Genomic DNA, 69,748 nt, shown 5'->3' with positions numbered 1-69,748 from the left:
GCCGCTGTTGCATGCAGGCAGCTTCCAGGAGCCATGGGTGAGAGCCGAGTGCAGGGTGGAGACCAAAGGTGTACAAACTACCCCAGAAGCATGATGTGTCCCCCACCAGAGGTACTACCCCTCCCCTAACGCCCCATATACCATGCTCTGAATACCCGTTGCTGGGAATGCGGACGATTCTGAGGTTGCGGCACTCATCTTTCTATATAGGCCGAGGTTACCGGTGTTTGTCCACAGACAGCTTTTGGGTCATGTGGCCAGCATGACTAAGCCGCTTCTGGCAAACTAGAGCAGCACACGGAAACGCCGTTTACCTTGCCGCCGGAGCAGTACCTATTTATCTACTTGCGCTTTGACATGCTTTCGAACTGCTAGGTGGGCAGGAGCTGGGACCGAACAATGGGAGCTCACCCCGTCACGGGGATTTGAACCGCCGGCCTTCTGATCGGCAAGCCCTAGGCTCAGCGGTTTAGACTACAGGGCCACCCTTAGAGGTATGCAAATATAACGTGAGTCCGAGACTTTTCACAGTCTTTTTATTTCTTTGGTTTTTCAGTCCAATTGCTTGTTTTGGTCAGTTACAAACATTAATGTAAACTTTTGTTCACTGGTGCCATTTCATTGTCACATTGTGGAACACACCAAAAGCATATATCACTGTAAGAGAATAAATTCATCAGAACTTTGAGAAACACTATTATGGAGTCTTCAGTTTTCAGGGGTCTTGTGAGTCATGACAATTTAGAATTTTCACTCATTTTTTTCCATTAAGGCTTACCCTCCCCGTGCATTTCAACCAAAGCATGGATGGTACCAGAGGACACCACTGTAAACTACCCTGGACACCATTTTGGGGAGTGCTGCTTCTACACAAGACTTTTTTTTTTTTTGCAACATTTGGCGCAAGTGTTCATTACTCCCCCCCCCCTTAAACACACAGATCAGGCAGCTACTCTCTGCTTGATCAGTGATGTGACCTCACAATGACTTAATGAAACATGCGCAAGGAACCAGTTCAGAACACACGAGTTGAAAGAACAGCAATACAATTACATGTAAACATTCATACATTCCACATTTCCCATCTATTCATGCAGGGAGATGTGGGTGGAATTAGCATGTGTGGACAAGTCCTCAGCATGAAAACTCATTGTTCTTAGTGCCACCCAGTATCTGGTGACGGACGCCAAGGAGATCCACCTCTCAGTGACGGCATATAGCAGTGGATCTTGTCCATCTTTTGTTTCACCAGAGTTCAGTCTTTTTCACCTAGGCCAGAATTTCCTCCTTTTCTCCGTCACGTATGTATATTTAGCTTACTCTTGCTCAATCTCATGTAAAGGCACCAGCGAGATCCCAACAAAGGGAAGGGATCTCTTGATGATCCTCAAGATGTACATATGTTGCTTAGTAACATACAAGTTACATGGAGTGGGGATGGTACTTTGAAGGCTAGCCTCTTTATGCGAATTTTGTTCAGTCTCAGAGAGCCCCCAGTGTGGAGTCTTGAGTTCAAATCCTAGCTTACAACAGATTCAAGTCACTGTCTTAGGACCTCCTGTTCCCTAACTGTAAAATGAGAAGAAAGGGCTGATTTGCCTGACCTTTTCTGAATATTTCCCACTCAATATTTGCTTGGTGAAATAGATTGGTGAAAGCGCACACATCCAGATAGCAAGTTAGTATATAGTGGGAAACAGAGTACCGTATGTGGTGAACGTTACTGCCCTACTTCAGAGACTGATTTTTGGATTTGTCAGATATCACTCAGGTAGAAACTCCATAGCAGACTTTGGCCTGCAGAATGTCATGCTAGGGAGCCTGGGAGCAAACCCAAATCATCTACCTCAAACCTTTGCATACATCTGCTATATACCGGTATATATTGGAAAGTTGTTTGCTATGCATTTGGACGCTTCTTAAGGAAAAGTAACTGAAATTTGTATAATGGCTCTTGAGATCAAGAAACAGATTTCTGTCTATATTTTGATACAGTGGGGTGCCATTTTGAATCTAGATGGCGGATGGAACCTTTCAAGAATGTGCTGAATTTTTACCGCATTTTGCATGATTGTTCCTGAGATCAATGAGCAGTTTTTGGCCTATGTTTTGATACCGTTGGGTGCCATTTTGAATCAAAACTGCACTGATTTTAATCACTGATTGCAAAACTGCACTGATCTTTTGGGTTTCTTTGAATTCTCAAGCCTTGCATGAGACCTCTAGCATATTGATAGTTGCCACCCACCCTATTCTTAGGGCTCAAGGCAAGTACCCTACATTTGGCAAGTCCCCCCTTCTGCTCTGTTCTGTCCTTTGGTTCCTGCCCTTCCTCCTATTTTATTTGGATGGCTCTATGTTCCCTTAGAGGAAGTGTATCCACCCTGTCTCACAGCAATCGGCAGTGGGGCTGGGGGGCTCATCCTCCTCATCCACACAGGGTGGAGGCCTCAGGCAATAGTTGCGGCCTTGGTTGTTGTCCCAGAACTCTTCTGCCCCGACAAGGTAGCAAATTGCAAACTCTAGGACAACCCCAGGGACAAGCGGCGTGAGCAGCGGAAGGCGGAAGGCAAAGCGGTCGGCGTGGTCCCGATCCCGGCCGGCAGGAGCGGCGTAGGATGCCCGAGCTTCGTGTTGCGTAGCCCAAGAATCCCAGGTGTATCGCACGGAGACCCGCTTCTCGTAGGCCAAGTTGAGGACCCGGATGGTGCCGGATACACTGGAGCCTTCGGCCCGGGCCCCTTCGAGGAGGACGCACTGCGCCAGGAGGCGCGGTAAGAAATCTGGCATGGACAGGGGGTCTGGGAAGGTGGGCTCCAGTAGGTACCGCAGACTCAAAGGATCCTGGAGAGACAAAGGAAGAGGGGAGTGAGAATTTTGGAAGAGCCATGGCTCAGAGGCAGGTCACAGCTTGCTGGAGAAAAAGTTGATATGTTTGATTAGAGAAAAACCATTGATGAAATTTATTAATGTTAATAATAATAATAATAATAATAATAATAATAATAATAATAATTAGAGAACCCCTTTTGGAGTTTTTGTGTAAAAAAGAAAATGAATCGGAGACATTTGGGTTGGAAGATTGGGAAAATATTGCCTAACGGAAAGAAGATCAGCTGGGTGTCATTCTAGAGCGAATATTTTGACTAATTTCTTTTATGAAACTGACAGACGGAAAATCAGAAGTCTTTTTAATTTCTTCTCTTTTATTATTTTCTTTTCTTCTATTTCCCCCCCTTTTCATTGGGTGTTTTCATTTCCTTTTCTCACCTTGTTTTTATTCAGATTAGTTTCTTTGATCTTATTGCATTATGAAAAAATTATAATAAAATCTTATTTAAAAAGAAGAAGATCACAGGTTCAATTTTAGGGAATTTTAAAATGTTTGGTGTTTTTAATATTCTCTCGGGAGCCCCCCAAAGTGGCTAGGGAAACCCAGCCAGATGGGCGGGGTATAAATAATAATTATTATTATTATTATTATTATTATTATTATTATTATTATTATTATTTCCTGGCATTTCCACGTTGTTCTGGGAAAGATTTGAAATCTTGGCAACCCACTGCCAGTCTGTGTAGACAAGACATAAGATAGACCAATCGGTCTGACTCATACTGAGGCACCTCCCTGTGTTCCTAATTGGAAAATGGAGCACTTGAAGGACTATTTGGGTTTTGGGGGGAAAACAGAGGGGATTAAGGGATAATCAAGACAGAATGACTGAAGAAACTTGTGGACGAAGAAGAAACATGAAGGTATTAAAATAGAGGGTAGGGGGGACTTCCGGCGGCGACGCCATCGCGGAGCGGTCGTGGGCTGCCTTGGCTGCGAGGCGACCCAGTCCGTCCCAGGGGTTGGAGCCCCGCTACCGCAAAGCGGGGCTCCGGTGGGGTGCGGGAAGAGCGTCCCGCACCCCGGGCTCCCTGGCTGTGCCCACTATGGCTCTGAACCCTTCCCTCGCTCCCCCTGTAAAGGGGGAGTGGGGGTGAAGGGGCAACGGAGCCGGGCTATAGGGGACATGCCCCAACCGGGATGTGGAGCGGCGGTCACCCCCGCGACGAGCGTCAATGTTCTACCTGTCAAGTTTGGAATTAAAGAAATCCGGTGGCCGTGAGTAGTGGATTGGACTTGTTTTTGTACTTTTTTAACGACCCGGGTGACATTTGGAAAGGAAGCCTGCCTCCCTCCCTTTGGGGGTTAGAAAGTAACCAGTTTAAGAGACTGCTGTTACAGTGATGGCTATAAAGTATTTGAATTTTGACAAGTGAGACTTCTTTGATCTCCCTCTGGGGAACAAGTCTGTGGATAATATCTCTTTTTAAAATCTGTGGTTCTTGCACCCTGGATACAGGGAAAATGAAGGCGAAAGATTGTGATTGAGTGGAAAGTTACTGGCATTAAGATGGAGAAGTTTGAAAATCGAAACTGTAATTTGACACCTATGCCCGCTTCTGCCATGCTGGGTTTTGTTTTCGATCTGGTGATGAACTGTGAGATGAGTGATGAACAAAGGATTATTATACTGAGACTGGAACTGCTCAACAGAAAATTGGAGATTTTGAACCGGGACATGTCAGAAAAGATATATCCCACAGAGGAGACTTTACAAGAAATGGCTGTATTGGAAGGGAGCCTTGGCATGGAACTGAAGGGGATGATTGAAGAACAGGATGGAATGGTCTGGCGACTCTGGAAAAATGAAACGTCTTTCAGGAGAATTGTTATATCCAACTCTCGAGGTGAGAGCCCGGGAGCGTCGGTGAAAAAATTGTGTCTACAAATAAAAGAGGAATGGTATGGTGAACCGGAGAAGCTGGAAGAAGAGGATGCAAGCTCTATGCAAGGACTGTTTTGGTTTTCATCTGGATCTGTGGACTTGTAAGAAATAATGACACTTCGAGGAGCGGCTCTGGAGTAAGGCGACCAAAGAAAATGGACAGAAGGGGGATAGGGTGAACTGTATTAATGGTAAAAAGAAAAATTGATAAACTATGGTAACCTGAAACCGGCGTGTCAAGTTTTTACGTTTTTGGACTAAGAAAAGAGATATTTAAATTTTTGTTATTAACAGCAGTTATAGAGAAAGAGGATATTTTTTGTGATTTTTATTGAGAATAATGTGTTAAGAACTATATTTGTGTGTGGAATTAATATGAAGGTATAATATGATTAAATTTTGTTAAGTTAGTTTTCTTAAATTTTTGCATGTTACAAAACAAGATTAGGTGTTAATTTTTTTATATGATGTTATTAAAGTAATATTTGGTACTAGAAACGAAGGTGAAAGGCAGGGGAAGTCTGTGCCAAGATTCGATCAAGATCTTTTTTTTTTTATGATATAAGAAGAAGAATCATTGGTGTATATGTATTTGTTTATTTTCAGTTAGGTGTTGGGTCAATGTGGGTGTTTTATTTGTTTGTTGTAAAAATCAATAATTTCTTTTTTAAAAAATAATAGAGGGTAGGGGGGAAATGGTGAGTGGGAACAAACCATCAGCATTTAGAAAGAAAAGACCAAATAAGACGGAAAGGAAAAACATTATACAGGATATGACTATATAAATTTAAACAAGTGAAAAGAAAACGGAAGGAATTCTAGAGAACGCAGGCAGAGAGAGACTAAAGGCTGGCAGGAAACAGTGTGTGTCCATATGGTAAAGTGGTTTGAATGTGGGACTCGGACCTGGGAGACCCGGGTTCAAATCCTCACTAGGCCAGGAAGCTCCCAGGGTAGGCCTGGGTCAGCCTTTCTTTCTCAGATTAACCTTCTTCACTTGGCTGTCATGAGAATAAAATGGAAAGAGAACTGCGTACACCACCTTGAAGGAAAAATTGGATATAATAAGCATGGGACTAAGTAAATAAAGAGGAAAAGAGTTCTCGAATCAGGTCAGGAGGACCAAGAAGAGGAAAACTCAATGGTCGGGAGGTGAGGAAAAGGCAGTTAGAAAGATGGATATGAGAGAGGACAGTAAGGGGAAAAGGGGGCAATAAAGATGAAAGATAAAGATACGGGCTGGCCAGCGGAAAAAGAACAGGAGGAAAACAAGAGAGGGATGTGGAGGAAGAGGATGAGAAAGAGAAAGCGAGGGCTGAATATACACTACGGCCACATTTGCACCATACATTTAAGGCACTCTGATAAACAGTTATGGCTTCCCCCACAGAATCCTGGGAACTGTAGTTTGTTAATGGTGTTGAGAGTTGTTTGGGGGTCCTTATTCCCCTCATGGAGCTATACAGTGCTTCCCCCCCTAAAAAAATGTTTAGGAGTATTCTCATTTTGACTCAAAAAAATCACTATTTTATAGTACAAATCAGGGAAAATAAATGGACAAAAGTACAAAGACTGACAAAATAGTTAGGGGTATGCGTACCCCTGCGTCTCCCCAGGAAAAAAAAAAGCGCTGGAGCTACAATTCCCTAGGAACGGTAGCTCTCAGAATTCTTTGGGGGAAGCGATGACTGTTTCAAGTGGCACCATAACACTTTAAATGTATAGTGTGGATGTGGCCCTTTAAAGCACATTCTTTCCCCTCAAAGGATTCTGGGAACTGTAGTCGACCCCTCACAAGAGTTACAATTCCCAGCGACCCTTAACAAACTCCAGTGCCCAGAATTCTTTGAGGGGGGAAAAGAATGTGCTATGAATGTGCCTTAAATGTACAGGTCACACGGGGAAAAGGAAAGAAGTCAGGGGGGAAATGAAGGGATGGGACTTCCGGTTTGGTGCCGGATAATGGCGGAGCGGAGCTGAGTCAGTTCCAGTCCCCGGGGGGTTTTAGGGGTCTCCTTGTCTGCGCCAAGGGCCCCTTAAAGCCACGGGAAGAGCGTCCCGTGGACCGCGGCCTCGTGGGTCCCAGACGTGCCGTCTCTGCTCTTGATTGACCCTCGTAAGGGGGGAAAATCAAGCGAGCGGAGCTACCGACACGGGACTGGAGAGGCGGATGCACCCCCCCGGGAGATCAAAGCAGCAATTCTGCCAGACCTGAGCACCAAGCTTTTCCTGCTAACTTCAAAGAAAAAAGAAGAACCCCGGCTGCTGTAAGTGTGGGACTAATTGGATTTACATTTGAATAATTGGCAACCGGGAGGGATGTTAAAAGGAAGCCCGTCCCTCTCCTTTGTTGTGCAGAGGAGGTAATTAAGCTTCAAGCGGCTGCAGCTGCATTACTAGACACAATGTTGCTACGAAGCACTTTGACAGAGAAGATGGATTAAATCCCAATTTGAGGGATTGAAGATTTTGGAAATATCTCTTCTGTGGCTTTTGGAATTAATTTTGGCACCCTGTCTCAGGGAAAATGGCGCTGGAAAACTAATACGCAGGATGGAAAATTACTGACATTTGACACCCTTTGTTTTCTCCAACCATGCTTGCTTTCGCTTTTAAACTGATTCTAGATCCGGGTATTACCCAGGAACAAAGAACAATCCTTCTGCAATTGGAGTTTGTGAATCGGAAAATGGACTGGTTAGGTCGTAATTTCAAAGAAATTTGTTGTGGAGCAGGAGAGACCAGCCAGATCTGGGAAAATTTTGATAATTTGGAAGTAGACTTCTTCAGGGAACTGGGGCAGGTGCTGGAGAAATGGGACGAATTGATTCAGCAACCCCAGGTAAATGGACGGCCCTGGTGTAGTGAGAAACACAGGGCTGATGTTTTGACTGGAGCTACGAGATTCAGTCTCTGGAGTGGGAGTCCAGAGATGAAGCTGAGAAGATTTTTGAAGACACAAGTGGAAGGAAACCAAAATTGCGAAATGGAGTTGCTGGGAGAGGAGAGCTGGTGCCTCTTGAGGCGCCCAAGGAGGAGATTTATAAATTTTAAGATGATACTGAACAAGGACAACAGAGGGAAATGTAAAGATGAATGGTGGGGGGGGCATGGGAGAGAGCAGAAAAATGGTGAGAAGGGGAATAGGGTGAAAATGATAAAAATTGAATTAGGATGGATTTATGGTACCCTGAAGATAGTGTGTTAAGATTTTAGGATTTTGATGTTAAGTTTTAAGATTTTGATGTTACGATTTTGGGAATTTTGAATTAGTGAAGAGATATGTAACTGATTAATAGCAGCAGCTTAAGTGAAAAGAAGTATAAGATTGATTTAAGAATTATTTCATGATACTATAAGATGTTAAGTTTTTATGATATTATAAAAGGTTGGATAATGAATTGTAATGTTAAAAATGGATGTTACCAAAGTATATTAGTATTGAAGGCAGAGGAGGGAAAGCGGGGGAGGTCCCTTTAGAAGATCAGAAACTAGATTTTGTTAAGTAGTAAGAGAAAGATTGGTGTTCCAGTTTAGGTATGTATTGGTTTTGGTTTTGTTTTAATTGTTTTCTTTGTTGATTGTATTTATGTAATGTGTTTTTTATTGTGTTAATGTTGGTGTTTATGTTATGTTATGTGTTTCTCTTGTTTTATTGGAAAATAATAAAAATCTTATAAAAAAAAAAAAAAGAAGGGATGGGACAAGGCGAAGAAGAGAAGAGACTGGAGATCCAAGATGGCAGCGTGTGGAGAAGGGAAGGGCGGGAGGAGGAGGAGGAGATAGAAAGCGAGGAGGCAGGCAAAGGGGAAAGCAAGGGAGGCGTTGATGGATCCTGAGTGCCATTTGAGAGTCACTTTCAGGAAAGAGAAGAGAGACTTCTGGTCTCTGGACAACATTTAAAAAACCCTTTTCCCAGCACCACCAGCCCATCTATGTTAATTCCTTTGGCTGGAATAAAGTCGTTCTGGAGACATCCCAAATGCAGCCAGCAAAACTCTCACCAGCCCAAGTAAGCACAGCCACTTGGGACCACAAATCCCATCAACAGCAGCCAGCCACAGAGCTATGGTCCAACGTGTCTGGAGGGCACCTGGTTGGTGAAGGCAAGGCTGCCTTTATATAAAGGCCCTACGAGCAGACTAGTGAGGGCTGGGGCCCCAAAAGAAGAACCTTTTTTTGTGTTGGCATGGCTGCATGGGCTCAGAATGGGAGGAAGGGCATTTCTTTAAACCTGAGGACTCTTTGGAGACGGAAGGATCCCCTCAGCCTGCCAAGGGTGAGGGGATCTCATATCCCCTCCCAGCTCCTTGCACAACCACCATCCCGGGAGATTTGGGGCCATCTCAAGAGATGCTCAATAATTCTCAAGGGGTAAAGCTTAAGGTGAACTGCAAAAGACTTTTAACTGCCCAAAGGTGGACAGAATGGGATATCCTGAATGCCTCCGAAGCCTTGTAGGTTAGCTCCACCTGGAAACTGCGGAAACAACCTTTCCGGCCATATTTTGGATTCATGCCTTTTGTATAGTCATAACAGATCTAAGGCCTCTTCTGGGGTTACAAAGAGGGAAATGTAAATGCAAAGAGAGGGGCAATGTGGATTAGTATCCATGCCCCATTACTGTTTCTGCCTCCTAACTCTTGGAAGGCAACTGACTGAAAGAAGGAGACACCTGTATCTGTGGAGGCCTCTTGACGCACTTTAAGAACCTCCTGTTATGCCAAATTTGAAAATGCACGGGGAATCTCTGTGGATACAAAGGGCTCTGTGCTTCAGAGCGTCGCTTTGTAAAGTAGGAAGGCAGGCAGGGAGTGGAAATGATGGCGGAGAGGCTTGCATGTTCACAACAACCCTCTCTCAGCAACCATAGAATCACAGAACTGTAGAATTAGAAGGGACCCTACGGGTCATCTAGTCCAACCCCCTGCAACGCAGAAATGAATGCAGGAGTTCACTTTAACACTGAAAGAAATATACTGGGTCTCTTATGCCAGTTACCTTTTCTTCCCTATTTACAGGACTCCTGCAAAGACTCAAGAGATGTGGATATAGGTTACTACAGGTTAATGACATGTAACTTTATGGTAAGAAGCAAAGGCTGCAATCCCATGTACGCTTATCTCGGGGCAAGGGTCGCAGCTCAGGGGCATAGCATCTCCTTTGCATGCAGGAAGTCCCAAGTTCAATACCGAGTGGCAACTCCTCAGGTAAGGATGGGAATGCCCTCTGCTTGAAACCCAGAGAGCCAGTGCCAGCTAGGGCAGCCCATGTGCTGCCTTCCCTAGTCGTTAGGCAAGTAAATACAGAGCACTATTTACCGTATATACCCAAATATAAGCCGACCCGAATATAAACTGAGGCACCTAATTTTCCCACAAAAACCTGGGGAAGCTTATTGACTCGAGTATAAGCCGGTTCACCTTTGCCGCTGTGGAGGAGGAGGAGGAACGAGCAGCCCAAAAGCAGCCCTTTGGGCTGCTCCTTCCTCTTCCTCCTTTGGCAAGTTTGCATTTATGCGAGCAGTTCAGGAATGGAACAAGCTGCCTGGGGAGAGTAAAGAACCGCTGTTCTTGTACGCTTCTTAAGGAATGGTTGACTGGGGAGAGCGGGTGGCAGCACGAGCGGAGAGAAAGGGCTTCTTTCTCGCCGCCCCCACCGCCCGCCTCACTCAAGTATAAGCCGAGGGCAGCTTTTTCAGCACAAAAAATGTGCTGAAAAACCAGGCTTATACTCAAGTATATACAGTATTTAGACCTAGCTGCCTGTTTTGAAGCTGATGTCTCACAGCCTCTGGATGGCACCAGCTTCCCCCCATGGCCAAAAGGGGCATTGCACATGGGAATATGGGAAGCTGCTTTCTACTGAGTCAGGCTTCTGGTCCACCTCACTTGGTATTGTCTGCACTGACCACCAGCAGCAATAGCTGGGGACACTCCCAGCCCTATCTGGGAGATGCCAGGGTTTGAACCTGGGACCTTGTGCATGCAACACAGATTTTATTCCCCTGGGCTATAGCCCTTATCTGAAAAAAGCTACATCTTCCATTTCTAGTTGATGCAATATAATGCATTTTGGACCAGTCCAATGCTGGTTATCTGGCCCTTCAAGGCCCTTGTGGGGGGTAAAGAGTAGGAGTTATTATTCTCCATGGAATTAATGCTTCCTTTGCCCTCAGAAAGGGGATGCTGAAGGGGAATCTATGGTTGATTTCCTTCCCTCCCACCTTTCTGCCACTTCCCATTCTGCCCCAAGATTCACCCCACCACTAGGCTGGCTAACCTCCCGTTACCTTCACAGGTGGGCAAAAAGGCAGGCACGGGGCAAAGTGGCTGAGTGAGTCGCGCCTCAGCTGGGCATGGACACGCTCCGGCACCTCTGGAAGGTCGTTGGGCCAGAACTGGCGGACGCTGGTGAGCTCCAGGCCCAGGGAGTCGGCGAAGCGAACCCTCTTGCGTGTCCCGGGGCTGCGGCTGCGCGAGGCCCCCCGACTTCTGCCCCGGGCAGGGGCCGAGCGAGTCCGGCGCCTTCCTTTCCGCTTGTGCCCTCCAAAGACGTGGCGCCGCCTCCGGGGCCTGCTCCGGGGCCTGCTCTCCGACTCGGATTCGGAGCCCTCGGTCCCAGAGTCCTCTGCTATGCTCGGCCGGGCGGTGCGGTAGTAGGCTCGCTCATACAGGCCTGCGATGTAGCTCAGGTTCCGCGGGATGTTGCTAGGGGTCAGAGGTGACGGTGGGGCACGAGCCATGGGGGAAAAGCTGCAGACCTCAAGGCTTGGCTCTTCTACGCAGCTCAGGCCCAAGAATCACTTTTCGGGAGTGTGTGGTGGCAACCCAGTTCTTCACGCCCTTCACCGGACCTTCCTCCACTGTTGCTCCGTTTGGGATGGACTGCCTTATTGCACGTTTGGGAGGAAAGATGCTCCTTTGCAGCTCTGTTGTCCACCGCCCTGCCTCTCAGTCTTCTTCAGCGCTCTGATTCTCCCTCAGCATGTTACCTCCTCTGATTTCTCCTGCTGGAGTCTCTTTGCCATGCTTCCGGTTGTCTGCAGGGCTCTGTCTGTGGGTCCCTTCTTCACTTATTACCACTCCATCATCTTCTGCTCTCCCTCCCTCAGTCCATCTGGGCTGGTGGTTTCGCTCTGCCTTTCCATTTTTCAGTGTATTCCGCTGCTCTTTCTTCTGAAGACTTTCTCTCTCTCCTTCTACCTCATTCTTTTGCTTTGTCACCGTGCCTTTTGGAGATGCTCTGTGTTTTATTATTCCATCCGTGCTCTGTATCTTTCTGTTGATTCAACTGTGTCACTTTGCCTTCTCCTTCCCAAGGACACCGTCACTCTCGTCTGCCTTTGAGGAGTCAAGTCGGTCAGGTCATCTCTCTGCTCTCTCCTGTCTCTTTTCACTCTGCATTGATCTCTGATACTCTCTGTGTATATTTAAAATTTTATATGCGTCTGTATCAAGATATCTTTCCCTCGTTGCTTCTTCCTTCTTCTATCTGTCCATCGCTTCACTTCCACGCTGTCCCATTCCAGAGATTCCCAGACTCTCTCTCTCTCTCTCTGTGGAAGATGCTGTTAAATATTTTTCCTTCCTGGAGAGTTTTCAGTCTCTCTAGCTTTTTATTCAGTGTGGTCCAGCTAAAGGTGACTCAGAGATTACCATAATCCTCAGAGCTGCAGCTCCTTGAAAACCCGCCTGCCCATCCAGAATCTGAAGGGCCAGTACTCCAGAGGAGATCTCTCCAAGGAATGCAAACAGGCACTCAGTCAAGAATGGGAGGCTTGGGCTAGTGGGAAGGAGAAGATCTTTGCTTCCAGACCCCAAAAGGTTTTATTACTGCTAGGAAAAGGGCTCCTTCTCCCTTACACCTTGCCCCTCTAGGTTCCAGAGACAAGATGTACCTTAAAAAAAGTATACGTGCCCAGAAATGTTTCTTTGGGAGATGAATTATTCAGAAGAGAAAATGGAACTAATGGATAATGCAAGAGCCAGAAAGCCCCACAAACATCAGGAAAAGGGGGGTGGGATTCAAAATTGGGGGCAGATTTGGCAGTCAGTGCTCAGAAATGGGAAATGTGTGTGTTTGGGTGGGGTGGGGGCTTCAAACTGGCAACAAGGGACACCAGTAGAGCTGGGGAGGCTGTTTTGGGGGCAGAAATGAAACTGTTAACTGAGGTGGAGCTGCTCCTTTGGCTTCATGCCTGTTAACCAGGTGCCTGAGAGCGTCTCTGTACATGAAACTGCAGGCATCCGGTCATGAATAATGGAGCAAGCCTAAAGCTTTTTGTCCTCCTCTCCTTAACGTTCCTCCTGTCTCCTCTCACCACAAAGCACAAAAGGGGTTACATTATGTTTACTGTACTACCTTTATTGCAAAGGAAGGAGCCTCTTTTCTCTCCCCCTTCCCTAAATTGATAGATTCACACCTTTCCTTTCCACTGACAGCCACCTCAGATCAGCTTCAGAAAACAGGCAACATCACGCCACCTCCCTGAATCTAATGAAGATACAGAAATGGTTACGGACAGCTCTACAAATACGTAGCCTTTACTCTCTCTTGGGAGCAGGGTGAGTCCAATGACATCCTCCTCATCTTATTTTTATCACAGCTGCTCTGTCCCTCTGCTCAACCTGCCTCATTTCCCAAGGTCATAGGAAATTGAGCTTGGTTTGTCTCGGGCCCGAATGTTAATGCATCCCTTGCAGACACACGCAGTCAATGTTTGTTTTGCACGTAAAACAATCCATCTGTCTCTTACGCCTATGAAGTCTGGCTTTTTACACTGTGCACCATTTCTCTGGGACAGCCTTTGCTCACTAGGCAAGGAGTTGCAATGGATTACAACTCCCATCAGACTTTGCCAATATGGCTGTGTCAGCAGGGGTTGATGGGAGTTGTAATCCATCAATATCTAAAGGGCACCTGGTGTTCGAAGGCTGACATATACCTTTGCAAGGTCCTAGGAAACGACCAGGCACACGTTTCCATGTTGTGCCTTTTTCACTTGCCGAAAGATGTTTCATAGAATCATAGAATCCTAGAGTTGGAAGAGACCACAAGGGCCATCCAGTCCAACCCTCTGCCAAGCAGAAAACACCATCAAAGCATTCCTGACAGATGGCTGTCAAGCCTCTGCTTAAAGACCTCCAAAGAAGGAGACTCCACCACACTCCTTGGTAGCAAATTCCACTGCTGAACAGCTCTCACTGTCAGGAAGTTCTTCCTAATGTTTAGGTGGAATCTTCTTTCTTGTAGTTTGAATCCATTGCCCCGTGTCCACTTCTCTGGAGCAGAAGAAAACAACCTTTCACCCTCCTCTATATGACATCCTTTTATATATTTGAACATGGCTATCATATCACCCCTTAACCTTCTCTTCTCCAGGCTAAACATACCCAGCTCCCTAAGTTTCATTACCAGTTACCTGTACACAGCTGGAGACTGGCCATAGGTCCACTGACAGACAATTCAGTGTCTTTGGGGATTAATTCCAAGTGACGGGATCCATTAAGCAGTAGTCTCAAAGAACCAAGGACCAGGTGAACGTCGTGGTTAAAGAAATATTTAAAAAACACAACAGAAATGCAGCTCCAACCCCAAAGTCCACAATGATCTGCTGACTTCCAGCACAAAAAAGAAAAAGAAAATAATATCATGAAAATGTAAACAAAGAAAGAAGCATTCATGGCACTCTGTGAGCCCAGTGTCACTTTGCAAGAATCACAAGAACAGCACTGGGCTTGCAGGGCGGCATGAGTGAGGACGCACAACGTCCTGCCCCCCCCAAACTGCATCCAGAGCGACGACCCCCCCAGCCCCCCATGCTACGCCTCTGGTCTGGCATTTGCCACAACATCCTTGAACTGCATGCATCTATGTGGTGTTTTTTTATCCAGTTGGCTGGTTGTAAGTCACTTTGCGTTGCTGTGGGCAAGGTTAAACGACTAACAACTTCAAGAAATAACAATAATAATCTGTCCCCTTATTTTCAGATGGACTAAAATTCTGAGCTTCTTCTGGTGGTTGAGCAGATTGGCAAGTAGACAGCAGACAAGAGAGACGCTTGTTATTCAGCGGATGAACTTAATGTCTCTTGCTTATAAATAAGAGATTTCTCTGTACAGTACTTGTTAATTTGGAAACATCCCTATGCATGTTTACTCAGAAGAAAATCCCACTTTAATTTTAAAATCCCATTTTGATGCAATATACTCCCAAGTAATTCTGCAAAGTGTTGCCAGCTCAGCAATCCTCTAAAGATAGGAAGCCGCCTTATATATAGACCATTGGTCTATATAGTCCAAAAGTGAGAGACAGCAAGTCTCTAGAGTTTAAGGCAGAGACTTCACCTGGAATCCTTTCAACCAGACACGACTTTCTGCCCACAAAGCAGAAAAGCTCTCCTGCCTACCTCGTTTTGCTGCAAGTAATGCTAGCAGTCTGCTTAGAATTTAAATATCTGATTGACCCAAAATTTGAAAGAGCCCACCAGCTAATAATAATCCAGACAAGATGGTTTGCTAGCAGAGAGGCAGAATAGGGTGGTTGTAGCCTGTTTGCCCTGAATATGGAGTTTTGCCTATGGCCAAAATGCTGCTGATAGGCGTCCACACCTTGTTCAATTTGTCTCCCTTTAAATCTGCCTTAGTCAAGTGCCACCCCAACATCTTGTGGCATCAAACAGCAAATATAAAGATCTGAAAACACTGACAGCATTAAGATAAATTCAATAGTGTAAATAAGTTTTGACGGATTCAATAATGGAATACTGAATGGTATAGTTTTTGTAAATTATGCAGCGATTTGTATGTAAAATGAACCACAGAAAGAGAAGAATGGAAGTCATTTAAGGATGTAAAATGAGTAATTTGAAGGAAATAACAGTCCGACTGCAGCAGCCATGAGAAATGGGGCCTTTTCAGTGATGGCTCCCATCTCCTGCAATTCCTTTCTGAGAGAAATAAAACAGGCTTCATTAGTTCCAAGTTTTGAAGAAAGTTCTCCCTTGCTTTTAATTTAAAGGTTTTATTGTGTATTCTACTTCTGGAGTTTTCGATAGTGAAATGTGATTTTTTTAAATTTTAAAACTGTTTTATCGTACATTTGATTGTATGTTTTCATATTAGTTTCCTGCTACTATCAATAACATTGTATACAATACAGGCCCCCCTTCCAAAGCTTGTAGGTAGGAGGCACGGAAGGCCGTTAAACGGCTTTTCCAGTAGCTACAGAGACGTTGGCGCCATTAGCCAATCAGAAACTGCAGCTTCAAACCCGATAGAGAAAAGGGCACGGACCAAAGCGGCGTTCTACCACTTACTTGAGGAATCTCTGCTTGGCCAATAGGAGAGCTACTCTCGATATGATTGGCACAACTGCAGCCAATGGTTTGAGACCCAATGAAAATACGAATGTATGTAATTGACAAGCACCTCACCCAATAATTACATGAGGCGGGTCGAAAATGAAAAAGCAATCGTTATTTCTGTTGCTAACCAATAATGTACTAGGGTCCGATTGATTGAAGCACAGCGTTAGCAGCGGAGAAGACGAACTATGTTAGCCCCAATGAGAACACTCCGATTTGGTCCTTCAGCGCTCTGATAAATAATTTTACAATACATTTTGATTGGCGTGCTTGCTCTCCCATTCAACTTCACGAGGCAACTCGGGCGGGCGGGAAACTTCGCGAAGCCACCCAATCATACAGAAACGCGGCTAAGGCGGGCGCAAGACGCTCCCGGACCAATCACTAGTTCACATTGCAAAAGTGGGGGCGGGCAAAAAACCCACCGGCCCTTGCCCAGCTCCGATCCAATCGCCGACCGAAACCTTTCGAGCGGCGGCAGTCCCGAGCCAATGCCTGGAGAGCCTGCGTTCGCGAGACCGCGGGCTGCCCCGCCGACCAATGGCAGGAGGGCGCCTGGCCTCGTGGCGAGCCAATGAGCGAGGCCGCGGGCGGGCAGCCAATCAGAACGCGGCGGCGGGCGGCTGGTGCGGCAGGCGGCTGCGGCGGGGTCTATGGCGTCCGTGCGGGGCACGAGCAGCGTCGGCGGCGGGCGAGGGGCCGCGGCGGCCTTGGGGGGCGAAGGGGAGCCCGGCGGGGGGCTGGTCGGGGGCCCTCCTTCCTCCCAGTACGGGAACGGGCTGGGGGGGAGCGGCCCCGGGGGGGAGCAGGGCGGGGGGCTCCGCGAGTTGGAGGAAGAGGAGGAGGAGGGGCTGCTCCTCGAGGCCGCGACGGGCGGAGGAGCCGCGGGCGGCGGCGGCGGCGGCGGGATCCGAGGCTCCGGCCCCCGGGGCGCCCTTTCCTCCTCCTCCTCCTCCTCCCACCCGCCCTCCAGGGCCGGCCAGGCGGGAGTGGGGGGGCCCCATCACCACCCTCACTCCGAAGAGCTGGAGGAGGAGGCCGGCCTGGGAGAGAGCGACCCCGGAGACTCCGCCATCGAAGACCCGGTGAGTGGCCCCCGGGTGGGAAGGGCACGGCGAGGCCCGAGGCTTGAATTGCTGTCCCGCGTGATCTTTGTCCCCATCACCCCCACCCTTCTCTTTTTTCAGCGTAGCCTACCTCGCAGGAGTGTTGTGAGGCGTTGCTTATTCATTTGCTGCATTTATATTATTCAGCCTTTCTCTCCCCCAAGGAGCTCAAGGTGGCGCACGTGGCTCTCCCCACCCCATTTGATCCTCGCAACCACCCTGTGAGGTAGGCTAGGCTTGAGAGGTGTTGACTGGCCCGAGGTCGCCCAGTGAGCTTCGTGGCTGAGTGGGAATTCGAACCCTTGTCTCCCAGATCACATAGTTCGACCTTAGTCTAGCCATTGTACCGCACTCGCTTAAGAGAAAGAGAGTGGTGGTGGATGAGGAGGTAACGTGTGTGTAGAATAATAGAATTGTGGTGTTGGAAAGGACCACAAGGGTCATCTAGTCCAACCCCCTCCAATGCAGGAATCCTTAGCGCAATTTGAGATTCGAACCCACAACCATGAGAACCATGAGATTCTGGGAACAGTTGGAAAGAAATGATTATTCAGAAATTGCATAGATGGCATGCATGGCTGCTTATTTGTTGCGTTTATATCCCACCTTTTTCTCCAAGGAACTCGAGGGTGTATGTAGTTTCCCTCCCCCCCAAATAACATCCCTATAGTTCCCACAACAACCCCATGAAGTAGGATTAGGCTGAGAGGCAGTGAGTGGACCCAAGGTCATGCAGTGAGTGGGGGATTCAAACCTGGTCTCTCTCAGGTCCTGGCTCACTGCTTCGTAAGGAGAGAGCGTGGCTTCGGGGAGGGGGTTCTTCTCTAATGGGGGATGGTTGGGCAAAAATGTACTGGAAGGTAACTGGACAGTACATTGAAATTATTAATATATGATGATCAGTGATAGTGCAGAAGCAGTTTTAATTTAGACCTGCTGATTTGGGCATATGAGAAGTTCATTATAATGTAAAAATGGAGTCTGGGGTTGCCATTTGGCAATTGGATGCAGATTATATCTTTGACACTGATTTGTAGAAGCAAAAAAGTGGGCAGAGCTAAGGCCCTGTGCGGTGGGTGGCGACAGTAAGATTGGAAAGAGCAGAGGTAGAGTGGGAAAATAGCTAAAACCGTGGGAAAGACAGATCTATCAGGGAGAGATCAGACCAAGCAAATGCCGGCGGAGCTGTCTTGGCATAAACTAGTGGATGGGGGTAGATAACTGTAGAATGTCTTACAGCAGCAACCTTGAAAAGTACTAGTAATCAGTGGCATTAAAGAAGTGGAAGAAGAGAAGGGAGTCTCGGTTGGTGTGAGCTCTTAAAAACTACTAGAATGTTTCTTAATTTGCACCCCACTTTTCCTTGCCCATTCTTCCTACTCTCAGGAGTTGGAAGCAATTAAAGCTCGAGTGCGAGAGATGGAGGAGGAAGCAGAGAAGCTAAAAGAGCTGCAGAACGAAGTTGAGAAACAAATGAATATGAGCCCCCCGCCTGGCAACGGTAAGTCTCCTCAAGTTTCTTAATTTGTGCTCACTCCCTATCTTCCTCCCCCCAAAAGTTGGCAAGTTTTCAGATACAGGGGATGGTGAGAAGTTAGGAATTGTGTAATAGGTAAGAAACATCTAAGTACGCTAACGAGACGTTCTTGCTGACACCTTGAGGCTCTTGAATTCTGTGTTGGCCAGATCAAATTGATGTCCTTTTATAAAGTAGCCTAAGAGGGATGTCATGGGAAATTACATTGGAACAAAGGAAGATGCTTTAGCCTGAGTGGAACCTGTGGTCCATCTAGCTCAGGTGCAAGGGTTTATGCACATCTCGAGTTGCTCTACCTGAAGAAATGGCATTGATGTGGAATAGGCTAAATGGCTTATCTGAAGAAGTGTGCATGCTCACGAAAGCTCATGCCAAGAACAAACTTAGTTGGTCTCTAAGGTGCTACTGGAAGGATTTTTTTTTTTACTATGGCAAACAATCATGGATTGATTGTTTTAAAATATTTGTAAACCTCTCTCCCATGGGAATATATAGCAAGGCAGGATGTGGCACAAAGACAACAACAACCTTGGTTTAAACCCCCCTCCCCAAAGTTTATAATTTCCTTGGCATTGTCTTTACAGGGGTTTGTAAAAATCCCAGTTTGGGCTCTGGTATACATTAGCTAACCAGAGGCTAGAATTAAAACACTTTACAAGCTGCAGCATTACTGAAGTACAAGAAATTACCTATCAATATGAGGCACTTTCACTGCACTGTTTTCAACAGCTGCTAAAGACTATTTTGGTTAATCAAGCCAGACTTGTAACTTTATTGTGTCTACTTGTTTTTTAACAAGATAAATGCAGCATAGAGCTAGAACAATTCCGGCGCAGAATGGGACAAAGCAAGCAACTTTCCTCAACAATTAGGATAAATGGGAGGCTAACTTGATGCCTTTAAAATTCACTTCAGGAAACTCATTTTTCCCTTGTCTGCAAGAGGACATGGGAATGTGTTTTAGATGATATGCATTTACCCCATTCATTTATCGGCTGTGGGGTTCAAATTCTGTGAGTCTTCCGGCAGCACTGAAGTGAGTTAGTTAGTTGAATGATTTGTTTGTTTCATAAAATATATTTGATTGTAAAAAAACACAAAGTGGCTTACAAAAGTTAAAATGTTAAAATCGAGACAAATTTACAACCCTACTTTAAAACGTAAACATTAAAATTACTTGAACTTTCTAAGCCTCTGAGTACGTGTGTCTAAACAGACATGTTTAAGCAGGCACCTGCTTGATCTCAAAAGGCAGGGAGTTCCAAAGTGTAGGCACTGCCACCACACTTAACAATCAAGTTCTTACAAATGCAGAACACCTGTGGTAGAGAAAGGAAGTTGCTTAGAGCACCTCCAAACCTCTGATTCTCCATCCCAAATGGATGTGTGAATGTGCAATGGCATTATTTTAGCAAACAGCTTTGCGGAGATGGCCTGATTAAGACTGGATTGTTTTGCTGTATCAGATGTGTAGCTAGTCACTTTTGAGTATAGTTTTCTAGAAAGGCAGGATAGAAGTGTGTTAAATAAATCTAAAAAAATAAAAATGTAGCTGTGCCTAAAGTCTTGTTTTTGCCAGGTGTCTTGTGTGAGACTAAGATGTGCTTGTGTAGGTGAGAGCCATTTTGCAGATGAGTGAAGAGGTGTTTCAGTTGGGTGTTTCAGTTCTTATGTCAACATTGTTTGGCTAAGGATTTTGAGCCGGCTTCTTCCTCTTTCCCACCCACCCCCTTTGCTGGAAACTTCAATCAGTCAAATACAGGCTGGTGCTGATTGGGAGTTGCAGTCCAGCAAAATCTGGAGGGCGCCAGGTAGAGCAATTTGCTTTATATCCAGGAAGTCTCAGGTTCAACCCCTGGCCTCCCCAGGTAGACCTGGAACTGTCCCCCTGGCTGAAATCCTGGAGAATTCCTGCCCTAGTTAAAATTGTTCAAACCAAATTTCAGATGCTAAAGGAAAGGTGCCGCATTGTACTTACCTGGAGAGAGAATTCCATGCAGAGGGTTTTGAAGCTGGTGGTGTCGCAGTCCAAAGCAGTGTCAAGATTGCTTTGCCCAGGTGGTGGGCCTTTTCCTGCCTCATTTTGTTGCTTTCCAGCAGACTTGGCTAGCCACTTTTGGAGGAAGCGCTGGCCAATCAGCATGTGCCTGGCCCCAGAATCATCGGAGGCAATTCTTCCTCCTCCAGCATTTTCCCGGCTTTACGCCAGTGTTCGAAATTTGCTAGATGCATTTTGGACCTGCGTTATCAGCCACTTGCGGCCAAGTGAAGATGCCCGGGCGCCAGGATGGTGCCTGACGTCTCCACCGTCTGGAGGTGCATGCCTGGGGGATCCTGGGATCTTGACTGTTTTCACACACCAGCAACACATCCTGTAGAATTCTATCCGTTATATTTTATCTGCACTATCAGGACGAATTTCAGGAACCAAAAGGTCGTATTGAAAAATACGATTTTTGAGCCGCATGGTCTGTTTTGGCGACTGTAACCCTGGTTTAAGGAGCCATTTGGCGGCCAGCTTATATATCCGAGTGTCTTAACACTGCCTTACATTGTTTCTTTCTCCCCAGCTGGCCCAGTCATCATGTCTTTAGAAGAAAAGATGGAAGCAGATGCCAGGTCCATATATGTAGGCAACGTAAGTCTTGCTCGCTGCAGCCCAGCTCAGTCAGGAAGCCAAGAGAAGTATCTTGGGTTTCCTCACCATTTTCAATCCTCTGTTTCAGGTGGATTACGGGGCGACAGCAGAGGAGCTGGAGGCTCACTTCCACGGCTGCGGCTCCGTCAACCGGGTGACCATCCTCTGTGATAAGTACACCGGCCATCCCAAGGGGTGAGTGCGTGTGACGAGGGAAAGCTGGGTGTGTCCCCCCCCCCTCATTGAATGATTGCCTTTTAAGCCCGCCCATTCTCTCTCCCTGTGCTCCCCAGGTTTGCCTACATTGAATTCTCGGACAAGGAGTCGGTGAGGACGTCCTTAGCGTTAGATGAGTCGCTGTTCAGGGGAAGGCAGATTAAGGTGTGTACACTCTTCTACCACGCCCCTTCCCGCTCTGAAACGTCATTTTGTGGTCGAGAAGTTTGTGTAGTGCAGTGGCTGGGCGATGAAGGCTCTGAGTTGCTTGATCCTTTTTACGGTTTTAAATTTATTTATTTACTGATACTTAATTCAGAGCTACACAAAAACTCATGCCCATTACAAAGTATCTTTGTATAATATAAACAGCTCCTTAGTCTAAAAAAGAACAAAGGCAGAAAGGAGAAAAGACAAGAAGAAGGAAAAGAGAGAAAGAGAATAGATTAGAGAAAGACAAGAATAAAAGCACTTCTGGCTTTCTGTCCTGCAGCTGTAGTATTCACTCCTTAAGATCCAGCCATTCTATCTTCTATAGACCAGTATTTTTTCAATCTTCAAATCCAGTTATTACAAGTTGATTTTCTCTTTCACACAAAAAGCCCACAAGAAATTTCCAATCTTAATACATGTCATTAATGATTTTTCTCTAATTAAACATGTAAACTTTGCCATCTCAGCCGAGTCCAATAGTATTACCAGCCATTCTTCTACAGTGAGTAAGGCTGCATCTTTCCATCTTTGTGCATATAGCAATCTCGCCGCTATAATCATACATTGGAATAATTGTCCATAACCCTTTTCCAGTTGTATATCATAGAATCATAGAATTTTAGAGTAGTAAGGGACCCTGAGGATCATCTATTCCAGCCCCCTGCAATGCAGGAATATGCAGCGACATCCCATACATATTCCTGCATGGATCAATCCTGCAACCTTTGTGTTATCAACACCACACTTTAACCATTAACCCTAAAAGAAAAGAGTTCTGGCTTCAATTCAATATTAACCTTTAAAATCCAATATGTTAAAGATTAATATTTGTATCCAGTATTTTTTAGCCTTGTCCACCAAGCACGATAGAATGTCCCTTCATGCTCTTGGCATTTCCAGCAAACATTTGAAGCACCTTTATACAATCTGAATAGTTTCTCGGGAGTTAAAGACCAGCGATGCATCATTTTATGAAAATTCTCTTTAAGATTATATAACCCAACGTAAATTCTAACCTCTTCGTCCACATATGTCCCCACTGTTTTGCCTGTATATTATAACCAAAATTTGTGAGGTACTTTATTCGGATCTCGCACACCTTTTCTGGATGTTAGGCAGTGTGAAGAACTCTAGTGATACTCATACCACTGATATTCTTGCATTTCCTTTATTTTCTTGCCTTTCTGCTGCTGAAATCTGGCTTGCAAGTACCTTTGGGCAGGGAAACACTTAAGTTACTCTGTAAAGAATCGTATCCCTGGATGCCCCTTTATAAATTTTACTTGGGGGGTGAAAGCTAGTGTGGCACAGTGGTTAGGGGGTCTGCCTGGGACTAGGAAGCCAGGGTTCAAACCTCCAGTTGGCCTTGAAGCTCTCTGGGTGTCCTTGGGGGCCAATTGCTGCCTCTCAGCCTAAGAAAGCAGGTAAAGACAGAAAGGAAAAGATAACTTGGGAATTGTGGGCTGATTATTTCATCTATGAATTGCTTCCTACGGAAACATGTAGCGCAGTTGCGATACGTAAGCAGAGTGGCGAAATGGGTGGGCTGTGGTCTAAACCACAGAGCCTAGGGCTTGCCAATCAGAAGGTCGGTGGTTCAAATCCCTGTGACGGGGTGAGCTGCTGTTCGGTCCCAGCTCCTGCCCACCTAGCAGTTTGAAAGGACGTCAATGTGCAAGTAGATAAATAGGTACTGCTCCGGCGGGAAGGTAAACGGCGTTTCTGTGCTCTGCTCTGGTTCGCCAGAAGCAGCTTAGTCATGCTGGCCACATGACCTGGAAGCTGTCTGCGGACAAACGCCGGCTTCCTCGGCCTATAGAGTGAGATGAGCGCCGCAACCCCAGAGTCATCTGCGACTGGACCTAATCGTCAGGGGTACCTTTACCTTTAAGCAGTGTTTAAAAACAGTTTCATAAGGGACTTATAAGCATTTACCTTTTAAACATAAAAGTACCTTTCCGGAAAAAAAACCAGAGTGCTTTTTGTTGGAGACAATTCAGAGGGAAATTCCCAGGTGTTAAAAGAAAACTATTTATGTATGCTACTACTGCGGCCCAAGAATGGCAACTTAAACTGATGGAATACAAAATAGAAAATTCTTTCCAGTAGCACCTTAGAGACCAACTGAGTCTCTATTTTGTTTCGACTATGTTTTGAGTCTCTATTTTGTTTCGACTATGGCAGACCAACACGGCTACCCACCTGTGATGGAATACACACGGTTTGCATATTTAACATATAGAATAAGAGAACAAGAAGAATACACATTTAAAGAAGACTGGGAAATGTTTACTAAATATATGGGTGGAAATTGTGTTCATTTAAAAACGCTGGTAGCATTAAGTTGAATTCAACAGTGTAAATAAGATTTGATGAATGTAACAATGGATTACCGAATGGTTGAATTCATGTAGAATATGCAGGGATGTACGGAATGCAAAATGAACCACTGAAAGAGAAGAAGGGAAGTCATCGATTTAAGGTTGTTTAAATGAATATTTTGAAATGTAACTTAGAAAATGTCACAAAAATTATATATAAAAAAGTTCCATACGGATGGGCTGGGGGTGGTTTCTGGGATGATGCCTGCCCTTGCTTGCGAGGCTAAGGGGCTCTTGTCCTTTTGAAGGTGATTCCCAAACGGACCAACCGCCCTGGGATCAGCACCACAGACCGGGGTTTCCCCCGGACCCGGTACAGAGGGAGAGGATCCGGCTACAGCAGTTCTCGGGCCCGTTTCTACAGCGGCTTTAGCAGCAGGCCACCCCGAGGGCGCGCATACAGGTCTGGCACGACGGTGGTGGCAGGTTGGGGGAGGCACTTCTACACTCCTGTCTTGCAGGGGTTCCCGTGGGGTGGCGGCTGGAGTAGGGGGGGATCTATTGGCTTAGAGTGGGAGGACTCTTGACGCCCCCAGACTGGAAGTAGACTGCACCAAGTGAGAGGGGTGATGGGCTGGGAAGCACGACTGCTCTTTTAAGCAGCGCTGAGACAAAACGACTTTATAACTTGAATCAGCATTTTAATGACATTTCCAGTTGTAGATGCTGCTGGATTTGGGACTTCGAAGGAGGAAGCAATTCCAAATATTGGAGTTGGGTCAGTTTTAATGTCATACTGCCAGTATTTTAATCTGAGCGTTCTTCAATCAGATTTGTTAAATTTGTAAAGGCAGAGTTTTGGGCTGGGTTTTTATTTAAATTATTATTATTGAAAGGTCAGGTTCTCAATCTCGGGCTTTAGAATTTTTTAGTCAGGACAGAAACTTTGCAAGCCAGAAAAGAAACTTAAAAACTCAAAACCTGGCTTGCGCAGACCAAAGCAAGCCACACTTAAGGAGCTGAGCATTGTCCCAACTCTGAGGTCTTTAGGGTTTTGAGTTACTTAGCAAAACTTTCATGTCTCTTTCATTAACCTGCGTCCTTCTTCTCTCCACAGGGGCCGGGCCAGAGCGACCTCATGGTATTCCCCTTACTAAAAACAAAAAAAGTGGTTGTTTTAGGAAGGAGGAAAAAAAAAGAAAAAAAATGAAGATTGTTACCATGACGGAAAAAAAAATACTGTTGGTGGGAGGCGGAAGTGTCTAATGCTGTGCAGAGAAAGAGGGCTGACTTATTGGGAGGGGGGAAGATGTAAGCATGGGGCAGGGGGTCAAATCCTGTTGTCAAATTTCCACCTGCTGGTATTGCTGACCTGTCCCCACCCCCCGTCCAGCTCCTCATCCTTTTCTCTTCCATCTGCAGAGATTGTTGGGCATATCCGAGCCATTATTCCTCTCATGCCTTTTTTTTTAATTGTTGCCCTTCATTAAGGGGAGGGGGCAGATGTGGGGGAGGTTTTGCTGACACCCCGAAATCTTTTGTGATACTATTTGTGTGTGTGTGTGTGTGTGTGTGAGAGAGAGAGAGACAGAGAGAGAGAGTTTTGTAGTTTTTGTTCATCTTCCCAACCTTTCCTTCTGCAGCCTTTGCCCATTCGGTATGCCTGTGTGTCCCCCCTCCCCCTCTCTGGTGTGCTTGGTTCTCCCCAAATCTCGTTTGCTTCAGGAATTAGCAGGGAGGGGGACCTGGGGTTCCTGCCTCCCGCGGCGATGATCCTGCCCATTTCGAGACGTCCACCACCCTCTCTCTCACTTTGGCCAGACAAGTCTCTCTCGGCATCCCTCTCTAGCTGTGTGTCTGTGTATGTACCCCATTGATCCTTGTCCCAAACTCCCCAATGGAGAAATGCCCCCGAAATGCTAATTCTAAAACAGGCTGGCTGGCGGGTGGGGATGGTCCTGCAAAGATAGGCACCCCTCACTCAGAGGCGTACATAACTGCGACTTCGTCCCTTTTTATTCTTCCCGTCTCTGCCCCCTGTGTCGCTGCCTCCCACCTCCCCTGGGGGTATGTTATATGCCTTGTTTGAGTGTCTTTATCTTTACAGGTTTCTTTATTTTTTAGCCTGAAGAAATGACACCGAAACCTGAAGCTGTAGAGACCAGGGGCCGGGGAAAGGACACCCTTTTTGGGGGCAGGGGGTGGGGGTGGGGTGGAGGGGGTGGGGAGGATTTTAGGCCCGTATTTCCATGTGGGAGAATGGTTTTTTTATTAAAAAAAAAAGAGAGAGAGAGAGAGAGAAAGGGGGGAGGAGATCCAGATTGGGCTGGGGGGCAGGGAAGAGGAAAGGGGGAGAAAATAGAATAAAATGTTATGAGGGGGAAAAAATTAATAAAAAATAAAGATGTTTTTTGGAAGAAAGATGAGTGTTGAGTGATTTTTTTATTATTCCTTTTATTAGTTTTCAATTACAATCCAATCTCATTATAACAATTCCAATTTATAATACAATTATTGATACCAATTGTTCAAATATCGGATTACATAATTTAGATACGTCCCTCCGCATGCTAGATTTGATGATTTGGCTATTTTCTTTATTTCTGCGTTCCAGAATCTTAGTAATTTCCATTGCATTCTGGTCATCATAATAATCCCTTATACAACAACTGCAGTATTAATAGCTTCTATTCATGTTGGCACATTAAATGATTTATAAAAGTGCAAGTGAAGAACTCAAACTATATCCTGCTTCCTGTGTGTGGCAATTAATCTTTCTTTGGTGTTTCTTCCCGTCCTTGTAAGATGTTATGTTTTCCTTTCCCCCAGTTGTTGCCATTTCCCGTCATGCCTTGGCGGAGCTGATGAGTATTGAGTGATCTTGCAGCTAGGACTCCTGGGTTCCACTCATACTAATAAAGACACATACCTCTCTTCCTTTTGGAAGATTTGATTTAATTTCGCATGCACTTTAACTGCTTTCCCCAAAAGCAGGAAGTTTGATTTTAGAAATGGTTCAAGAGCACAGTCCAGGACTTCTGATGTTCCTTAGCAAGCAAGCCAGCAGCTCCTCTCTTGCTGACAGAAACATCAGCTGCCTGTATCAACTTGCCTTCAGCCAGATGGGAAAATAAGCAAAACACACACACAACTGGCTGCGGTGTCAGGAAGGAGCTGTGGCAGCTGCTCTCCCTTTTCTAGTTCGAGCCGCAGATCGCCGATGTGGGCGTTGGCTTCCCGTGGGACTGTGGCAGGTAATCCTTAAGTGAGCAAGCAAGGAGGAAGTTGCATGGCTGAATCTGCAATTGAGAATTTGCATAGCAGGTGCTTGGGGCGAGGAAACGAGCTGGGAGACTGTTTGGACTCCGGTGGAGGAAAATTGGTTGAAAAGAAGTGGACATTGGTGAGGGCTAAACATTGAGCCTCCTTGGTGGCAGCGAAGGCAGAAAAGAAGGCGTATTTTGCTGCCTCCATTGTTCCGGGTCCCGTCTGGCCTGAAGGAGGTGGTGGAACAGACGGAAGCTCACTGTTGACTTGTTTGCAAAGCATTTTGAGGATAAATCTTTAATTCCCTGGAACCTTGGCTGCTGTTAACAGCAGATGGATCTCAAGGCTTTTCCAGAACACTGTCTAGTCCTGTTGTGTTGGATGAGTTTCACTTAGTAAGGCTCAATGGACAAGGTCATCAGGATCAGTCAGGAAAGCCACGTGTACTCTGGACCCTTGCCTAAGAAGGCATTGATCCAGCTCCCTGGCCAAGCCAGTTGTCTACTCCCTGTTAGTTTTTTTTATCAGCCACAAGGGACAAGGAGTCTGAGCACAAGTGGCTTGTCCTGCCTGATCCAAACAACTGGAGGTGAATGCCTCCTTCGAAGAGAGGGAAATGTTAAGTAACCAGATCCAGGAGCTCTTGGAAAAAACTGATTTTTCTTGATCCATTCCAATCAGGGTTTGGGCACAGAAACTGCTTCGATTCCCCTGTATGATGACTGTTGGGAGAGAAGACGAGAAATGCGTCCCTGTTAATTCTCGACCTCTCACCGGCTTTGATACCACCAAGTTTGGGGTGGATGGCACCGCTTGGGGTCGTTCTGGTCCTACTTGGATGCTCATTTCTAGAGGGCAAAGCTTGGGGAGTGGTCTTTGGCCCCTGGCGTGTGGGGCTCCTCGGGGTTCAGTTTTATTCTTCATGTTGTGGAGCACTGAGTGGAGTTATCTAGGGGTTTTGGTATTTCACTGTCAACAATATGCTGATGACACCCAGCTCCACTTTACATCTGCAGGTGAGGCAGCGGATGTGCTGGGCCGCTGTCCTGCCTTGGTAATGGACTGGATGAGAGCCAACAAACTGAAGCTCAATCCAGATTTAAGACTGAAGCCCAGCTATGCCCCTATCTGGGCAGGGATAACCTAACCTGTTGCCTCTGCTCTCATAACCAGGTTTGGAAACTTCAGCTGGTGCAGAATTAGGGGGCTATTTTGAGCCTATTGCACCAATCCTGGCTCAATTGCACTGGCTGCCAATTCGCTTCTGGGCCCAATTCAAAGTGGCGGTGTTTGACATATAAAGTCTTAAGCGACTCAGGACCGCGATACCTCAAGGACTAACTGTCCCCATATGAATTGACCCTGCAATTGGAACCTGAGGCCCTTCTTCGTCTGCCTCCACAAGGTCTGGAGGGCAGCAACACGAGGATGGGCCTTTTTTCCCTGTGGTGGCTGTGTTTGTGCCAGAGAGGCTCACCTTGCTCCTTCATTATATATCTTTAGGTCCCACACGAAAACATACTTCTCCCAGGCCTTTGGATGATCAATATTCTATGGCCTCGGAAATGTGTTGGGTGTGTGTTATTGGTTTGTTTTTATTACCCGTTTTGTGTTCTTGTGTTGTATTTTTATGTTGTGAACTATCCCGTGATCTTCAGGTGAAGGGCAGAATACAAATTTAATAAATAATACTAATAGTAATAATGTAGTCCCATGAGAGCAATGCTACCATTGTGGGCTTTAGAAGTCTGGTGCAATGGAATTGGCTTCTGCTGGAAATCCTGGCCATCTTTTGGGGAATCTACAGTGTGTGTGAGACAGAGGGGGGGGGGAATATACAGGCAAACCCCAAAATTATTGCCTGAGCTTAGCCATGTGTTGCCTTTCTGCCCCCAGTTTATTGGTCTACGTACTTCTCTAAAACAGCTCTTCTGTCTTCAGAGTGCCTGGCTCGCTGCCAGAAATACTCTTTGTTTGCAGGCTGCAGATTTTGCGTACCTCCTACTCAATGCTTTCTAGCTGCAGGAATTTTCCTGCGTTTTAAAAAATCCCTACTTCAGTGCAGCACAGATTTCTCAGCATAACAGCATGTTGCATAACTGGATTGCTGGGTACCCCAACAACAGAGACGCAAGAGAGGAGCAGTGTGTTAACTTGTCCGGTCAGCTAAGCAGGACCCCCCTTTGGGAACAGGCAAATCAGACAAATGGCCATCGCGAGGGTACAGGATTATCCACCCCATCTTCCCTGAACTCACTGCTTGGGAGTTGATGGGAGTGGGAGTCCTGGACCAACAGGTGCAGGAAAATGGGCACGTGTCCCAAATATTTTTTTTTTACCATAAAGGGGTACATGTGGGGAAAAGTATTGTGGGATGCTGTAAACGTGGGTCTTGTCAGAGTGCAGCCCTGCCTTTTCGCACATCAAAAGGACAAAACATGCTCTGGAAAGCAAGATGCTTGGAAGAATGATGGAAGAGGTGGCAGAGGTCCCCTGCTACAACTGACTGAAGAGGTGGCAGAGGTCCCCTGCTACAACTGACTGAAAAAATGCAAAACCGTGTATCAAAGAATTTTTACATTGCGAGATGCAGCTCCCATTTACTGCCGAGTTTCCATGCAAGGACCTCTGCACAGCCTTCTCTCTAGATGCTTCGAACTACAAATCCCATTAGCCCCAGGTTAGGAGAGGATGCCTTAGGGCAGGGGAGTCTCTGCCCCCCTCCCAGGTCTTGAGAACACCCAACTCCCAACATCCCTGCCCATTGGCCATAACCCTCCTACTCCAGGGAGCTGAAATGCTGTAACATCAAGCTGGAACGTGTCCATAGAAGGGCAGCCAAAATGGTCAAAGGCCTGGAAACGATGCCTTATGAGGAACGGCTTAGGGAGCTGGGTATGTTTAGCCTGGAGAAGAGAAGGTTAAGGGGTGATATGATAGCCATGTTCAAATATATAAAAGGATGTCATTTATAGGAGGGTGAAAGGTTGTTTTCTGCTGCTCCAGATAAGCGGACACGGGGCAATGGATTCAAACTACAAGAAAGAAGATTCCAACTAAACATGAGGAAGAACTTTCTGACAGTAAGAGCTGTTGGAGAGTGGAATTTGCTGCCAAGGAGTGTGGTGGAGTCTCCTTCTTTGGAGGTCTTTAAGCAGAGGCTTGACAGCCATCTGTCAGGAATGCTTTGATGGTGTTTCCTGCTTGGCAGGGGGTTGGACTGGATGGCCCTTGTGGTCTCTTCCAACTCTAGGATTAGGAGGGCTGTAGGCTCCCTACCTGCGCTTGAGGGAAATGCTAGCATTTGCGTGGGGGGGGGGGGACGGTGGCGCAAGGGTCCTGGGACAGTTGCTGCTCCATGTTGAGGAAGGACATCAGCTGCAGTTGTATCCCAATTCCACGAGGAACCCGGACAAACATTTTTAGTACCGCCAAAATAAATGGGGCGAAGCAAAGGATTGTCAAGAAGTGTCCTCCCCAAACTTTAATTTGTATTTAGCTTATTAACAGCCAGTAGTTTGTTTCCCGTAGAAAGCAGCCAACCGTCTTCCCAGAGTCTCCTGTGTGGGTTGCGATTTGACTTACCAAAAGAGCAGGTGGAGTGGCCCAGTCTGTTCCTTCCCAAATTCAGGAATCTCTCCTTTTTTTAGCATTTTCTTTGGGCCCATTGTACCTGATGTGTGTATGTCAATGCTTTATAAAGTATACAAATAGGCAGGGAGGAGGGAAGGGAAGGAATTAGGTTTCTTTGCTCTTAATGCTGTAAGTAAGGCTGCAGCTCATTGCTTCCTTTTGGCAGTAAGGAAGCAGAAATCCAACGGTGTCTTGCTCCCTCCAGGATGGTAAAACAGGGAAATGCCGCCCAGTTTATAAGAGGCAATCCTGACCCCCAAGTATTGAGTAATGGCCATGGAGCAGCAGGGGATTGTGGGACAGGGATTGAGTGAGCAGCCATCTTTCGCAAGATCACGGAGAAGAATATAGAACAGCCCACTTGTAAAAGCCTCTTGCTTCCATTTTGGGGTTAAGTCAACTCCGGCAAGAGTGACATTCAAAGCCCTTTGTACACTGAGATGTGCTATCAAAACGATGACTGAATGTAGTGCATAGGTTGAAAGCTCTGACCCTGACTTTGAGACTGGCCCGTAAATTTTCCATCTTGGCCTCAGTTTCCTAAATCTGTGAAATGGGAACAGAAACCATCTGATCTGAATGAATCCTCTACGGTTCAGTATCTTGGGGGCAAGTTATATCCCAAGATAGTTAAATATCCAATACTGTACGGATGTTTTTTTTTCCCCAGACTGGAGAGCAGCCAAGCATTTTTAGGAAAAAACCTACAATAACAGATGGTAGGTGAGGAAACACCTTTCTAAATCTGGCACCCTATTTCTGCCAGGGCTCCTGGCCCTTTTAACACTTGACTGCCAGAAATCTGGCAGGGAAATAATAATAATTAATAATAATTTATTATTTGTACCCCGCCCATCTGCTCTGGGCAGCTCTTCCTGGTGGTCCCCCCCCCAAAGACTTTGGACAGAGCTTCACCTTTCAATTTCCACTTGCAGAAGCGGCCAAGACGAGGGATCAAGGCAGACAGCTGCTCTTTCGGGGCCGGGAACTTGGAGAAAGGATCTGGCTTTCTGGAAGTACTGTACCTAGGAGCTTATTATTATTATTGCACACAGAGCGGTCTTGTTCTGTGAGGGTTCGCCGTAGCCCCCCAACCACGAAAGCCTGCATGGTCAGGGTGTGTGTGTGTGTGTGTGTGTGTGTGGTCTCGGGCCGGGCCTCGTCCTGTGAGCCACACCGAATCGCCAACTGAACTACGTGTGCGCGAGGAGCGAGCCAGTTCGTAGGCTTATAAAAAGAAAAAAGAAAATATAAATGATATCAGCGTTGCTAATGTTTTACCCCCACCCACCCTGCGACACGGAGGAAAGGGCAGCTCTCCTGCTGCTTCTCCTGCTACACCGCAGAATGAAACGGGGGGCAAAATGGAGGCCGCTTGGCGATGTCTTCTTCTGCCCTTGCCTTTCGCCTGCTGAGCCAGCCCTAAGCTGGGGGTCGCTGCGAGGCCTCGGTTGAAGTCCCGACCCACGCGGCAGGCAAAGGCGGTCCAAATCCAGCCAGGGCATGTACGGCAGCGGCAGAGGGTGCATCAGCTGGCTGGGTTCGGCGTGGACAGCAGAGGGACGTCGTCCCGCCGGGTGGCCCCTTCCGAGTCCCGGCCTTCTCCTCCTCCGGCCCGGCGGAGCAGCGAAGGCCTCCGGTAGAGTTCCCCGTCGCGGAGGCCCTCCGGCAGCCCCTTCCGCTTGCTCTCGGGCAGCAGCATCAGGCAGAGGAGGGCCAGGATGTTGAGGGAGGCCAGGACGATGTGCTCGAGGAAGGAGCCGTGCTGCTCTCGCAGGCGCAGCAGAGGGGCGCTCAGCCCACCCAGGGACGCCACGGCCAGGATCAGGCCCAGGCCCCTGCCCCTGTGGATAGAGAGAGAGAGACAGACAGGGCCTTGGTGACGTGAGCCTGAAACCAGTTGCCATAGGGACGTTATCGCGAAGGTCGTTCCTCAAGGGCAAGGCTGGACAAGCAGCAGGCTCTGCGGATGTTGTTAATCCTTGCTCCTGCGTTATCTTACGAAGTTCTCCCAAAACAGGTGTACGGCGAAGGCTAGATAGAGAGCTGTGAGCGGAAGGGGGGGTCCTTTTCCCAAGGCTGCCGTAAATGGAATGAAAGAGAATACAGAAGCACAGAATTGTAGAGTTGGAAGAGACCCCGAGGGTCATCCAGTCCAGCCCCCTGCAATGCAGGAATCTGGACTAAAGCAGCCGTCCAAACTCTGCTTAAAAACCTCCAAAGGAAGGGGAGAACACAAGTATGAAGGGGAAATGAAAATTATTGCGCCCCCTAAAGTGCTTGGTGGCTTATGAAGGGCTCTGCCCCAAGCCGCATGACATTTTACTTGGGTTAGTCACAAAATGTTACACAGGCCACTGAAGGACGAGCCCCGACTGCTAAACACACCTCGGCCTCCTGCCATTCGCCTGCCTTCCTCGCTCTCGGCATTTTAAAGAGTTCAGCAAGCTGTGCCCATGTGCTTATGTCCCCAGTCTTAAGGACTAGAAACTTATTTTGTTTTAGATATACGTAATTTTTGTTAAATTTTCTGTTTTACAATTTAGAATACTCATTTAAACATCCTTAAAGTATCAGTGAACTTCCCTTCTTCTCTTTCCATGGTTCATTTTGCCTTTTAGATTTTTATAGTTCTTTAGATATACCTTCCGTTTTAATACTTTTTAGCTTTACAAAACGTTTTTTGGGATTCTAAATGATTGTACTCTACCCTACTTAGGCTGGTCTATGACCTTAATAAAGATTTGATTGATTGAGTACCAAATTCTGTGCATGTGTGGCAATGTCGCACGAATTTATAGAGACACAGGAATATACTGCTGGTCCATCTAGGTTAGTAGAGTCTACACTGGCAGGCAGCAGCTGTCCTGGGTTTCAGGCGGCGGAAATTCCCAGTCCTACCTTCAGATGTGAGGAGTTGAACCTGGAACCTTTCAAAGCAGGCATTAGACCAGGCATGGCCAAACTCGGCCCTCCAGCTGTTTTGGGACTACAACTCCCATCATCCCTGACCAATGGCCCTGTTAGCAAGGGATGATGGGAGTTGTAGTCCCAAAGCAGCTGGAGGGCCGAGTGTGGCCATGCCTGCATTAGACCCTACTGAGCTACAGCACTTCCTCACCTGCAGCTGCTGGGGAAGCGAAATAAGGAGAGCAACAAAAGGGACAGTAAATGGTCACAGCATGAGGGCTAGAAACGTGAAAGAGAAAAATCGAGGCCAGGGCAGCTGTTCCCAAGCAGTTGGGGAAAGAAGGGTGGACTGCAAAGTACCGAAGGAGATATAGCCAGGGTGGAGTTTTAAAAAACAGAGCCACCTTCTCACAGTTTCACAGCTCCCCATCCACAACTGTGATTGTACAGCTTCTTCCCCCAAAGAATTCTGGGAGCTGTAGTTTGTTAAGGGCCTGAGAGAGGCCTCTCGCTCTCTCCGCCTCACCTGATCACGGTGGGGATGACCTCGGAGGCGAAGAAGATGCTGAGGGATCCAGCTGCGTGGGAGGAGAAGAGGCCAAGGATGGAGAAGGTTCTCCGAGCAGCATCGTTGAGATCTGCAGCGTGGAGGGAGGGAAAGGGCAGAAACAGGGTGAAAGGGGCTCACCGGCAGCTGCCTAAGAGAGGTCTCAAACAACAGAAGTGGCTCCAAATATTTTTGCACTCAAAGAAGAAAAAGTTTCTCTGTTCACTTATACCTCTATGTAATATATCAAAAGTATACAATAATACTTTTGGCCTTTAACTATCTGTGGTCTTTTCGAAGCGGGTGGGGTGTTTTTAATGTTTTTCTTTATCCTCTTGGTTTTAATATATCTATGTGGGGTCTTCTGTCTGTCTGTCTGTTTGTTTGTAAGTAAGTTGCTTTTTGCCCTGGGCAAGATAAAGCAACTAACCTATTATTATTATTATTATTATTATTATTATTATTATTATTATTATGCTGGTTTAAAATGTAAAAACACAAAAATACATAACCTACCAACAAACAATAACAATAATGAATAATAATATGCAAATTAAAACAAGAAAATATATCCTTTGAAATATAGAAATTATGTGCAATGACATGACACTAATTAGCTGTGTACGAGATGGAGCACATGTGTGACTCAACAGGGCTTTTTATGTTGTTCTTCTTAATTTCATTTCTAAACCGCTTTATATTTTTAAGGGAAAAACCTCGAAGCGGTTTACAACCTACGTACATTAAAACATCAAACAAAACAATCCAGAATGAAACACGACTGAAGAAAGTCAAGTATACATTCAAAGCAACATATTTAACAGGAGATAATATCTTTAAAAGGTTTCAAAAGGAAACATACATTGCAAACAAGGTCAACTACAGAATGCACATATAACACAGCTAAGTTAACAACAACAGCAGCAGCAGCATTATCTTAAACGTGTCAAAAGAAAGCATTACTAAAGGAAATGCACGTTTAAATTCATTCACAAGAGGCTAACAAATTATCACATGCATAGAAGACATTGAGAGTCAGGCCTAGATCAAGCAGTACCTCCTCACTGCAACTGCGATATTTCAAAGGGGTGCGACCCATTCTAGATTGCAACAGACTGAACACGGCCTCTCTAATTACAGGAATTGCATACCGACTGTACCTCTGACTTCTATGGATCCAGCTTTGCTTTGCTGGATTTCACCTTACTAATTTGAGGGGCTGCTTCTGCCCAGCAGCAACCTCTCCATCTACATTTTTTTTTTTAAAAAAAGATAACTTATTTTGCTCACTGGAAGGACAAATCCTGAACCTGAGGCTCCAGTACTTTGGCCACCTCATGAGAAGAGAAGACTCCCTGATGTTGGGAAACATGGAGGGCACAAGGAGAAGGGGACGACAGAGGACGAGATGGTTGGACAGTGTTCTCGAAGCGACTGGCATGAGTTTGGTTAAACTGCGGGAGGCAGTGAAAGATAGGCGTGCCTGGCGTGCTCTGGTCCACGGGGTCACGAAGAGTCGGACACGACTGAACAACAACAATCATGAATTAATAAGAATAAAAATGTGCACCCCACCACCGAGACCATTCCAACTATCCAACCTCCCCAAATTTCAACCTCTTTCCGTTTTAACAGTACAGTGGTACCTCTGGTTACGAATGGGATCTGTTCCAGAAGAAGAAGAAGAGTTTGGATTTGATATCCCGCTTTTCACTACCCGAAGGAGTCTCAAAGCGGTTAACATTCTCCTTTCCCTTCCTCCCCCACAACAAACACTCTGTGAGGTGAGTGGGGCTGAGAGACTTCAAAGAAGTGTGACAAGCCCAAGGTCACCCAGCAGCTGCATGTGGAGGAGCGGGGATGCGAACCCGGTTCACCAGATTACAAGTCTACTGCTCTTAACCGCCACACCACACTGGCTCTCCGGAGCCCCGTTCGTAACCCGGAAGGTCCGCAACTTGAAGCGCAGCGTCTGTGCATGCGTGCGACGCGAGTAGGCGCTTCTGCGCATGACATCATTTTGTTCATCTGCGCATGCACGAACTGCCAAACCCGGAAGTAACCCATTCCGGTACTTCCGGGTTCGTAACCCGTGATGAACGCAACACGCAGCGTTCGTAACACGAGGTACGACTGCACAAATTCTACAGGCACCCTCCCTATCTCCTCAAAATCTCCTGCATATTTCTGCTTTCCCCTTCCACTTCCTAGCTATCATAATTCGTGCAGCTTTCAATAAATTTGTGAGCAAGTCCTTCTTAGCCTGCGAAGCTTCCACCCCATCGTAAATTGATAATAAATCCTACTTCTGGACTTTCGGTCAGCTTCCCATCTACATTTGATGGGGAAAAGAGTACAAACAGGACTGGTTGTTATCAGCCTACCAAATCATCTGCAATCTGCCTAGTGAGTCTTTCTGGAAGGGCGGAGGAGCCCAGAGACACATATCCTCATTATTGGGCGTGACCATGATTGCAAATTAAACTCATTAGCGGCTTTTAAAAAAAAAACAGGAAAAGTAACTCGAAGCGACTTACACTCTCCCAGGCCCAGCAGGATCAGGGAAGCGATGCCGGCCAGCGTGGTGGTGAGGAGAAGGATCCCACGGCGTCCGTAACGGTCCACGCTCAGGCACAGGAAGAGGCAGGCAAGGCCCGCACTGCCGGATGACAGCAGGTAGGAGAGGTAGAAGTTGGCCCGTGGGTCCTCCAGGGATTCCCAGGCCAGCAGGTAACAGTGGCAGATGGCATGGGCGATGAATCTGGAGAGGTGCCATGCAGGAAACAACAACAACAACGCAGTTTAGTTTTTAGTTTTTTATATCCGATTTTGGGGAGATTGGAGGGAATGAAAGGTGACCCGGAAACTACAACTAATTCAGAATACGGCATCTAGACTGGTGACTGGGAGTGGCCACTGAGACCGTATAACACCGGTCCTGAAAGACATTACATTGGCTCCCAGTACGTTTCCAAGCACAATTCAAGGTGTTGGTGCTGACCTTTAAAGCCCTAAATGGCCTCAAAGGCCCAGTATACCTGAAGGAGCGTCTCCACCCCCCATCATTCAGCCTGGACATTGAGGTCCAGATCTGAGGGCCTTCTGGCAGTTCCCTTACTGCGAGAAGTGAAGTTACAAGGGACGAGGCAGAGGGCCTTCTCGGTGGTGGCGCCCACCTTGTGGAACGCCCTCCCACCAGATGTCAAGGAAATAAACAACTTTCTGACGTTTAGAAGACATCTGAAGGCAGTCCTGTTTAGGGAAGTTTTTAAGCGTTGGAGAACCCCAGCCAGATGGAAGGGGTATAAATAATAAATAATGGTGATGATGATGATGATGATGATGATGAAGAAAGTGGCTTGCAGGAAGAAAATGCATCCAAACCAAAAGCACCCCAATGAAAAACAAAAACAAAACAGAAGAACAAAAATTAAAGCAGCAGGAGTTGGTTAAAAATAATAATAATCATGGAAACGTAGAGTTGGGAGAAAATAACAGAGAAAACTGATGAATACCTTTAAAAATATTTTAAAAGGAGCAACCAAACAGCGATCCACTCAGTTTTGATAAAGTTGTAAAAGGTAGTGCATAAATCTCATAGTTTCTCTCAAGGGAAGTTGAGATGAAATTGTATGTCATAAAAAGGAAAGGAATTAGGACCACTGGAATGGTTGTATGCATTCTCGATCCTCGCATGGTGTGATGGCTGATTAAAAGTTTCAAAAGAGTGGGTTCCTGTGTTAAAAAGTCACCTGGTGGTCTGTGCCCCCCGCTACGCTGCATTCCCTATCGAGATGGGAGATCTCACCCAACTCACGAGTCCGGGAGAACGTGTGAGTGCCAAAGAGCCTTCCCCAAAAAGGTACGGCCAGTTTCACCCCTATGAGGTTTTTCCTCACCGTTGAATAACTTCCCCATCTCGAAGCCCCGTATATGTTGAGTGATTTACAGTTTAAGGTCCATTACTGTTCCACAGAAATGTGTATCTCTTTAAAAGAAAGAAGGAAATGAAATGACCTAGTTTTGCAGCTGTGGGGGTAGTACAGCAGGTGATGTTAAGTTCGTATTGATTTAAGGCGTATCAGCAATCGGATACAGCATATAAGGAGGTCTGCGTACCTCTCTCAGTACCCTGGGTGGTGGGTCATGTTTCTGTAACGTTCTTGTAGTTAATGTAACTTCTGTTATTTTTCTTTAATTAAAACGACTCCTAATTATACTTTGCAGTCTCCTCAGAATGCCTTTTGTTGCGCAGTTACTCAGTTTAAATATGCCAACATCTGGTTATGGGCCCAGATACTGAGTTGATGACTGTATAGTTTTGGAGTTGGAGAATAGCTTAAGAAAGGGATTTTTTTTTTTTGCTGCTGTGGTCCTGTGAGTTTGAGAAGTAGAATGGTGGACCGTGTTTCTGAAGTTGAGAAGGCTTTGACCCCCACCGATGCCAAGACTCTATGGTTCAGGACAAAGAAAGGTGGACTTACGTAGTGAAACCGAGGATGAGAACATTCTTCCAGATGTTTCTGCAGGACAGCATGGCCCGGAACGAAATCTGGGCCGCAGCGGGGAGGTGGCAGATATTATCAAGTTCTTCGGAAGCAGATTTGGGGGGAAAACACACAAAATAAATGAGTTGGGCATTCCATCCATGAGGAGAAGCTACAGTCACACGGCTCTCCTCCTGCACTGCCGCTTTTACTGAAATCTATGCAAAGTCTTCATTGAGCTCCATTTATTAAATCTGCCAGGATAATCAAAAGGCATCTCTCGCTTTCAAAACTCGCCGGGAATTAACCCCAGACATTTTGCAGCCTCCCTCTTTGGAGTTCGTGATAGGCCTATAAATTCTAATTCTCTTGTTGCCTTGCGACTTTCATTTATGTTGCTCCGCCCTATAATACGTATCTGAATAATGTGCTTCATTTCCTTACTTTCTTAATGCTGGTTATTGACCGCCTCAATAAAGGTTTGAGAGGTATGTATACATTTCTATATACAGGTGAAACTCGAAAAATTAGAATATCGTGGGAAGGTTCGTTTCTTTCAGCAATTCAACTTAAAAGGTGAAACTAATATGCGAGATAGACTCATGACATGCAAAGCGAGATATGTCAAGCCTTTATTTGTTATAATTGTGATGATTATGGCGTACAGCTGATGAGAACCCCAAATTCACAATCTCAGCTTTGGGGTTTTCATCATCTGTGCGCCATAATCATCACAATTACAACAAGCAAAGGCTTGACATATCTCGCTTTGCATGTCACGAGTCTATCTCATATATTCAACTCCAGTAGCTAATGAAAACAATTGCTTACATAAATGGACTTTTCCACAATATTCTAATTTTTCGAGTTTCACCTGTATATTTTAAAGGGGCAGGTTGAAAGGAGGGCAGAGGCTTCCCACTTCACCTAGGGCCTAGTTCTTCAAGCAGAAAACGGCATGCCCTCTGTAAGGGCTCCCAGTCTTTGCATCAAAGCCCTCTCAGCATGCTCTTGTTGAAACTCACCTTCCAGGGCCTCCTGTGCCTCCGACTCCTGGCTTCCACTGCCCTGAGCCAGGGCTATCAGGATCTCCTTGGCTTGGGCTGTCCGTCGAGTGGCTAAGAGCCACCGGGGTGAGTCTGGGTACAATCCAGGGCACCTAAGCAGGATCGGGGCAAGAGGTGGGGGAAATAGGGGTATCAGGCAGCGTTACAAACCGAGATATGAAAGCTGGGAGCTAAATGGCGCCTTAAACCTACAGTAGTTTATGGGCGCAACAACGGAATGTCTAGGCACACTTTTTTAATGACAAGAATACAAAGCTGAAAATGAATGGACGGCAGCTAAAAACCTTACATTCATTTTTTACATGGTCTAATCCTCATCTGAAGACTGCAGCAAACAGCAACAATTTATTACTTATACCCCAGACATCTGGGCAGCTCCCAACAGAATATTAAAAACACGATAAAATATCAAACATTAAAAGGAAGCTCTTAATAGATAATTTAAGTAGTGGTCATCTGAACTGGTGGTAGGCTTCTTTTTCGTTTCCCTTAGTATTATTCATATATCTTTCTCTTTCCTTACTTTCATTCTTTCCCTGTCCTCTTTCTTTGTTAAATTTGCAGATTAACAACAACAATGATTAACAACAACAACAACAACAACAACAACCCAGCAACCAGCAGGTACACACAGAAATTGGCAAATATTTATTGTTACTACTTTTAAAAAATAAACAAATTCTTTATTGTTACTATTTACTACTTTACTATTCTTTATTGTTACTATTGTTACTTTATTATTACTACTTTTAAAAATAAATAAATTATTTATTGGTTAAAATCACAAAAACATATACATATACATCACATACATTTTACATATTCTAGTAGAAATGTTTACAGGCATAACTACTATTTGATTTATTTAAAAATGATGGGAAACAACAAACAAACAAACAACACACCCACACTCAAACAACTTCCAATTATCCTCACTGCATTTTATATTATTATATTAGCATAATGTACAGTTATATATTTCCATTTGTTACTCAGATTTTTCTTGTTATTTTTTTTTGTTTATATGAAGGTTCAATCTACATCTGCCAATAGGATTCAGTTTATACCATTACTCCCTAAATATTCTACTAATATTATACTACTAATAATAATATTAACATTGGTTGCTTACTACAAAAATGTTCTGAAAGAGGCTTACAATTATAGAAGCATGCACTGTACAACATTTGAAATGCACTGAAAATGATTAATTTATTATTATGAATAATAATAATAATTAGACCTTGCCCATCTGACCAGGTTGCCTCAAGCCACTCTGGGCATCTTCCAACAAAAACACAGGAAAAACAACATCAAACCTTAAAAGCTGCCTTCGGATATCTATTGAAAATTAAATAGTTGTTTTGACTTTTTGGCATCTTCCGGGCGGTAGTTTCCCGTGCCGGGTGCAACTAGCAAAAAGGCCTTCTGCCTCATTATAACAATGCCAAATTAAAATACAGTTACTAATACCAATCATTCAGATGCCAAATTATGTCATTTAGGTGGCCCCCCATGTGTTAGAACTGATGGTTTGATGATTTACTTTATTTCTGTGTCCCCAAATCTTATTAATTTCAATTACGCTCCAGTCAAAATAGCAATCCCTTATACAACAACCGCAATATTAACGACTTCCATTCGTATTGACGTGCTAAATGATTTATAAACCGACAGGTGAAGCGTTCAAACGATATCCTTGTTCTTCCTGCGTGTGGCAATTATTCTGTCCGTGAAGTTTCTTTTTTGTCCTTGTAAAATATTATGTTTACCTTTTCCTGGTTGTTGCTGTTCTCCTTAATGCCTCGGGCGGAACTAATATCCCATTGTTATAATGAGGCTATTATATATCTGAAGGAGCGTCTCCACCCCCATCGATCTACCCAGACACTGAGGTCCAGCACCGAGGGCCTTCTGGCAGTTCCCTCACTGCGAGAAGCCAAGTTACAGGGAACCAGGCAGAGGGCCTTCTCGGTAGTGGCACCCTTCCTGTTGAACACCCTCCCACCAGCTGTCAAAGAGAACAACTACCAGACTTTTAGAAGACATCTGAAAGCAGCCCTGTTTGTTGTTGTTGTTCAGTTGTTCAGTCGTGTCCGACTCTTCATGACCCCATGGACCAGAGCACGTCACGCCAGGCACTCCTGTCTTCCACTGCCTCCCGCAGTTTGGCCCAACTCATGTTAGTAGCTTCGAGAACACTGTCCAACCATCTCATCCTCTGTCGTCCCCTTCTCCTTGTGCCCTCCATCTTTCCCAAGTTCATCAGGGTCTTTTCCAGGAAGTCTTCTCTTCTCATGAGGTGGCCAAAGTACTGGAGCCTCAACTTCAGGATCTGTCCTTCCAGTGAGCACTCAGGGCTGATTTCTTTGAGAATGGATAGGTTTGATCTTCTTGCAGTCCATGGGACTCTCAAGAGTCTCCTCCAGCACCAGAATTCAAAAGCACCAGTTCTTCGGCGATCAGCCAGTGTGGTGTAGTGGTTAAGAGCGGTAGACTCGTTATCTGGGGAACCGGGTTCGCGTCTCCACTCCTCCACATGCAGCTGCTGGGTGACCTTGGGCTAGTCACACTTCTCTGAAGTCTCTCAGCCCCACTCACCTCACAGAGTGTTTGTTGTGGGGGAGGAAGGGAAAGGAGAATGTTAGCCGCTTTGAGACTCCTTCGGGTAGTGAAAAGCGGGATATCAAATCCAAACTCTTCTTCTTCTTCTTCTTTATGGTCCAGCTCTCACTTCCGTAAATTACTACTGGGAAAACCAAGCTTTTAATGTTTGATGAATTATTGTATTTTAATATTTTGTTGGAAGCCGCCCAGAATGGCAGGGGAAGCCCAGCCAGATGGGAGGGGTATAAATAATATGTTGTTGTTGTTGTTGTTATTTATTGAGCTGAAAACTAATAAAAATATTATCCCCCCCTCAAAAAAAAGGCCTTCTGCCTGGATTTGGCGAGAGGTTTCAGTGACGCGGCCACAACTTACCCATACACGAGGCAGAGGCCCAGCCCAGCTGCCATGACGCCCTGCAAAACTCGCCAACCTCCGCACGCCAACGCCAGCCCCAGAAGAAGGAAGTGCCCCCCAACCATGAGGAGGTCCGCCGCCATGGTCACGGGCAGCCGCTGGGGAGGGCAGCACAGCTCCAAGCCTGGAAAGGAGGAGAGGTAGCGGGTGAGTCAAGGCACGGCCAGGCGAAAAGGAGAGGTGGTGGTATCTAAGCTGCAATTAAATATTTTCCAGAGGTGGGGAGGGTAACAGAGTGGCGGTTGACACGGGAAACAATGAAAACGCCAGAGGAAAACATTAATGAAACTCCCTAAAGAAGTGGTTCCCAACCTTATTTTGGCCATGCCCCACCTAAGCATCTCTGATGCACGCCCCCCCCTCCGGTGACATATAATTCTTATGATTCAAAAAGTGAACTCCTATTCACGTGGAGGAAGCCTAAAAGGGCATTAACTGTTAATAACTCGTTCTCGAATTGCCCCCCTGAAAAATCAAGTTGTTGGGAACCACGGCCCTAAAGCTAAGTAAAAGAGCAAAACGAAGTACAGTCTTGGATCTCGAACACCTTGGCAATCGAAACCCGCAAGTGAGTGTTCTGGTTTTCAAATGGTTTTCGGAACCCGAATGTCCGGCGGGGCTTCTGTGGCTTCCGATTGGCTGCAGGAGTTTCCTGCAGCCAATCGGAAGCCGCGTTTTGGTTTTGGAAGTCGAACGGACTTCCGGAACGGATTCCGTTCCACTTCCAAGGTACGACCGTATCTCACAGAGATAATATTTAAGAGTCAAACTCCTGAAAGACCGTAGCTCAGGGTTGAAGTGTCTGCTTTGGACACAGGAGGCCGCAGGTTCCTGTGCAGGGATCTCCGGGTAGGGCTGGGAGAGAGCCCTGCCTGAAATTCAGGAGAGCATTTGCCAGTCTGCTAGATAAGGTCGTTTTACAGCAATTACCCCCTTGGTTCCATCAACTCATCTCCAGTGCTTACTCTGTAAAAATGCACAATAAACCATGGTTTGCACAATCCACTAAGGAATATAATGCAAAACAGCAACAATGCATTGCATGTTTAGATACCATAAAAAGAAGGCAAAGGACCCCCGGACGGTTAAGTCCAGTCAAAGGTGACTATTGGTTGCTTTCAGGCAGAGGGAGCCGGTGTTTATCCACAGCTTTCTGGGTCATGTGGCCAGCATGACTAAACTGCTTTTGGTGCAATGGGACACCGTGATGGAAACCAGAGCGCACAGAGACACCGTTTACCTTCCCGCCACAGCGGTACCTATTTATCTACTTGCACTGATGTGCTTTTGAAATACTAGGTTGGCAGGAGCTGGGACAGAGCAACGGGAGCTCACCCCGTCGCGGGGATTCGAACTGCCAACCTTCCGATCAGCAAGCCCAAGAGGCTCAGTGGTTTAGACCGCGGCGCTACCCGCGTCCCAACAATCCATTGCACCTTTGTTCAAACCCCAATTAAAACTATTTCATGAATGCAACAAAAACGATTTCTTTTAATCAATGCAACAAAACAAAGCTGGATTCAGTGCCAGCAGCCTGTCAAGTCGGATGGTCATTTACACCCGCTGCCCCTTGCCTCTTCGCCCCCCCCGTGAAACCCCCTGCCCCCCCGGTGGCCGCAGCACCCATTTGGAGAACCACTGAGCTAGATTCAGCATAAGGCAGTGTCTTGTGTTTCCTACGCTGCGCTTTCAATGGAGGAACCCTCCCAACCGATGGATTCGCTCGCGCAACGTACGAGAGGATACTCACGGCTAAGGTAGAGGGAGAGCTGCATGCCCCCCAGCATTGCCCCCCAGAGGCAACGGCCCAACATGAAGATGGAGGGCGAGGCGGCAAAGGCAGCCAAGATGCCCGCAGGGCAGCCCAGAGCCAGGGCCAGGAGGAGGGTCCCGCGCCGCCCCACGCTGTGGAGGAAAAGACAAAGAGGGTGAGATGTTGCCCCACCGATTCTTCTCTCCCCCCCTTCCAAGCTTCTCCGAGTCTTCCACAAAGGTCTGGATTAAAAGGTCGACTTTGCGAATTTCTTGAAGAAGCAGCTAAGCAGTAAACCTTATGCAAGTCCAGGTTCAGGGATAATTTTAATGATTTTCACCAAGTTTTGGGGATTTATTTATTTTCTAATTGTAAGTTGTGCGTCCTCATTTCTCAATTTGATCCTTTTAAATGGTTTTGTATGTTCTGTGGTACAGTCGTGCCTCGGAAGTCGGACGGAAGCCGTTCCGGAAGTCGGTTCGACTTCCAAAATGTTCAGAAACCAAAGTGCAGCTTCTGATTGGCTGCAAGAAGCTCCTGCAGCCAACCGAAAACCGCAGAAGCCCCACCGGACGATCGGGTTCCAAAGAACGTTTGCAAACCGGAACAGTCGCTTCCGGGTTTGTGGCGTTTGGGAGCCAAAACGTCCGACTCACGAGGCGTTCAGGATCCAAGGCACGACTGTATTTCATGCATTGTGACTTGCCGTTATTTTTGTTATTTTTGTATTCTGTATGTCCATTGTAAACCGTTCAATTGTTATTTGCTGATATTTAATTTTACTTTTTACTATAGTTGAATGGATTATTGAATATTGCTTTGTTTGGTTAAAGTCATTCGTTTTAAAGTTATGTTTTTATTGAGCCTTTTTTTTTTGCCCTAGATCAGTTTGTTGTTAGGGGTGTGATTTTTTCGCTGTCTTATTTTGTCGTTTCTTCAGCTCGCAAACCGCCTTGTGTAGAGTAATACAGAAAGGCAGGGTACAAATTAAAAGGGAAATGAAATGGGGGGAAATGAAATCCGGAGCGGAGTCCCTAAGGGGGTTGGATGGCGCCTGGTAACTCCTGCATCCAAGATGGCGCCGAAATTCTCGCTCTGCTTTTCCTTGCGCCACACCAGCAAGACCGAGACGGGGGGGTCTTGTCGTCTGGGGAGCCCAGGACTTCCACTGCTCAGGCTTGGGCCCTGGGGTGGGGGGGTCACTTTGGGGCTGCTGACACAACAGTCTGTCTTCACCCCTGGAGGCGCACTCCATCAAGACAGAAGGATGCCACCAGCAACCATTAAGAAGAGGCTGGCTGCTGGATCACAGGCCATAAGGGGTTTCCATCTCTGGCCAGAGGAGAAGCCCCAAAGCAGAATTTTTTAAAAAAATATTTATAATTTATTAAGGTGATTTAATCATGCGAAAGGCTGATTCATCATGCGAAAGGCTTTCATCATGCGAAAGGCTGGACTGGATGAATCCCAAACCGGAATTAAGATTGCCGGAAAAAATATCAACAACCTCAGATATGCTGATGATACAACCTTAATGGCAGAAAGTGAGGAGGAATTAAAGAACATTTAAAGAGGGTGAAAGAGGATAGTGCAAAATATGGTCTGAAGCTCAACATCAAAAAAACTAAGATCATGGCCACTGGTCCCATCACCTCCTGGCAAATAGAAGGGGAAGAAATGGAGGCAGTGAGAGATTTTACTTTCTTGGGCTCCATGATCACTGCAGATGGTGACAGCAGTCACGAAATTAGAAGACGCCTGCTTCTTGGGAGAAAAGCAATGACAAACCTAGACAGCATCTTAAAAAGCAAAGACATCACCTTGCCGACAAAGGTCCATATAGTTAATGCTATGGTTTTCCCAGTAGTAATGTACGGAAGTGAGAGCTGGACCATCAAGAAGGCTGATCGCCGAAGAATTGATGCTTTTGAATTATGGTGCTGGAGGAGACTCTTGAGACTCCCATGGACTGCAAGAAGATCAAACTTATCCATTCTCAAAGAAATCAGCCCTGAGTACTCACTCGGACAGATCCTGAAGCTGAGGCTCCAGTACTTTGACCACCTCATGAGAAGAGAAGACTCCTTAGAAAAGACCCTGCTGTTGGGAAAGATGGAGGGCACAAGGAGAAGGGGACGACAGAGGATGAGATGGTTGGACAGTGTTCTCGAAGCGACTAACATGAGTTTGGCCAAACTGCGGGAGGCAGTGAAGGATAGGTGTGCCTGGTGTGCTCTGGTCCATGGGGTCACGAAGAGTCGGACAAGACTGAACGTCTGAACAACAACAAAGGTGATTTCAGTTAAATGAAATAAAGAGGTGGTGGAGAAGGGAGAGGGAGAGAAAAAACAACCAGAAAGATACATATAAAAGCGGAAATATGCAATAAATAAATGAATAAATGAGAAAAGGTTATTTATGTATGCCACTACTGCGGCCTGTGTTTTGTTAGCCCCCAAATGGAAAACGAGGGAGGTCCCAACTAAAGAAGAATGGGAACTTAAGCTGATGGAATATGTGCAGCTTACGGACCTAACATACAGAATAAGAGAACAAGAAGAACATACATTTAGAGAAGACTGGAAAATGTTTATTGAATATATGGGGGGGGGGGAATTGTGTACACTTGAAAACGTTGGCAGCATTAAGATAAATTCAACAGTGAACAGTGTAAGTAAGTTTTGATGGATGTAATAATGGAATACTGAATGGTTTAATTTATGTAAAATATGCAGCGATTTACGATATGCAAAATGAACCATGGAAAGGGAAGGGAAGTAATTGATATTTTAAGGATGTTTAAATGAGTATTCCAAATTGTAAAACAGAAACACAGAGAGAGAGAGAGAGAGAGATTCAGGAGACAAAAAAAAGACGTGCCGTTTCACACAGGGCATAGTTAAACTGTGGAACCCACTTCCACAGGAGGCAGTGACGTCACCAACTGGAATAGCTTTAAAAGAGTGTTGGAAGAGCGGCAGATGAAGATGGCGGACTTTGCAGAATTGGCGAAGCTGACAGGAAAAACCCGAAACCACAACATGATCAAGTATTCCAAAAAGGACCGGAGTAAATTCATACGACATCTGAAAGATTATTGTGAGCAATGAACATCACTAGCGGAGTTATCTGAAGACTTGTAAGGAGAAGTCATCTACCTTTCTGTATTTATTTAAACGTCGAACTGTTTTGTAATGAGTGTCATTGGAATTGGAAAACGTACAAAAAGGCAACGATGTAAAGGTTAATTTGGGGGGGCGATGAGGCGGCAGGGAAGGAAGTCGATAGGCTCTAAAGACCCGGGGAGGTAAAGTGGATAATAATGATGTGAATGTATATTATTAAATGGAAAATAAATAAAAAATTATGTATAAAAATAAATAAGTAAATAAAAGGGTGTTGGCCAAGGTCATGTAGGACAGAAGCTGGAATGGATGGGCTCGACTGAATGGGCCACTGGCCCGATCCGGCAGGCTTTCCTTATGGATCTCGTGGGAGCGAATGCCATCGTCTTCGTGACAAACGGCTTCCCCTGCCAGCTGCCTCACCCTTTGGCTTACCTGTCTGCCAGGTGCCCCAGCAGCAGCGCCCCTGCGGCAAAGCCCAGGAGGAAGCAGAGCTGCTCCAAGGGGACAATCCATCCTCGGAAACAATCCAGGGACCACTGAGGAGAGAGAGAGAGAGAGAGAGATTAGAAGCGGCGGAAGAACAATGGAGAACATCACGTTTATAGGAGGGCAGAAATACTGGTGAGTGGATGCAGCCCCTTCTCAGAGGCCCAGGTCACTTCCAGCTTTTGAGGCCCATAACTGTAACTAAAATAAAAATAAATAGGACCACCAGCCAGTAGAGCAAGAGACTCTTAATCTTAGGGTTGTGGATTCGAGTCTCATGTTAGATTCCTCCATTGCAGGGGGTTGGACTAGATAGCCCTCGGGGTGTCTTCTAACTCTGTGATTCCATGACCGCACACAAAAAAAAAAACCAGGTCCCCCCCCCCGTCCCAAAGAGTGAGTGGTTTGTTTCTATAATCAGCTGGTGGGAAAGGTCTAATCTTGTGCCATCAGAACCAATATATTTATTAACATTTACATGCACATTTCTCAGTATTCAATATGCCAAAATCTTTATCAGCGATATAGATTTTTACCAAATGCTTCTCTTATTGGCTTAAATGTGCAGCTCTGAGTTGAGAGAGTTGCATCGCGTTTTGGCTCGATGCACTTAAAAACAGGTTGCAAAACTTAACAATAACCCCCAAATGAACAAGGACCTAAATTTGAGATCCTAGAAATCCGGGGCCAAATTGGCCCCGAACGGATGCATTCCTGCGGCAGCAGACGTCAAAGAGCAGGAAGGGGGGATAGGGCAAGTGTGACCTACAAGTGTGACCCCCCCATGTTCCCCGATCCTGGTTTCAGGATCTGGCAGCGGCTATCCAGCGGTACAGGAACAGGGAGAATATACCCTGCACATGCTCAGGAGCACTCCTGTCGCCACTGCTTTTCACTTGTTCCAGGACAACGGAGAGTTGGGTTCCAAATTAAGCTGTGCGCGGACACAAGCAAGGTTACACGGTGCTTTCGAGCAAAGGGTCCGGAAGCTAAAATTCAAAATGATGGGGGGAGGGAGCACAGCAAGGAACCTGTGTATAGGCTCAGATGCAATCTCCCTATTATTATTATTATTATTATTATTATTATTATTATTATTACATCATGTGATTCAGGTTGAGCCCAGCGTTGAAAGCCAGTTTGGGGATTGGCTCCAATTAACTGCTCTGTGTAGGAGTGAAGGAACATGTTCTGTAGGAAAGTTTCTGGCACTATATATATGTGCGTGTGTTTGTGTCCGCCTCCTTCAAAGAGCTCAGAACAGGCGTAACTGGTTATTCCCACTTCGTCCATTTTATAGACACAACGAACCATGCAATGTAGCCTGGCCCAAGAGCACATTCAGTTAACTTCCTGGGGATTCGAACTCGGGTCTCCTTGGTCTAGCACGAGAACCACCGCACCCCTCAGCCTCTCCTGGGTACGGCGAGGGTAGTGGGGGCAGGAAATGGACCTCGGTGGCAACACCGAGAGGGGATTTGGGGGCTCTCACCTCGGTCACCGGGTTGTTGGTGAGGGCTGGGAGGCCTCCATATTCCCAGCTCTGGCAGCGGGGGTCCCAGCATGTCGCGTTGTCCGGGAACCGGGTGGCGTTGGGATCCCGGCAGTGGCGCGGAGGCGTCAGGGTGAAGAGGGCGTCCGAGCCGGCTCCGAGCCCCAGGAGGAGACATGGCAGGCAGGTCAGGGCCAGGAGGAGGCGCTGCCTTCGCCCCCCAGCCCCCAGCCGCCCCAGAAGCCCCTCAAAAGACGGGGGTCCTTGGTCAGAATCCACAAAGTCCCTCCGCGGGCCCCCAGAGTCCGGAGTCGGGGGGCTGGTATCCATGGGGTAGCGTCTGCAGCGAGAGAAAGAGCAGATCATAGAATTGTGCAGTTGGAAGGGAGCCCCAGGGGCCATCTAGACGAACCCGCTACCATGAAAGGATCGTTGACGCTCGGCAGTGGCTCCCTGCACCAAGGAGCCTTCAGTCGAGAAGAGGGGTCCCCAAACTTTGACCCCAGTGGTACGCGAGCGTCAGATTATGGCCAGGAAGACCTGGGTTCAAATCAGCCATGAAGTTCCCTGGGTGAATGTAGGGAAGTCTCATGCTTTCTCTGCCCAGCCTACCTCTCAGGGTTGTTGAGAGGACGGAAGAGAGAGGAACGAACTGTGTACGCAGCTCTGACCTCCTTGAAGTGTGTCCCCCCCCCAAATGTAATAAGTAACTGAATACAGTACTACGCCATCGAGGACAACAATAACGGGGCCAGCCACTCGGGTTTCATCATTAATTAGGGAGAACAGAAGGAACGGAAGGGAGGGAGGGAGGGAGAAGGGGCAGGTAGCAGGAATAGGGAGGGCCTGGAAAACACACAAAAGGGGGCTGAACTGTGGGGCAGAAGAGAAGAAGGGGTAAAGCCTCTGCCTTGAATGCAGAACTCCCCCAATTCAATCCCTGGGATTTCTAGGGTGAATTATGGGTTGAATGAAGGGGGGAGGGGGGAGGGGGCGGGCACTGTGGTGTTGTGTAGTGGTTAGAGTGTCACCGGACTAGGACCTGGGTTCGAATCCCCGCTTGGCCATGAAGGCATGACCTTGAGCCTCTTAGCCTTACCTACTTTGCAGGGTTGTCCTGGGGATTAAAGGAGTGGGGCGCGCGGGGGGGGGGGAGCACCATAAGGCCCACCACCCTTGAGAAAAAGGTGGGGATAGAAATGCAAATGGATAAATAAAACACAGGGGGCAGAGGTGGAGGTGAGCAAAAATCGGGTGGGTGGGGTCGTTTTCGCTGCAGGGAGGGAAACATAATAACGGGCTGCGTGTGTTTTAAGGGTGAGCGGGGGGGGGGGGTCCAAAAAGGGGAGAAGGGGGTGTGGGTGATGGAGGGAGCCGGGAGAGGGAAGGGGGGGGTCCCCTGGCGAGGAGAGCCGAGGCAGGCCTCCCGTTTCCGCATTCCGGGTCCCATGGAGGCGGAGAGAAAGAAAAAACGACGGTGGGAATAGGAAGAGGGAGAGAGAGAGGCGGGACACGGAGGGGGGGGGCGGGGAGCAGAAGTCTTGGGGGAGAAAAGAGAGAAGGGCGGATGGATAGATGGAGGGAGGGAGGGATGGAGAGGGGGGCGCGCAGAGCAAAGAGGGAGAGATGGAAGGAGGGAGAGAAAGAGAGACAAAGGACGGGCGCACCGGGTGGCCAGAGCCAGACTCACCACCAGGCGCGGGGCGAGGGCGGGTGGCCGCGCTCCGGGAGGGTCCCCATGGGAGAAGAAGGGTGCTGGAGCGGCGGAGGCGGCTGGTGGGGGACGGGACGGGACGGGACGCTGCGCCCCGAGATCGGGCTCCGTGCGCGTCCGGAGGCTGGGATCGCGCAAGGGGGCGACGCAGGCCGGGGCGGAGCGAGGCTGCCTCCGCCCCACAGCCGCGTCCCCCGGCACAGCCTGCTCCGCCCCGCACCCTCTAGCCGGGCAGGCGCGGCGAGGGAGACCGGCCAAGGGCGAGAGCGCGATCCGCGCCACCCCCGCCGGCGCTTCTCTCTCTCTCTCTTTCCAAATGCGTTCAGCCAGTGCGTCACGCGCCCTGCGCCTCTTGGCGCATCAGCGAATCCGGATTATTCCCAACCCGTCTGCTCCAGAATCTCTTTTTGGGGGTCTAGCTCAGCTCAGATTTCGCTGGCCAACCCGGCGCAGGTCGTTGGGTCAAAGGGCTCTCCTTGAAATGCTTGGCTTTGCCAAGGCAGTGTGGCGCAGTGGTTAGAGTGCTGAGCTAGATGTAGGTTCAAATGGCTGTTTGGACACAAAGGCTCCCAGGGCGACCTCTCAGGAAGGTGCCTTATACCGGAGTCAAGAGCACTGAGGGTCTGTCTAACTCAGAATTGTCCACACTGGCTGGGGATGGATCCCAAACCTAACTGGAGACACCAGGGATTGAACCCGAAGCAGGCAAAGCAGATGCTCAACCGCTGAGCCCCTTTTTAAAGCCTAATCTACCCAGCAAGGTTGTTGTGGCGTGGGCACTGCTCCCAAGTTCCTCGGAGAAAGGGACATAAATGAAATTATTAATTCAAATGTATTTGGTGAAAAATAAATACGACACCACATTGAAAATCACTTGAATTCAAGACTGCATTGAAAGGGCGGAGATACTCTTGCTTAATTTTGCAGTGCAGTTTTCGCCTCTCGTTGGTCTTGGGCAAACTCTCGCCTCTGCACCTCACCAATCATTCCAGGCTAATAAAGAGGCTCGGTGTTCATGTTCCTTCGCTTCTTAACTGTTTATAGGCACAAGTCTCCTAGACCCCATGAACTGGGGCAAGGAACTGGGGCAATGGTGTCAAGAACGGGAATTGCAGGAGGCAGATACAGAAATATAATTGAGGTTTTTTCAAAATTTTACAGCGCAGTACTCCACTAAACTTTACTCAGAGCAGCCCTGTCAAAACTAACAGACCAAATTTAAGTTACAGGTAGGTAGCCGTGTTGGTCTGCCAGTCAAAACAAAATAAAATAAAACATTCCTTCCGGTAGCACCTTAGAGACCAACTATGTTAGCTCTTGGTATGAGCTTTCGTGTGCATGCACACTTCTCCAGATACACTGAAATGGAAGTCACTAGACCCTTAAATATAGTGAGGGAGTGGGGAGGGGTATTACTCAGAAGGGTGGTGGGAATGGGTGATCAGCTGATAGGTGTGGAAAACATGTGGCAAGGTGTGGCAAGCTGTCTTAATACAAAGGAATTTCAGAAATAGACTGGAAAGAGAAGTGGCTGAATTGCAACTAATCACCAAACTTAAAACCATGGAGAAACCTGGTCTGAACAAAGACATTGGATTCTTATCTCATTATACATGACAAAGCTATCTTTAGCCATCTCACCCCTTGCTTTTCCCTGTAAGACCAATTGCAGTCGTTAATAGTCGTCTACATGTTTTCCACACCTATCAGCTGATCATCCATTCCCACCACCCTTCTGAGTAATACCCCTCCCCACTCTCTCACTATATTTAAGGGTCTGGTGACTTCCGTTTCAGTGTATCTGAAGAAGTGTGCATGCACATGAAAGTTCATACCAAGAACAGACTTAGTTGGTCTCTAAGGTGCTACCGGAAGGATTTTTTTTTTTAAATTTTGTTTAGACCAAATTTAAGTCATATTTCAGTGGGTATACTCATAATTAAACTTAGCTGAATACCACCCCGTTATTAATTTTGCAGCTTGGAAATTCATTCTGGCGTTTAATGACCTTGGACCCACACGTCATTCTACCATGCTGCCAGGTGGTCAACTTTATTAGACCACATCTAGATCTCGCAGAGCCTTACATTCATTCCCAGTTTGCCTTTGAAAACGGATTGCTGTCTCCCCCTTGTTTATGGGTGTTTTGCCGTGTTGTTTGTTGTGTGTGGGTGTGTCTGCTTTTAACAGCCGCTTTATCGTTTTTTTGTTGCTTATATATTTAAATCTGCAAGTTGTATTTTCTGAACAGCAGCGCATCAATAATCAGGAATGGAATGAAACCACGCCAGAGGGGGAGATCTGTGGGGCGGGGGGGGGGGGGAGAGGGAAACCAATCAGGATGTGGAAGGAAGCAACACAACATGGGTGTTTGTTTTTTCACCCATTTTTATTATGATCAAACCTAGAAAATAACTTGGCAAATATTTCCTGAGAGAGAGAGATTCTTGACCCCGTTTGTTTCCTGGTGAGGAAGTGAGATGAGGGTCTTCGCAGGGAGCCGGCGGGTGTGTGTGTGTGTGTGTGTGTTGTAAACTGCAGAATTGTCTGGCAGTTGTCCAATATCTAGAGGGGTTTTTTTCAGAGGAAGACAACAAGCCTGAGGAATGAATCCACAGATCAAGCTGAAGGACTTTCATTATTAAGGATACTGACCCCTTCCAGGTGCTGGCTTTATTCCGCTGACCTAAGCAGTGGCTCAATAACCCCCCTGCCCAGTTATTTGTGTTGCTAGTTAACATTGTGCATCGTAACAGTGTCCGTACTGACCAGCCCCCGTTGTCCTTTTTTTAAAAAAAATCATTTCCTGTTCACCCTCGGCTTCCTCCCTTCTGCCCCAGATTAATTTGCTTCTTTTCACATTTTGCTGCCTCTTCTGCGTTTTGTCTCCTTTTGCCCCTGTTGGCAATTTCCCATAACCCTCTCTGCTGCAGCAATATTGGTCGTTCTCCCAATCCCCCCTCTTTCTCCAGCCGTTGCTCCAGAATCTTTTGTTACAGGATGACAAGGGTCATTTCCCATCAATTCTGTCTCCCTTCAGCTCCTAACTGGAGCGGGGAAATGGACGTCATGATGCGCAGTGTTGGGTCAGAGGCCGAAGGTCCGGAACGTTCTTTGGTTAGGAAACCGTCCAAGATGGCTGGTCGCAGGTGCAAGGGCTAGGCAGTAAAACCAAACAGGCAAAGGTCCGGCACTGACAAGGACCATTTCTTGTCACGAAGTCAAGCAAGGCTGTCTCCTTTGTGGGTCGAAACTGAGCACCCGAGGGTCAAAGGTTACTAAAGGTTGCTTCCGGCTGCAGACCCTGAAAGCCATGGGGGTTAAGAGGCCCTGACAAGATGGCAGCTGGAACTCAAGGGAAACATTCGTCCTTAGGCGAGGGCCTGAGTTATCCATGGGGCAGGTTCGGGCCTGCTTGGTTCCAGAAAACCACCAAGCGGCACTGCAGTTATTGCCACAGGAGGGGGTCGTAGTGTCTCACAGCTTCAGGGCAGGAGTTTCCTGGTGGCGAATCGGCACTGACGCAGGATTCAAGATGGCGCCAGGGTGCCAAGCAAGGAAGTGAAGGCCAAGGCTTGCCGGGAGAGCTCCGCCACGCACTCGCGCATCTCCCGGGCGGCGGGCGGCGAGGGGTAGTGCAGGGCGGCCCCCTTGACCGAGAGCACGGCATCCTTCAGGGCCTGGCAGAGGGTGCTGCTCGCCGCCCCTACCCTCGCCCGAACCGTTGCCGAGGACGCCAGGCGGGACACGGTGTCCCCCACAAAGACCAGTTTGTGCGCCGTGACAATGACGAACTTCCCGTGGGGCACGAAGACCCACGGGGGCTGGTGGGCACCGGCGCTGGCCAGGAGCGCCTCGATGGCCGAGAGCAGGGTGGTGTAATGCGTCTGGCACTGCCCCGTGTAGAACTGCAGAAGCTGGCTGTCCTCGGGCGAAGGCGGAGCCTATAAACAGAAGAGAAAAAGGTTAGACGGCTGCCATTTTGCTCACTCTGGCTGTGTGTTTGTGTGCATTATTTTCAGAGAAGAGAGATGGCTGGCTGCTTCCTTTGCCTGGAACATCTTTCCCATTCAGCGCCAGAGAAACATGCCTGTGTGCAATTCTGAAAATTCAAGCAGATCAAACATGGGGAGACTTATTGAAGTGGCATGCTTTTTATAACAGAACCAAAATCCCCCTCATTGGCACAAGAGAAGATGTGAGGGGGGCAATTCGATGGTTTTGAGGGCAAGGACCTCAAAATTCCCCGATGCTCTTCTCTGTTCCTCGCTGCTGAGGCCGGCTCCCATCTCCAATTTCCCATAATGCCCCCAGAACTACCCTAGCTGCCATGATCAGAGGATCTCTTGCATTGCACACGTCAGAGGAACCCAGTGAGAATGAGATCTGGGCTTCTTCCTTGTGAGGGGACAGGAGCCTCAGGCCCAGGAGCTGTATGTGACCCTCCATGCCCTCACATCAGGCCCTCGGGTCTCTCCTCTTAGGTCACGGCCCTCCTCAGCCCTGGTCCACACTCTCCTCAAGTGCTTCCGTGTGGCTGGAATATGGCCTTCTAAACTGAAATTAAGAGTATGTGGCCCCCAAGCTGTCAAAAGCCTCCACTTCTTGCTTGTGCCTTATTTTGGGCCTTCCTGGCTGGAGGATGCCAAAGTTTTCACTGGGAGGAAAAGCCTAGCAAAATCCTGGTCTACGTAAGGCTTCAGTGGGAGCTAACTGCCTCATCTGTAGCCGCCTTGTTGTACGTGTGTCTCTTTGGCTCTTGTGACATAACCGAATGCAGTTATGTAGCATCCCTCCCAGGGGCATTATGGGAAATTGAAGATGGCAACCTCATTGCCATCCAACATGGCAGCCGCCTTCCCCCCTCTGCCTGCTTACGTGGTAGGCCTAAGGGTGCGTGTGTGTCATGCACACTGCTGGACCAAGACTGAGCGTGGTTTGTGGGAAGACCACCTTAGAATCCCACCTGTAGGTAAAAGGCAAAGGTAAAGGACCCCTGGACGGTTAAAGGTGACTCATCTCACTTTCGGGCCAAGGGAGCCGGCGTTTGTCCACAGACAGCTTTTCTAGGTCGTGCGGCCAGCATGACTAAACCCCTTCTGGCACAGTGGGACACCACGACGGAAACCAGAGCGCACGGAAACGCCGTTTACCTTCCCGCCACAGCGGTACCTATTTATCTACTTGCACTGCCGTGCTTTCGAACTGCTAGGTTGGCAGAAGCTGGGGCACAGCAACGGGCAGTCACCCCGGCGCGGGGATTCGAACTGCCAACCTTCTGATCGGAAAGCCCTAGGCTCTGTGGTTTAGACTGCCACCTGCGTCCCACCCCACCTTGACAACAGACCGACTGTGTGGCCTTGGCAGAGTCTCTTCACGGTCTCTGCTCTCCTTTTTTTGGGAGGGGTGGAATCTGCAAAAAAAAAAACCCAAGAGGCCTGCCTCACAGGGAGGATAAATTTCATAAGGAAATGCTGGCATCCGTTCCCCAGCCTAAGCTGAAGACATTAGTACATTTTTAAAAGCGAGACGTACCATTTCTTCAGCCTGGGCTGTGTCTCCAGAAAGGGCGATTCCTAGGCTTCCTTCAAAAGTTGTAGTTTTGGGCTGAGTTTTATCTGCTCCCTGGGAAGGGAAAGAGAGGCAGGGTATGTGTGCAAGGTAAGTGGAACAGAAAGCTTAGAAAGAGATAAGGTGTTTGGTCAAATTTCGCATCAAAAGATCCAGAAAACGCCATCAGTAACACAACACAGAAACCAGCCACGTATCCAGTACATTCAGGTAGACTTCACAGGTCCTTGCAACTTGTTCCTGCTGCTTTATGCCTTATTATGGTTTGAAAGGACTCAGGCCAGGACGGCAATAAACAATAGTTTTCTCTATTTTTGTTGTTGAAAGTATAAAACAAATTCCAGTTGCAACGATTGTTAACTCCAGGACAAGGCCCTGTTGTTTCGTTTATTCTTCAGCAGCTATCGTTTCTTAGTTTTATGGTCAAAGTGTACCGAGTAACTGGAATTTGTTTTATACTTTCAACAACAAAAATAGAGAAAACCATTGTTTATTGCCGTCCTGGCCTGAGACCTTGCAACCTTCCTACTTTATTTCCTGTATTCTCCAAGGACTCCAATTTTCTAATTATTATGGTTTGACCCTGTTCCCCCACCCCTTTCCCAGTCTCCCTGAGAAACGTAAAGGTCTCATGTTTGGCGGGAACGTACCATGGTCCCTGCCTTTGGGGGGGGGGAAGTCTTTTATCTGACCTCCGAAATTGCTACACAATCTAGCTATCCACACAGAATGAGACCCTCTGCTCAGAGATCTGCCTCCTCAGACATATAATGTAGTTCTCTCTGTTTGTTTTAAGAGTTTCACCAATTTTATCTGTGTTTTATTGATACTTATCTTGTATGTATTTGTCTCGTTGACAGTTTTGTACACTTCAGCCATGTTTCACAGGTAAGTTTTATTTATCAGAGCTTTGTGATTAAGCAATGTACAACTCTTTCTTTCTAAATAAATTAAAAAACACCACCACCACCATGATGCACACAGTTCAGCTTGTTTGCCACGGATTTTGGGTGAAGACCACAGAAACATGGGGGTAGTGGTGATGATTTTAATGGTTCTTGGGAGATTGAAGCAGAATTCACTGCAAACGTGGCTCAGGTGTTTTAAAATCTGGTTCAGCTGTCAAGACCCCCAAGGGATTGCATTTCATGAGGATGCTATGTTTAGAGAACACTGATCCCATTTCCCAGGATCCCTTGGGAGTGAAGCCACAAAAAATTAAATTCATAGAATCGTAGAGTTGGAAGGGACCCCGAGGGTCATCTAGTCCAACCCCCTGCAATGCAGGAATCCTTCACCCAATGTGGGGCTCAAACTCATCCCCTGAGGTGCTCTACCAACAGAGGGGTATCTACCAAAGGTTGAAGGCAACTACTGCGGGGGATTTTCAGAGTGAGGATACAGTGATAGAAAAACAACTTCGCCTGTTGGATTTCTGCCTGCCATTCAGCGGTTAGGCAGATTTAGTTTTTCCCATCCCTATTCTGGAAAATCACCACCGCTTACTGAACTTCACTGGAATAACAATAACAGCAGCAGTACAATTAAACCGATGAAAACAATAAATTTCAGTGCAGGGAAACAAATGATTTTTGCGTGACAGAGCTCGGTCGGATCAAATGCAAACCCAGAGCGATGATGAAGGGATTCCTGACCCTGCCTTGGCCCTGGGGTCAAAGGCTGACCCACACACTGTGGCAAGCCGTCCACCGCTGAACTCACCTTAAGGTGAACGTAGTCGTATTCCTCCGCCAGACGGATTCCCTCGTATTCGTTGTGCCCGTCATCCGTGACTTGCTCCAGCTGCTCTCCTGCCCCAAGACCCCCCAGCCGGGGCGGGGGCGGGGGCAGAGGGCGGTCCTGGATACTCCCTTTCCTCACAATGCTCGGGGAGGGGGGAGGGGGCTCGACGGACAGCCGCTCCTCGCTGGGAAGGGCAGGCAGGGGGCGCCGCGACAGGCTTTCGGCCGAGGGCAAGCGGGGTCTCGAAGGGGGTCCCGGATCCCGCAAGCTCAGTCCCTGGAGCGCCCCCTCGAGGGGCGGGGAGCCGGGCGCCAGCAGAGGGACGTCGTAGATGCCCCCGTCCTCTTCCTCCTCCCCGCCTCCCGCCAACACTTCCTCGGGCGACTCATACAAGTTCAGCAAGGCCGAGGCGCGGCGCAGGTTTGACGGGGTGGCGTAGACGAGGGGCCTCTCCGAGCCCCCATCATCCGCCTCCCCTTCCTCCTCCAGGCCGGCGGGCTTCTTGAAGGCGAGGGGCACGTCGTAGGGGTCGTCGGAGGGCGGAGGGGCTGAGGGCTGCGGGGCAACGCGGGCCACTTTCTTCGGGCAAGGGGAGGGCGAGTCGTAGGTGTCGGACAGAGAGTCTCGGATCAGGGAGGAGGGGACGTCGTAAACCTGAGGAGCACAGAAGAACAGGGATGATGATGATGATGAAGGAGAGAGATAACGAGGTTTAAGGTGCTGGGTGGAAACCGCCAAACTTTGGGTCCAAATCAGTCACTTTTTATAACGTTGCCCGGAGTGAACTGTTTCACGTAGCGAATGAGGAGTCGCACTTCTGAGTGTTTCTTCACATCAAAATCTCCTCACCTGCTGAAAACTAGCCTGCTTGTGAGAAGGTTCTAGGCCTCACCTTCTACTTGCGGGGACACACACACACAGACAGAGGGAGAGAGAGAGAGATCCTGTCCCTTTTTGCTCCGCTTACCAACCCCACTTACCTGTCAACCCTGTTTCCCAAACACCTGGTCTGCCCTTTCTCCTTTTACACCTCATCCCTCCCCTTGCCTTTCCCCACACAGCTCGACCAACCCCCCCACGACCCTTTTTAAAGAGGGGGTGGCGCTTCGGAGAGGGGTTTGCCAAACAGCTTGCCTGGGCCACCCCCCACCCCGCTTGTTTATCTGCCTTTCTGGCTTCCTTTCTGCTCTCACCCTGGATGCAAACTCTAGCACGACAACAGCCTTACATTTCTATTTATATAGGAAGAGGTGTCTTATCTGGAGATATGGGGAAGTGTTTCGATATATACAACCCCCTAACATCAGACTGAAATGGTAGCCTCCCATGAATTCTGTACTATGTTAATCAACTCCAGGAAACAAGAGAGAAAAGAGGAGAACCACAGATTTGGGAGGGGATTTCTGGATCGTTTACAACAGGGGTGGCAAACTCTTGACAGATGGGGGAGGTATATCTCATCATGGGCAAACCTCCAAGGGCTATGGGTCGGGTGGGTAGGGCCAGAGGGACAAAACCCTGCAAAGTACTGGTGCACACAGAATTTAACCCCACCTCTTAGCGAGTGTCACCCGCCAACTGGAGCGATGCCAACCGATGGACAGGTGGGCATGGCTTTGAAGATATGGCCTTGTGGGCCAAACTGACCCATGGGCTGCAGGTTGCCCACCCCTAATAGGGACACTTCTGACCTAGATGGAGCGACTGTGTAACGTGGTATACGATGGCTTCTTACGTTCCCGCCATTTTAAGAAGAAGAAGAAGAAGAGTTTGGATTTGATATCCCGCTTTATCACTACCCGAAGGAGTCTCAAAGCGGCTCACATTCTCCTTTCCCTTCCTCCCCCACAACAAACACTCTGTGAGGTGAGTGGGGCTGAGAGACTTCAGAGAAGTGTGACTAGCCCAAGATCACCCAGCAGCTGCATGTGGAGGAGCGGAGATGCGAACCCGGTTCACCAGATTACAAGTCCACCGCTCTTAACCACTACACCACACTGGCTCTCGCCAGGTAAGTAGCCGTTCCCAGTTTCCCGATCCCAAACAAATTCGCCTTGAAGAGACGCCCCCCCTAAACCCAAAGAGCCCCACAGCAGATGTCTGCGGCCTGTTCCCCCCAGATGCTGCTCCCTATCCTTTGGCACAGACCCACACACTCAGCACCCCCAAACTCAAGTGTATATCTCTTACATTCAACCCTTCTGATCCAGCGGGGGGCCCCCCCTCTACCCAACCCACCTGCCACTCCCCACCAAGCTTCCATCCATCTAGGGCAACCTCTGCCTCAGCTGAGGGGCTGAAAAGGACACCGGTTTGGTCCGGAGACAACAGTCTCCGCATTTGGGCTGAGATACAGTTACCCTCGGAGACCGGCACGGCCGCAGCTGTCTTTAGCAGCAGACGGGTACAGCTGTCCACAAAGGCAGCTCTCCAACGGAGCGGGGATGCCCGACAGCAGGCAGCCGAATCCCAGTTGTCTGAAATGGCCAAGGTTATCCAATGCTTCTTCCCACCCACAGCTCAGGCTACAAGGCAGGGCCTTCACCCATGGGGGAAAAGGTTAAAACAGGACTCTGGGGGGAAAGCCCTGGGAGCTGAGGGCTAGATTTCGAACGAATGCACTGCTAGCGCGACAAAGCGCAAGGCTGTTGTTAGCCTTACTACTGCAACACCACATACAAAAGCACCACAGAGTTGGAAGGGACCCCCAAAGGTCATCTAGCCCAACCCCGCGGCAACACAGGAATCGTTGCCGCTTCGAAATGGCTCCCTGCCCCAACTAGTCTTCATTCGGAAACAGGGGGTCCTCATGCTTTGGTCTGCAAACCGAAGCCCTCTCTCCGACTGAAAAGGCTGCTTCTGCCATCTGCAGTCCCTATGCCAATGCTACAGGCAGTGTGGCGCTGTGGTCGGAGCGTCAGACGGCAGCCAAGAAGACCTGGCTTCAAATCATCCATGAAGCTCCCTGCATGAATGTGGGCCAGCCACACGCCTTCTCCCCGGCCTACCTCTCAGGGTTGTTGAGAGGGATGAATCGTGTGCATAGCTCCGATCTCCTTGAAGGGATTGTGGTTTTTAAAAATGCGTTAATGAACTAAACACAGTACGCCATCACAGTCAACGATAATGCAGCCAGCCGCTCGGATTTCATCGTGCAATTCCCCCAATGAACGTAAGCACTAACCTCTGCGGGGTCCCCGTCTCGTCTGGTGCTGCAAGGGACCCTATAGATCCCTTCAGGTGGCAGAGGGCACGGTCTGGCGGGTGGCGGCACCTCATAAACCTGGGGGCAGAGGAGGGAGAGGGAGAAATCAGTACAAGCCGTGAGATTTGGCCGTAGTCCCCAGAGGAATACCTTAAGAGCAACCTTCGCCAACCTGGTGCCCTCCAGGTGTTTTGGAAAACAACACTGGCAGGATTGACTTAAAAAGGCTTATAAGGCTGAAAATTCTACCTTTTTTACAGATAAATGAAATAGGACATGGGAATAATGTAAGGTGAAAACGGGGAAATTGTGATGATACAGCAAAGAAATAAAGTAACCATGAGGTGGGAAGGGGGGCTCAAATGAGTTTGAACTTATGTGAAAAAACAAAGATCGTATTTATATGTTATAAATTGGAAACTCAATAAATATCATTTAAAAAAAAAGGAAAACAACTCCCACTGGCCTCAGCCATGTTGAGGGCCAAAACATCTTGTGGGGGGAAGGCTGCTTTAAATAAATTTACTCCAGAGAGGTCCAGAGGGCGGCAACACGAGAACGGGGCCTTTTCTGCGGTGGCTACCCATATGTGGGACAATCTCCCCAGGGAGGCTTGCCTGGCACCTTCATTATACACCTTTAAGCACCAGGAAAAACGTTCCTCTTCAACCTTTGACTGATTAATATTCCACGGCCTTTTAAATGTGTTGTGGACAGGGGAATTGGTTCGTTTTGGTTCTTATTTCTCACCGCGTCTTTTGCTTTTGTTATATTTGTGTTGTGAACCACCCCGAGATCTACGGATAAAGTATTCAATTTTAATTAATAACGACAAGAATGCTCTTTCTGTCAAGGGGAGGTGGCGGTGCTAAAGGGGCGTGGCTAAAAGAGAAGGGGTGGAGCTAAGAAACCAGCAGCTGCACCCCGCCCCGGGTTACACCTAGAGGAATACTGGCCTCAAATCTCAAGGTTTGCTGTAGTTTGGGGTTCTAGGGAATAGAGCTAAATCTGCTTTGCAGGCAGAGGGTCCCAAGTTCAATTTCTGACAGCAGAAATTCTAGGTCTAATAATTCCAGATTTTCTAACCGGCACCTCTCTCTAAACCAAGTGAGTCAGGCTGCATCATAATATAAGATTAAATCGGGAGAACATTCCCGTCTGAAATCCTGGAGAGTCAATAAACAAATGACCCCCCCAGCACCTTTCCTCACCTCCTGCTCCTCCTTCCTGCGCCCCCTCCTCCTCTCATCCTGGGGCGCTTCGTAGGCTGTCCCGACTGCCGCTGCCGCCTCCTTCCTGGGCACCTGGTAGACGTCCGCCGGGCCATGGTTCCGGCGAGGGGTGGGCCCTGGAGACCCTGGCTCGGGAAGGACTCTGACCCGGTTGGCTGGCACAATCCCCTGCTGCCCGTGCAAGGAGCACAGGTGCCAGCCCTCCAGGCCCGGGGCTTCGGGCTGCAGCAGGACCATCAAGTCGCCCTTGCGGAAGGAGAGCTCGTCCGGGCACTCGGCTGCGTTGTCGTACAGGGCGCGGCAGAGCTGGGCCTGGCGGGAAGCAGAGGGCAGGTCAGGCATCCCTCAAAATGCTGACAAAGTAACTCCATCTCTATATGAACTCACAGAATCACAGAGTTGGAAGGGACCACGAGGGTCATCTAGCCCCACCCCCTGCAGTGTAGGAATCTTTCGCCCAACGTGGGGCTCGAACCCACGACCCTGAGGTTACGAGTCTCCCGCTCTGCCAACTGAGGTGTATCTTCTTCACAAAACTCCACGTACGCCGACTTGACTGCTTCAATCTGCCCAACTTGCTCCGGATGCCACCTAATACTTGCTCTGCGTTCAATACTTGTTCCGTTTGTGTGGCAGTGCCTAGACTTTGGAACTCCCTGCCTCTTGACATCAGGAAGGCGCCTTCGCTGCACTCGTTTGGGCGCCTGCTGAAAACATTTTCGTTTAGGCGAGCCTACCCAGATATGTGGAATGCCGGCGTGTGTTCTGATATGCTTTTAGCTTGCTGTTGTTTTTAATTATTTTTTGAATCGCTGTTCTTTGCAGCTTTTGCTGACCATTTTTTTTTCTTTTTGCAAACCGCTTTGAAGGCCCCACCTCCTTACAATCAAGCAGTGTATAAATTTAAAGGAACAGATGAAATGATACCCCAGTACAGACTGCAGTCTTCTCCCAGGGATGTGCAAAAGGCACCCACAGAGAACCTGAGAAGTTCTATGAGGGTCTGCCTAGCCAGTGTGTTTCTCAAACTTGCTGTTGTTGGACTACTACTCCCATCATCCTTGTCCACTAGACCTGCTAGCTAGGGATGATGGGAGTTGTAGTCCCAACAGCAGCCGGGATCCCAACTTTCAGAAACACCCTGCATTTCACAACCACCACCAGATGATTCCAGGAAGCACATGAGGTGGGCACAGAGACTCCCCCCTTCCATGTGATGCAGCAGCTAAAAAAGCCAATGCAATTCTGGGCTGCAGCAATAGGAGTATAGCGTCTAGATCAAGGGAAGTAATAGTACCACTGTATTCTGCTCTGGTCAGACCTCACCTGGAATACTGTGTCCAGTTCTGGGCACCACAGTTCAAGGAGGATACTGACAAGCTGGAATGTGTCCAGAAGAGGGCAACCGAAATGGTCAAAGGCCTGGAAACAATGCCTTATGAGGAACGGCTTAGGGAGCTGGGTATGTTTAGCCTGGAGAAGAGAAGGTTAAGGGGTGATATGATAGCCATGTTCAAATATATAAAAGGATGTCATATAGAGGAGGGAGAAAGGTTGTTTTCAGCTGCTCCAGAGAAGCGGACACGGGGCAATGGATTCAAACTACAAGAAAGAAGATTCCACCTAAACATTATGAAGAACTTCCTGACAGTAAGAGCTGTTGGACAGTGGAATTTGCTGCCAAGGAGTGTGGTGGAGTCTCCTTCTTTGGAGGTCTTTAAGCAGAGGCTTGACAGCCATCTGTCAGGAATGCTTTGATGGTGTTTCCTGCTTGGCAGGGGGTTGGACTGGATGGCCCTTGTGGTCTCTTTCCAACTCTAGGATTCTATGCTGTTTGTCCCTGTTTGCCTTGCTGCAGGGAGGTTGCATTTAGCTCCAAGGCCTTTGATAAGGCAGCTTCACTGTCAACAGAAAGGTGGAAAGGGGCCCGGCTGCCTCAAACAAAAGACCTTGCTTGCTTAAGTGCCATAAAGTTTGGTCAGCTGATTGGCGCCAGCGAGAGGCAAATGCCCAGGCTTGCCTGGTTGGTGGTAGTTTTAAGGACGCAACACACGGCCGTAAGGACAGGCCATCACACAGCCATCTGCTACTGCAGATGGGCACACGCTGTCCTTTTCGGGGGATGCTCAGACACAGCAAGACTCAGCTGGAAACAAATCCTTAGCGTACAACCCGGTGTCCAAGAGAAGCGCTTGAAACTTCACCTACAGATCAACAGCGACGCGAAGGGGCTGGACCCCCACTCCCTGACTCTGCACAACTTAAAATGACTCGGGATTCGCCCGCCTGGAGACAGATCATTCCCCCAAAAGAGGACTCAGGTTGTGCTGCCTTTGCAATCTGCAAAGGTGGGAGTGTCCCTCTGGAGCACAACCCCCATATTCCTGCATTTCAGGGGGTTGGACTGGATGACCCTCAGGGTCCCTTGCAACTCTACAATCCTGTGATTCTATACTTTATACTCCTTGGCTGGGACTCGGAGCTGGAGGACCCACCCGCTCCCCACATGAGATATATTGCATCACAAGGGTTGTCCCTCGATCCAGGGTGTTTCCCAGACAAGAGCTGCTCTGAATGCAGATGTTCACACTGTTGCGTTAACCCTGGATAGCGATAGGCCCAGATGCCGGTAACCCAGTTATAGTTAGATGCAGCCCAGGAGGCGATAAATGAGCTCAGGGCGAGACCCCTATCTGGTGCGGAGCAAAGCATTCTCTCCAACACTCTCGCTTTCGCCACCCAAATCCCCCTAAATCCCAGGCTGCCATCTGTTTCTCCCAAGTCGTAGCTTATAACTCATGGCCACCCGCACAGGCAGGCAAAAGTCCGAATGTGGCAGGGACTCCTGGAGGGGGCTACCGGCTAAGCAGAAGTGCGTGCAGACACAAGCAGACACACAAAACAGGTACAGCCCTCCCTGCATTTTGGGAGCGGGGCTCTGCCACTTTAAACAGCAGAGAGTTGCAGAGAAGGATTCAAACCTCCCCAACCCACCCCCATATTCTGAAGTGGTATAGTCCAAGGAAGGCTGTACCATGATTATTTTTAAAAAAAATTTTTTTGGAGGCATGCATCTGCCTTCCCTTTTCTAATATTGCCCACTTGAAACTCTTCCTGGGCTGAACCCTAAGCGGGTTTTTTAAAAAAACAGTCATACCTTGGATCTCGAACACCTTGGCTCCCAAACAAATCGGCCCCCAAACGATCAAAACCCGGAAGTGTTTGTTTTTCGAACGATTTTCAGAAGCCAAACGTCTGGCACGGCTTCAATTGGCTGCAGCAGCTTCCTGCAGCCAATCGGAAGCCGCGCCTTGGTTTCCGAATGTTTTGGAAGTCGAACGGACTTCCGGAACGGATTCCGTTTGACTTCCAAGGCACGACTGTACTGCTCAGAGATATATATATATACCCATTTTCCAGAGGGCAGCTGCATTTTGCAACACAAATTGGCAGCCCTTTGCAGGTATCCAGGCTCCGCAGTAAAGTTGCCTCATCTATCAGTAAGAGCACATTAGTAAGAGATGCTATGGAACGTGCATAGTCACGGTCTGCATGACTTGCAAATGTGAACATTCAAATCCCAAAGGAGGGATGTGACACTGAATCGGTGAAATCTTCGAGACTTTGGGCTTGTTTTTTTGCTGAAATGGCTGACTCATCTAGAAATCCCTCACTCCCACAACTTTGAAAAGCAATACTCAAAAGAAGACCCACTGAAGTTAATGGCCATGACTAACTGAGGTCCATTCATTTCAATGGGTCAGCTCTGTGTAGGGTTAGCACTGACTAAAACCCAGCGACCTTTACATTATGCGCAAAAAGAGGGGGCGTTTTATTGTGTTGCTGATCCCTTGATTAAAATTTAGGAAGAGTTTCTGAGTGGCGGCGACAGATAAAATAGCCCTTAGGGTGCCCAGATCCCTGTCGCTACTGCTAACTTGCTTTCCAGTCAAACCAGTTCGGAAAGTGGCCTACGACAATAAAAATAATCAGATTAAAATATAATGCAGATCTTGGCCACTAATAGGATATGCTCTTTGTTATTCTAGTATTGGAGGTGAAACACAGAGTATTTGGCAATCGAGGGGTGGGGGTGGGGTGGGGAGGGAAAGAGCCAATTTGGGTGCTGACAGATAATTCTTTGCCAGGGATGATCTCATTAGGGAGTTGGGTGCATGACTGCTTAGAAATGAGGGCAAGGTTCAAGAAATTAACATGTGTTTCTCTATAGGGGGAGGGTCCCTGCTGAGGGATCCCTGTCCCTTCTCTCTCTCTCTCTCTCTTTTTGGTAAAGCTGCAGAAAGTAAGATAAAATAAATTGAGCCGTGCCTTATTTGAGAAAGTTGAAAGGCCTGGTGGCTCAAACCAGCCAAATCCTCTGCCCCCGAATGTATTAAGTCATGTTATTAAGCAAAGACCTACTGAATATAGTTGGGGACACCCAGGTATCCTGAGCTTCAACATTCAAACAGGTGCTGGGGCTAAGGCCCAGTGAAAGCAACAACCCTCCTTCAACCAAACTAGATGAGCAACAGCATCTGATTTTCACCTGAAGCAAAATCTCAGGTGAATTTGGGACCCACACACACAGATTAAACATCTGCAGGGAATTGTGAGGGAAATAGAAAATGGTTTTTCCATTGGCAAACGTTCCCCGGAGAGGTTTTTTTTTTTTTTTACAGCTCTGTACTTCTTTCCCTAGTCTTCACTGTTTGTACACCTGGAACATGCTGTGGCCCAGTGACCCTGAAACAAATCTTTTGTCCAAGGTCAAAGGAGCTCTTGATTCCTGATTCAACTCTCGACTTTGCTCTCAGGGCTAGCTACGGTAAATATCTGTCTCTCTTTCCTGGCTGAGCATACTTACAGACATGTTGGCTTCGCGAAAGGCAGGGTGTCGAACACCGAGAAGTGGGAAAGGATCAACCGCAGACCCAGGAGGTTGTGAACGGAAGATTACACCTTTGTTCCGCTGGCTTCCGAAAACAGTATCCCTGCCTCTATGTGCATTATTTGTCCATACACTCGGTTGTTCCAAAACGAAGAGATTCCTGAGAAATTCAACACAGGTTTCTTATATCCTTGAAAAAATATGTATCCAGTGCTTTGGGGATGGAAGAAGCGAGAACAGATTCAAAACAAGAGTTTCTCAACAAAAAAAGAAGTTGGCAAATTTGCTGCAATACACTATCCCAATGCAAAGTGGGTGGGAAAAGGTAATTTCCAACCGAACTCAAACACTCCCTGTCCCTTCGATTGCTAAGAGTCTGTTTTCTCAGAAGTCCAGCCACTTTCAATTTGCGATTCTCTCCCCCCCACACCCCAGAAGTTTTTGTAAGCTTTCCCAAATCTCTTGGTCAGCAAAAGTTTCCCAGAAAAACCATCTGAGTAGGCCTGGCTGCTTCCAGGCCGTGCAGGCTGCAATGGATTGATGAGGCAGGGAAGGCGAAAAAAGAGTAACAAGTTGGAACATGGGCTTGTGTTGCAACCGCAGAGTGGAATTGCAACCCAAAACAGAGGCATTTGCAATACAGTATTTCTCTCCAAAGGTCCTTGTTTAAAAAAAACCTGGCAGGCTCAGAAGAATGACCACAGATTTTTGCATCGTCATGAAATCCAGAAAGCCTGAGCTATTCCTTTCAAGCCAAAAGGCTTGCCAGCGGAAGATGCTAACAAACTTTCCTACTTATCCAAAATACCATATCCGAAATAGATTAAAAAAGCACATACACACACACATACACACATCCAGCAGGTCACTTTTCCCCCCTGAAAATGCAGGCGGTATTTACCATGTCTTGAAATTTCCAGATGTTTTGCAAACTTTCTCCAGGCCCCAGGACACTAAATTCTTCATTAAATCCTGAGGTTTGATCCAATTTTTCTCCCAAATAATAAAAAATGTCTGTGTACAAATCCAGCTCCAAATCTCCAGGAGACGTGAAGCTTGAAAATGCTAATACTGACAAAAATCAAACTTGAAAAATCATGATGCACATTAACGTAAGCTAATTGCCTAAAAACAAACAAACCAGGTTTTCTCCCTCAAACTACAGGGGAGATGTAAGATTTGGTGATGGGGGAGATGGCACACCATAATTTTAACTTTTTCAAAGCATGGGAAGCTTGACGCTCTTCAGAAAAACCCCAAAATCATTTGTAAACTTTGAGGAATCCCACATGATGTTGTTTCCGCACGCTTTATAATCCGGAAAAAGCAGTGTTTTTCCAACAAAAAAAAAGTAATTGGGAGGGCTGCCAAAATGTAGAAAAATATACTTGTTAGCATACATGTTCAATCCAGTCCAAATC

The 69,748-nt window shown here is 47.5% G+C and overlaps 4 protein-coding genes across 4 annotated transcripts; 1 reads left to right on the top strand and 3 right to left on the bottom strand.

Annotated features, from left to right (window-relative positions):
• Positions 1-2,284: 2,284 nt before the first annotated feature.
• Positions 2,285-12,533, bottom strand: PPP1R3E (protein phosphatase 1 regulatory subunit 3E). Its single transcript, XM_033169270.1, has 2 exons — positions 11,071-12,533; positions 2,285-2,844 (listed from the first exon to the last, which is right to left on the bottom strand). The coding sequence occupies exons 1-2, from the start codon at positions 11,521-11,523 to the stop codon at positions 2,365-2,367; spliced, it is 933 nt and encodes a 310-aa protein (XP_033025161.1). The 5' UTR covers positions 11,524-12,533; the 3' UTR covers positions 2,285-2,364.
• A 4,501-nt stretch (positions 12,534-17,034) lies between these two features.
• On the top strand, positions 17,035-25,375 carry LOC117058235 (polyadenylate-binding protein 2). The gene is made up of 7 exons (XM_033169269.1): positions 17,035-17,231; positions 18,639-18,753; positions 21,360-21,427; positions 21,516-21,622; positions 21,721-21,808; positions 24,486-24,640; positions 25,295-25,375. The coding sequence occupies exons 2-7, from the start codon at positions 18,672-18,674 to the stop codon at positions 25,332-25,334; spliced, it is 540 nt and encodes a 179-aa protein (XP_033025160.1). The 5' UTR covers positions 17,035-17,231; positions 18,639-18,671; the 3' UTR covers positions 25,335-25,375.
• Positions 25,376-32,576: 7,201 nt separating this feature from the next.
• SLC22A17 (solute carrier family 22 member 17) lies at positions 32,577-51,910 on the bottom strand. Its single transcript, XM_033169264.1, has 10 exons — positions 51,662-51,910; positions 49,972-50,311; positions 48,426-48,529; positions 44,863-45,017; positions 43,071-43,236; positions 40,047-40,180; positions 39,019-39,124; positions 37,072-37,295; positions 34,514-34,625; positions 32,577-32,921 (listed from the first exon to the last, which is right to left on the bottom strand). Exons 2-10 carry the CDS (start codon positions 50,299-50,301, stop codon positions 32,606-32,608), a joined length of 1,647 nt encoding a protein of 548 aa, XP_033025155.1. The 5' UTR covers positions 50,302-50,311; positions 51,662-51,910; the 3' UTR covers positions 32,577-32,605.
• A 2,573-nt stretch (positions 51,911-54,483) lies between these two features.
• EFS (embryonal Fyn-associated substrate) lies at positions 54,484-68,440 on the bottom strand. Its single transcript, XM_033170145.1, has 6 exons — positions 68,304-68,440; positions 63,416-63,748; positions 62,184-62,282; positions 58,979-59,653; positions 57,221-57,310; positions 54,484-55,629 (listed from the first exon to the last, which is right to left on the bottom strand). Exons 1-6 carry the CDS (start codon positions 68,307-68,309, stop codon positions 55,216-55,218), a joined length of 1,617 nt encoding a protein of 538 aa, XP_033026036.1. The 5' UTR covers positions 68,310-68,440; the 3' UTR covers positions 54,484-55,215.
• Between the last annotated feature and the right edge of the window lie 1,308 nt (positions 68,441-69,748).

This window comes from Lacerta agilis, chromosome 14, assembly GCF_009819535.1.
Source record: "Lacerta agilis isolate rLacAgi1 chromosome 14, rLacAgi1.pri, whole genome shotgun sequence".
Lineage (NCBI taxonomy): Eukaryota > Metazoa > Chordata > Lepidosauria > Squamata > Lacertidae > Lacerta > Lacerta agilis.
Note: the sequence above shows the minus strand (reverse complement) of the source record. Positions and strands in the feature narration are given on the sequence as shown.

Coding starts and splice junctions, on each gene's coding strand:
- EFS (XM_033170145.1), bottom strand. Junction 62,283..63,415: donor GCAGGAAGGAGGAGCAGGAG/GTGAGGAAAGGT, acceptor CTCTGCCCCCAG/GTTTATGAGGTGCCGCCACC. Junction 59,654..62,183: donor GAGACGGGGACCCCGCAGAG/GTTAGTGCTTAC, acceptor TGTGCTCCTCAG/GTTTACGACGTCCCCTCCTC.
- SLC22A17 (XM_033169264.1), bottom strand. CDS start 50,301: ATGGATACCAGCCCCCCGACTCCGGACTCTGGGGGCCCGCGGAGGGAC. Junction 40,181..43,070: donor GGCCTCTGCCTCGTGTATGG/GTAAGTTGTGGC, acceptor GATCCTGCTTAG/GTGCCCTGGATTGTACCCAG. Junction 39,125..40,046: donor GGCACAGGAGGCCCTGGAAG/GTGAGTTTCAAC, acceptor CTGCTTCCGAAG/AACTTGATAATATCTGCCAC.
- LOC117058235 (XM_033169269.1), top strand. CDS start 18,672: ATGGAGGAGGAAGCAGAGAAGCTAAAAGAGCTGCAGAACGAAGTTGAG. Junction 21,428..21,515: donor GGTCCATATATGTAGGCAAC/GTAAGTCTTGCT, acceptor CCTCTGTTTCAG/GTGGATTACGGGGCGACAGC. Junction 24,641..25,294: donor CCCCGAGGGCGCGCATACAG/GTCTGGCACGAC, acceptor TTCTCTCCACAG/GGGCCGGGCCAGAGCGACCT.
- PPP1R3E (XM_033169270.1), bottom strand. CDS start 11,523: ATGGCTCGTGCCCCACCGTCACCTCTGACCCCTAGCAACATCCCGCGG. Junction 2,845..11,070: donor CTTTTTGCCCACCTGTGAAG/GTAACGGGAGGT, acceptor TTGTCTCTCCAG/GATCCTTTGAGTCTGCGGTA.